We start from the raw sequence: 72,089 nt of genomic DNA on the forward strand, positions 1-72,089 counted from the left end.
GCCCGAGCCAAGTTTCTAACAGCTACCTATTGCATATAAGTAATATCAAATTATATTAGAATTTTCACCTCATATAGGAAAGGTTGTTACCTTATTTATTTTAAATAAATACCTTTTAAAAAAATTATATTCCATAGATACCTTTTGATTTTTATAGCCAAATATCTATTTATGGTCATCTCCTACCCTTAAGCCATAAAATACGCTTTGCATTATTTTTCTCTCTCATTCTTTCAGATTTTTCTCCACCCTCTCTCTCTCTCTCTCAACGTCAGTCTTTTTCCATGAATACAACCACAATTCTCTACTGATTCATCTCCATTGTCTCGAAAAAAATTTTATTTGAGTGATCATCGACGACGGAGAATGACAGAGAGGGGCAAAACCACCCATTGAATTCACTGTTCCTCTTCCTTCCTCAATTCGTCATTGAAGGCTTGAAGGCTTTGAAAGATATAAGTTTCTGTGATATCCTTAATTCGTCTTTATCAATCAATTCGTCATTTAAGGATAAAATTTTCTGTGATTTCTACATCTTCTGAGATATGGCATTGAAGGCTTTGACGTTGTTTTTTGCCATTGAAGGCACCATTGCCAGACCAAGGCGGCGCGTTTTCACTACCGGCTTCCGGTGAACGGCGGATTCGCCGGAAATTAGGGTTTGTTCTTGAACAAAGACGACAGAGTTTGGGGCTGAGCAACTTGATTTTCTGTTAATGTATTTCAATGCATTTTCATATATTTCATTGCATTCATTGTCTTTTATTTCATTGTAATTCAATATATTTCGTTGTATTTCATGTATTTCATTGTATTCACTGTCTTTTTTTTCATTGTATTTCAATGTATCCCGTTGTATTCTATGTATTTCATTGTATTCACTGTCTCGCCATATGCCATGAATGTATTCATATATTTTTTTTAATTAATATAATTTATGTATTCAGATGTATTATATAATTTCTCTAAAAATTGCTATGTTTTTGGTGTATTTTTCGGTTGAGAATCTTTTTTATAATTGAAAATACAAAATTTGTGTGTTATAATTGAGTTTGTTGGGTTATATTATGAGTCTATTATGTTAATTGATTCACTTTCCGTTTTAAAAACAGTGTAATCCCTTATTTCACATCATGAATACAGTCGAATACAATAATACGTCCAGCCGTAATCCCACGTTTCACTCCATGAATACAGTCCAATACACTCGAATACAATAACTGATTAGCTGGACTTCCCTGATTCACTCCTATTTTTGCTACTGTATTCATGAATACAATAGCTTAAATACATCAAATACATCTTATAACCACAGAAAAAGTATCTGTAATCCGTAATATAGCAAATAATACCTATAAATGGTTAATTACTACTAAAAGATAGTGCTTTATGAAAATTTCTCAATTATATTTTTTTCGCTAACCCTTATTACTTATGAGCAGTGATATGCGTTTTAAAGTAGACTTAGTCTCTTATAATTCACTGCTCAAGCTTACCAAAATTTTTTTTTGACGTGTTATTGGTAAATTAATTTGCAGATTTGCAGAAATTTGGCACTTATTTTATGCATTGTTTTAGGCCGTTCGAGTTTGTCTTAGCATCGAAATTGTTTTATAAGTATTGGAACCTCTTCTAAAATTATCTGGAAGTGTTTGTGTCCTATTCTAGTTCCAAACTCATTTCTATTTCATGAGCATATGGGTTCACTTGTCTTTATTTTAAAAATATATTTTAAAATTTCTTTTCAAGTATTTTGGTTCAAATATGACGATATGGGATTAAATTTGCAAGTATTCGGTTATTCAATCTTATCATTTACTTAATTTTTCTTTACAAAGTGGAGCGTGACAGAGGGAATAGCAACTAGAGAAACTGCATATTATTGCAATAATTGGTTTCGTTTAGGAAGTGATGATTGCAGTATAGAGACTCCATATTTGTTTACCTTTAAAATGGTAATAACAATTAGATTTGATTTTGTGATTCTAAAAATATGTGATCTATTTTTATGCTAGTTGTTTATGCAGTAGATGCTAAATGAAAGATTAGAAAATAAGATAATAGCTTGAAAGCAGTGTAATAATCTAACCGAATGGCTGGAAACCGGGGTCTCGAGCTTGCGTATATGGGGCTTCGAGGTCGAGTCGGATGCCCGGCTAAGGACAGTTGATGGAGGATTAACAGTTATGATAGATTTGATGGCGGCTCTTTATGATCAATAATGAGCAATAAATGAAGAACAATAAATAGAACACAATAGATGTAAGCAATAAGTGTAAGTAGTGAAATCAAGAGAATATGTTAAGTTAGAGAGCAGAGAGAATATTCTTGTATATTCAATATTGTGTATCAGATATTGTATGTGCAAAAAACAGTAAAGGTCCCCCTTATATAGGAGGAGGGAATCCCAACATCGTACGTGTGTATTTATTACAAAGTGAAGTAGCTAGTACAACTACCTAGAGGTTTGGTATAGACTGGTACTATTCTTGTAGGTGTTGTTAGCTTGGTCCACATGCCTAGGGAACTTTCCGCTTATCCATGATAACCATCGACTCGTGCTGCATCAAGGTTAGGTGTGAAGAACCCTCGAGGTCGAGACCTCGAACTGCGCCCCTGGGCCTTTGAGGCCTTTTTGAAGCTAAGGGAAAGACACAATGATCTCCTGTCCTCCTCTTCAATTATCTCCTCTTATGTTTCTCTCAGTTTGTTATATCCCAACATTCATGGAATACAAATTCCACTCGTGTAAATTCTACCGTTGGACTTTCCTCTTTATGGATCAACACAGGCCTTCTCTTTTGATAAATTCCACCACAGAAGACTTCTATGGTTTGACACTCATACTTCTGCGAGGCAATTGCGGGCCACGATTCCTCTGTGGCTTCTACTATAATTACCATGCCACAAAATGCTTTCTTGGCATCTCTTGTTCCACAACAGATCCGACATGCAGAACGATATGATAAATTTCCCCCACTTTGTTTGGTTAGCTAAAAGGAACCATCCAGTGAAAGCCAATGCGGCCTTGCAACTAGGCCGAGATGGAAATTTGGTCTTGGCAGACTTTGATGGCACTCTTGTTTGGTCCGCTAATACCACTAGGAAATTTGTTTCAGGCTTAAACTTGACAAAAATAGGGAATCTCGTGCTATTTGATAAGAGAAAACGCGCAATTTGGTAGTCTTTTTGTAACGACCCGATCGGCTGTTTTGAGCTCTAGCGCGTCGTTCGGCAGTTTGAGGCCATGTGCAGCTTCACTTCAGGTATTATGACTTGTACGCATGGTCGGAATTGAATTTCGGGAAGATCGGAGTTGATTTGGAAAGGAAGTTCTCATTTCGGAAGCTTTAAGTTGAAAGAATTGGCTAAGATCGGATTTTTGAGTAAAGGACCTCGGAATCGGGATTTGAAGGTTCCAACAGGTTCGTATGATGATTTTGGACTTGGGCGTATGTCCAGATCGGTTCTTGGATGACCTAGGAGCGTTTTTCGGTACCTATTGTGGAAGTTAGCCTTTTTGGAAGAAATTTCATAAGTTTGGGTTGAAGTGCATTTCAGTGTTATCGATGTTCGTTTGGGATTCTGAGTCTAGGAATAGCTCCGTATGGTGATTCTGGTATTGGGAGTGCGATTGGAAGTAAATCAGGAGGTCCGCAGGTCATTTTGGAGTCATTTGACTAAAGTTAGAAATTTGAAGGTTTTTAAGAAGTTTGATCGGAAGTGGACTATTTGATATCGGGGTTGGATTCTGATTTCGGAAGTTGGAGTAGGTTTGTAATGTCGAATGTGACTTGTGTGCAAAATTTGAGGTCTATCGGACATGATTTGGTAGGTTTCGGCATCGAATGAAGAAGTTTGAAGTTCAAAAGTTCATAAAGCTCGAATTGGAGTGCGATTCATGGTTTGGCATCGTTTGATGTGATTTGAAGGCTCGACTAGGTTCGTAATATGTTTTGGAATTGATTGGTGTGATTGGATGGGGTCCCGGGGGCCTCAAGTTGATTCTGGTGGTTATCGGATCAGATTGGAGTTGGGAGATAGAGCTGAAGCCTGTTGTCATCTGGTGTAACCGAACCTGCGAGGTCTTGGCCGCATGTGCGGAGCCGCAGAAGTGGCCAAAGGAGCACTGATATAGTTGAGAAGGGAAATGGTGGGACCGCAGATGCGGTCATCTTGCCGCAGAAATGGGACCGCACCTGCATCGCAGAAGCGGAGTGAGGGTCCTGGTGAAAGACCGCAGAAGCGGTAGTGGGGCCGCACCTGCGGAGCTGCAGAAGCAGTCAACTGACTGCAGGTGCAAAAAGGCTGGAGGCAATGTGTTCTTTTAAAAACGAGGGCTGGCTCATTTTCACCTTATTTTCTCCATGAGAGCCGGTCTTGGAGCGAGTTTGGAGCTCATTATTCGTCATCAATGTCAAGGTAAGTTGTTCCCACTCATTTCAAGTTAAATACATGATTTAGATACGGATTAAAGTATGAGAATTAGTAGAAATTTGGGATTTTGAGGAAAACCTAGGAATTTGGTATTCTTGAATTTTGACCACGATTTTGGACATGAAATTGAGAGTAAATTATATATTTGAGTTCATGAGGTTATGGGTAGACTTTATCTTCGAAATTTTTTAGAATTCGGCCACGTTGACCTGAGGGTGATTTTGTCAACTTTTCGAGCGGAGTTGAGAATTGATATAAATTGAATTGTGGTGAGTGTTTGAGTATATATCTATGGGTTTGCATAATTATTGACTAGTTTTGGAGCGTTGGGCATGAGTTTGAGTCGTCAGAAGTGCTTTAGGAGTCGGTTTTGGAACTTCAGAGCGAGATAAGTCTCTTTTCTAACCTTGTAAGAGGGAATTATCCTCATAGGTGAATTAATTGGATATGCGCATCTATTTGTGGAGGCTACGTACACACGAGGTGACAAGAGTCCGTGCGTAGCTACTATTATTCTTAAGTCTGGATGGTCTAGGACCCAAAATCATGTTTTACTTGAAATACTTGTAACTTTATTGTCAATTTAAAATGCTTAAATCATATCGAACTTGGTAAATGAATTTCTAAAAAGTTAAACATCATTTTCTTGACCATTAAAAGAGAAATTGTCATTTCCTTGAGTAATTTTTTTCCTGATGAAATCTTGATTGACTGTTTGAATGTGTGTATCTATGAGTACCTGCGTCGCATGTATGATTCACGAGCGGGGTAACTCTTTTATTTATATTTGACCGTGTCGCACGTATGATTCGTGGGCGGGGTAATATATGCATCTATGGTTCGCGCCATTCGACCCTCTGGTAGTGTACAGTTTAAATATTTTTGGATTGGGCCGTACGACCTCGGCATGATTTGCGTATGCTTGTATTGCTTGCCTTGAGATTTACAAAATTTGGTATTGCCTCCCTGGCCTGAGATAAATTAATAAACGATGAAATATGAACTTGGAAATTTCTATTAACCAAAGAATTGTTTACCTGCTTCATGCTTATTGAGTTTGCAGTCACCTTATAAAATCCATGATTTTTCATATTATTGGTATATTATTAGTGGACCACTAGTAAGTGTCAAAGTTGACCTCTCGTCACTAGTTCTTCAAGGTTAGACGGGATACTTATAGGGTACACGTTGTTTTTGAACTCATACTACACTTGTTGTGGATTTTTGTGGCACATGCACATATACATCTAGTGGCCTATTTGGGCGTAGCGACATGGTTGACACGGAGACTTAGGTGAGCTGCATCTCTCGAGACGATCCGCAGCCAGCAGAGTCTCTTTCAGTTATTGTAATACTTTTCTGTCCAATTGTATTCCGGACAGTTATTGTATTGTACTTTATTTCCTAGAATTGCTCATGCACTTGTGACACCGGGTTCTGGAATGACTATGGGATTATTCAATATTTAAATTTGTTAAAGACAACGTTATTTATTCAGTGAATTTCTTTATTTATTGTGGATATGTAAGGAAAAAGAAATGATTTCAAAAATACTAAAATAAGAACTTAATTAACTTCTTGGTGTTGGCTTCCCTGACAGTGGTGTCTGGTGCCATCACGACCCTTAATGGATTTTGGGTCGTGACAACATGGTATCAGAGCACTAGGTTCCTTTAGGTCTCACAAGTCGTGAGCGAGTCTAATAGAGTCTTGCGGATCGGAACGGAGACGCATGTACTTATCTTCGAGAGCCTACAGGGCTATTAGGAGCACTTCCCTTCTTGATTTCCTCATCATGCGATTTGATCCGTTTGAAGTTTACGCCTTCATTTCCTTTCCATTCAATCTTATGCGACGCGAAGTGCTGGTTATAAATCGAGAAGTGAATAATTGTAATGCTACTCCATATGTTGTGCGGGATGTTTCGCCCTACGTGGTTGTTTGGGCTATTGTCGTCGCCTTACGGAAGGATATTCTGTCGTTGCAGCTCAGTAGATGTACTTCTGAGAGCTTTGAGCTATGCACAGGTTGCTATGATGCTCATGAACAGTTATCACATAGTATTGATGTGATGGTAGGATACTTGCCCATGTGTCGGGGAAGTGAATGACTTGAAAGGAGGTCTACTCAGTGCATGATTCAGTATTTTATTCCCAGCGGAGGAAAGACAATCAAACTATAAATGATCAGGTTTGGGTTGATAGAGTAATGAGACTTGGTGTTTTCAAGTGTGGTGGAATTTTTATCTGCGACATGGTGTCATCGTCCTCGATTGAATATGTTAAATTCGCCGGTGTTATGATCTTCTACAATTCGTCTTTGGGGCAGGATATTGTGAGATAGTATTGGAGAAGTGGCTGTCAGAGATCACGGGGTGTTGGTGGTTCAAGATTGAATGGGTATTTCTAATGCTGATGGCTCGAGAAGGAGGATCTTCAGAAAGGGTTGAAGTTAGTAGCGATCTATCGGTTCAAGTGCTACAGAGATAGATATTGATCTAAGGCAACAACTGGGCAGCAAAGGATGAGGAAGGACATGTGCGAAGTATCAGACGGTGGTTAAATTTCTAGAAGGCCAGGTATAAGAAGCGAAAGTCGAGTAGTTGCTTAAAGGAGTGAGTTTGACCAAAGTGGGAGAGTGACAGAGTAGCATATGAGTTCAGTGGCAGGATAACTACACACCTTAAGGAAAGTTTAGAGTGATTTAAGAATTTTAATGGATAGTGATTGGGTCCACGGGCTTAATTTGAAATATTGGCTATCATACAACGGGAGATTGGATGCAACAGAAAGAAGTTGCTTGATATGAAGAAGGATACAACATGACTTTGGATTATGGGGTATTGTCACACATTTAGTTGATGTCCCTAAAGAGTGAACGGACTAGTACGGTTGGTGGATGAGCATGGGCTCAGGATGGGTTATTGGTGTCGTAGAGATTGTACCACGTGTAGTGACATTGGAAGATATCAGCGTGTAATTTTCATAGGTGGGTTATCTCCTGTGAGCAGGTCAGCGGTCGCGTGGTTGGCGAAGATTCTACGAAGAATTCTACTGGCTATCCGATAAGAGGTCAAATATGTAAACGTTACTAGATATTCAGAGCGTTCATAAAATGCAAACAGAAGGATTTCAAGGAGTTTGGCGAGTTGGTTGTGCAAGATCAGGTTGACGGTGAAGAAATAATCCTGGTGGGTTCTAGAGTTATGTAATGGGTGGCTCCAAGTTAAGTGGGAGAGTCCCACCGCCTACGATTAGGTTGCATGGTTATCTACTTGTGAGGTTCGGGTTATCAGGGTATTGGTGAGTTATTACAGCTAAGAGAAAAGAACATAAGTGGTAATTTGAGCAAAAGAATTGATAAATGTGTTCTATAGTTGGCCTTATTGACTCATGTTCAGCCTTTGGGAAGATTCAGGATTTATGCTTCGTACAGAGGTGATTTACAAGGGAAGTGATTCAGTCGAGTGCTTCTTTGAAATGGGTGTTCATGTGCCAGCGAAGCCTTGGAGTTGATTATATTCAGGACCAAGCCAGAGTGGGTGACTCTCAACAACGGTCTTAGTGAATTCAAAGGTTAAAATGTGGTGCCTAAAGATTTCAAGCCCGCGGTATGGTTAAAAATCAAGCTTTTATGGCGGATTATGATAAGAGGCTTGGGATGTTCTATGATTTTTCGACTTGTAGTGTAACATTTGGAGGGATGGGAGAAAATGACTTCGGATTCGTAGAGGGATTTTCAAAATTGGTGTACCAGTTGAGAATGCGAATGCGCGCGCAAGGAGGGCGTGAGATGGTTCGTGAGATTAGAGACAACATGGTCTTGTGATATAAGGCCGCTCAGGATGAGTGCGGATTGAGTTGCTATGTGTTGGCCAGAGCTATTATTATCTCTAAGGCAAGATAAGGATAAGTTAGAAGAAGTCAGATTGGTTAGCCATGGTTGAATTGGCATATTAGTGGCAGTAATCAGTACCTTCAACGTGATTAAGTTATGCATGTGATTTGTGGCGGTATGTGAGAGGCTTGACGGCCGTCGTAATTGATTTTATTTGGAAGTATTCAAGTATTATGACATGTTATGTATAGGCGGATCCCGGAAGAGTTATGGTGGTTCAGACTACTACTTGAGGATTTGAATGTTCTACGGTTATGAGAAGTTACTCTCGTGTAGCTATGGTCCTCTTGGAATAAGTTCAGTAAAAAGTTTCTAAGTGATAAAGTGTTTACCCTATTAGTGGTTCAGGAGTTATGATGAAGTTCTGGTGTTATCGCATATTGGCATGTTAGGTGCAGTGAGCGGTATGAAATTTGGAAGTGAGGATCAAGGTTGATGTTCGGTGTTGACAAGGATGTCACGAGCTTGAATGAGCGGGAAAAGGATTTGGTATGTTTAGAGTAAGCTGGTATTGTCTTCAGTGTCACCTAAGATCGGTGTTTCTGTAGAAGGCTTTGCATCTTGGTTACAGATTATTGATATGCTTTACAACATTAGTGTGACCGATGGTATGTATGTGCAGACTCGTTATCTAGTGCAGAAGGTCGTGGGAGCGTACCTCACGGGAAGATTGTATAAGTGTGACGTGTAGTCACTTGATTGATTGAAGATTTAAACAAAGTATGAAGATTGTGGTAGTACCACTAATTTGAGAATTTATGCTTGGAGGGCACTCAGTTTATTGGGTTATGGACTGTGGAGGTTTGCTCCGGATATGAGGGTTGTTCTTGTGAATCATGGGGAAAAGGGGTTGTTATAAACCCTTAAAAGGTTATTAGCCTAGTACGGTGCGGTCAGAATCGGCTCGAGGTCGATGGGTGGATTTAAACATGAATATGGACTCTATATCAGGCCAGATGGGTTCATTTCGGCATAGCACTCCTTATGAAGGAGTATTCGGACGTTGGATGCTATTTTGTCGTCAGCTATTTCATGTAATGCTATATTGGGCCGTGTGAGTTGTGAAATGACTTGATAAATTTCTTATGTGTTGAGGTTCCGCGTAGCGATGGTGTTATGTGAGCAGGATAGCTCTTGTGATTCAAATTATATATCACACCTCAGTTGTGCTTGAGTTTTGTAGCTTATGGTGCTATCTGTCTCCCCCGGGGATGGTATTATACACTTATCGTGCTTGCAATCGATATTCGATATTTAGTAGTAATGAGCAATTTAACTCGGTGTGTATCTCCTTATGCGAATTCTATGTGTGGATCGGGTGGCACGCCGCCACGGGTATGTTGTTTGGATCGGGTTACATGCCGCAACAGTATGATGTTGAGTATAGTTTTCTATATCCTAATTTTTGTGTGTTCTGTTTTCCATTTTCTGAGGAAAGTTCATATTAGTTGCGTGAGTTGAGTAGTCCTTTCCAGAGTTCGTTTCTTTATGTATCACGTTCAAATTTGTGGCCTATCGGCACATTTTGGCATCATATGAGACTTTTGGTCATGTCTGGGGTGGCTTATTATCTGAACAGCTTGTACTGGGTGAGACGATATTGTTGGATCTAGGATCAGTGCGATCAGATTATATGAAGTATATTAAAGAGCAAATACCATATTTGGTTCAAAATGAGGTAATGATTCTTGACAGGAGTATAGACTCAATGATTTGTGGACTCGGTAGTTGGTTATGAATTTCTACACACCTCTTCTGTCGTGGCGGTATTGCAGAAGTTGGGACCAGATTAATTTATGTCATGAGGTGCATTGTGAGCATCAGATTCGGGAAATGTCGGGTATTATGATCAGAGAATGTTATTATGGTCCGTAAATGAGGTGGTGCATGGTGAGAACTCAGCAAAGGTATGCAATCATGTTCTGGTACATCGTGTAGTGATTGATATGGTATTCGTAGGTTGGAAGCAGGCCTGGCAAAGAATTTCGGGTGTTGGAACTGGGTTCTAAGCTTATTTGTTTGAATAAAAGAGAATATCTTTATAACGACCCGACCGGTCGTTTTGAGCTCCGGCGCGTCATTCAGCAGTTTGAGGCCAAGAGTGGCTTCATCTCAGGTATATTGACTTGTGTGTATGGTCAGAATTAAAATTCAGGAAGTTTGGAGTCAAATCTAAATGGAAATTCTCATTTTGAAAGCTTAAAATTGAAGAAATGAACTAGGATTAGAATTTTGAGTAAACAACCTCGGAATTGGGATCTGAAAGTTCCAGCATGTTCGTATGATAATTTCGGACTTGGGCGTATGTCCGGATTTGGTTTTGGGTAACCCGTGAGCATTTCGGCGTATATTGTGAAAGTTAGTACTTTAGAAGAATTTCATAAATTTGGGTTGGAAGGCATTTCAGTGTTATAGATGTCCGTTTGGGATTTCGAGTCTGGGAATAGATACGTATGGTGATTCTGGAGTTGGGAGCGCGATCGGAAGTGAATTCGGATGTCCGGAGGTCATTTTGAAGTCATTTGACTAAATATAGAAATTTGAAGGTTTTTGAGAAAATTCGACCGGAAGTGGAAATTTTGATATCGGGGTAGGAATGCGGTTCCGAAAGATGGGGCAAGTCCGTAATGTCGAATGTGACTTATGTGCAAAATTTGAAGTCGTTCCGGAATGATTTTGGTAAGGTTTGAGACACTTAGTCTCTTTTAAGGAGGTTTAAGTTGGAAAAGTCAACCGAACGTTGACTTATGTGTTAGAGGGATCGTATTTGAATTCCGATGATTCGGTTAGCTTTGAGGAATGATTTGTGACTTAGGAGTGTGATCAGAAGTAATTTTGGAGGTCCGGTGTAGAATTAGGCTTGAATTGGCGAAGTTAGTATTTTGGTGAATTCTGGTTGATAGGTGAGATTTTGATCCGGGAGTCAGAATGGAATTCCGAGAATTTCTGTAGCTTTGTTATGTCATTTGTGATGTGTGTGCAAAATTTCAGGTCATTCGGACATCGTTTGGTTGGGTTTTTGATCGAAAGTGTATTTTCGGAAGTTTTTGGAAACTTAGGCTTGAATTCGATGAGTTTTGGGTAATTTGATGTTGTTTGAGGTGTTTTGATGATTTGAGCAGGTTTTAATGATGTTATGAATTATGTTGGTATTTTTGGTCGGGGTCCCATGAGGCTCGGATAAGTTTTGGAAGAGTTTTTGGAAGATTTTTGTCGTTTTGAGCATAAGCATGTAATGATCCAAGGGTCCATTTTTAGTTCTAGAAATCCAAATTTGATTTCGAGACTTCCAGAATTTAAATCATGAATTATAGGATTGATCTGGAAATTTGGTTTAATTTCATCAAGTCGCGATTGGGTTTTTGACGTGAAATGTGAGTTAATTGTTTAACGAGCGAAATGGGTATTGAACTGGGTAAACGAGCTCCGAATTGAGTTTTGATTGAAGGGTTGTGTTCGTATTATTATTTGTGACTCATAGGAATAAGAATCGTCTAATTCCGAGTTCGTATGATGGAGTTAGAGCCTTTTTAGTGAAAATAAAAGCTGCTGCAATTTCTGCTGCTAAGCTGTCTTTGGACAGCAATGTGCAGTCGTGGAGCGTACTTCAGAGACCTATATCTTTTGATATACAAAGAATTTTGAGATAATTCAAAACGAAGTTGTATCCCTTCGTATCTAGTTTCCAGAAAGCTAAAGAAATCCTAATTTGGACATTTGTAGAGAAAGTTATGATTGATTGAAGATGACTGGTGGAGCAGTTTCTCCAGAAATTTTCTGATTTCATGGAGCCGATTTAGAAGCTCATATCTCGGGATATATAAAGAGTTATATGGTGTACAACTTATCAAATTAAATATCTTTGAGTCTAGTTTCTAAATCTTCAAACCGTTTGTCATTTGGATATTTATACAAGACGTTATGGGTGTTTAAACAGAAGGTGTCCGACAAGGAACAATTTTAATAGGATGTACAACTTGTATAGCCCAAGTGCAAGGTACAACTCAACGAAGCACGGGCAGATTCTTTTAAACACGGATTTGGCTTATTTCTTTCATTTCTTTCATTTGGCTTGGATTATTTTGGAGAGAATTTCAAGGGGGATTTTATCAAGCATCAAAGGTGAGTTGTTTCTACTTATTTTCAAGTTAAATACATGGATTAGAGCTGAAAACTCAAGTAATTTATGGACAAAAATGGTGGTTTAGGGCTTGAAACTTAAGAGAATTAAATGGTGATTTGAGGGGTCAAATGAACTCCGATTTTTGTGAATTTAGTATGTATAGACTCGTGGAGAGATAAGGGTCGTATTGATGTAAAATTTTTTGAATTTCGAGACGTGGGCCCGGGGCTCGGGTTTTGCTAATTTCGGGATTTTCGACATTTTTCGAGTCTTTTCGATTGGGTTATATTCCCTTAGCCTATTGTAACGTATTCATTGTGGTTTTGACTAGATTCGACGCGCGAAGAGGTCGATTCAAGAGGAAAGGGCATTGCGAACTAGTTTACGGCCGGTTAGAGGTGAGTAATAGACGTAAATGCTATTCTGAGGATTGAAACGCCGAACTTTCACATTATAACGCTATATTGAGGCGTGACACGCACTCCATGGTGAGTGCGGGGTCAGATACTATTGGGAATTGTGACTTGGTCCATCCCGTGTGATGTTTATATTATACTGGTGATTGATACACATACTTCATTGATATTACTGGGCTTGATGCCATGTTTGGGGCCTTGTGCCAATTTGTAAAATCCTTCGAGGATTGATATTACTGCTTAGCATGATTTGCATATCATTTAATTTTAGTCCAAGGTTTTAAATGCTGTTTTGCAAACTCGGCCATAATTCTAAGTGTTGAAAACTTAAATGATATTTTTAAATGTATTTCGGGCTGAGAACTTCTGTTTTGTAAATGCCCAAGGGGCTTATTATATTATTTTCTGGACTGATTATAAAGTGACTTGACATAGTGGTAACAATGACACTGTGTGATATACTTGACATAGTGGTAACAATGATACTGTGTGATATACTTGAAATAGTGGTAACAATGACACTGGATGATATACTTGAACAGTGGTAACAATGGCACTGTATGATATAAATTGGTCAGGTAACAATGGCTGACCGGTCAGGTAACAATGACTGACCAAGATATTGCGCTTGGGCTGTAGGAGCCCCTCCGGAGTCTGTACACACCCCTAGTGAGCACCGTCGACGATAAATAAATATGGATGGCTCGGGCTGCACGCCGCAGTGGGTACTGGAATGTACCATCATATGCATTGCATTGCATTCATGTATTTGTATTTATACTGGTGTTTAGCTGCTCAGTTCCATATGTTGCTGTATATTTGGATTTTAGCTTACTTTGTGTATTTACTGGATTTTCTTATCTTCGGACTGTAGTTATTTTTATTACTCACTGGGTCAGAGTACTCACTTTACTCCCTGCACCTTGTGTGCAGATCCAGGGCAGTCTCAGGCTCAGTAGATCAAGTTGATCAGCAGATCCAGCCTCTGGGAGTATCGAGGTAGCTGCACGGCGTTCGCAGCCATTGATCTTCTCCTTCCTATACTATCTCTTTATTTACGCATTATCAGACTTTGGATATACTATGTATTAGGATGATATTCTGTATTTTAGAGGCTCAGATTCGTGACACCGGGTCCTAGTGAGATTATATTGTGTATTTTGTTAAAATCTCAGTACTTTAATCTTGCTTAATTGATATTTTTTTCGCTATTTTTGATAAATTGGGTTAAGTGTTGAATAATGGTCGGGCTTGCCTAGTAGTGTGCTGGGCGCCATCACGACTGGGATTTGGGTCGTGACAATCTTCAGATTTGCTCGAGCTAAAGTGCTCAACTGTGTTATGGTAGCACGAGTAGGTGCACGAGGTGTTTAACAGTGATTTTAGACAGCTGCAGTGCAGTTCTCAGCAGGTTCTAGGATGAACGTATGTTTAAGTGGGAGAGAATGAAACAACCCGACCGGTCATTTTGATCTCTAGCATGTCGTTTGGCAGTTTGAGGCCATGAGAAGCTTCACTTCAAGTATTATGACTTGTACGCATGGTCGGAATTGAATTTCGGGAAGCTCGAAGTTGATTTGGAAAGGAAATTCTCATTTCGGAAGCTTTAAGTTGAAAGAATTGGCTAAGATCGGATTTTTGAGTAAACAACCTTGGAATCAGAATTTGAAGGTTCCAACAGCTTCGCATGATGATTTTGGACGTGGATGTGATAGGGTCTTGGATGACCCGGGAACGTTTTATCCTTTTTGGAAGAAATTTCATAAGTTTGGGTTGATGTGCATTTTAGTGTTATCGATGTCCGTTTGGGATTCCGGCTTTGGAAATAGCTCTATATGGTGATTCTGGTATTGGGAGCGCGATCGAAAGTAAATCCGGAGGCCCGTAGGTCATTTTGGAGTCATTTGGCTAAAGTTAGAAATTTGAAGGTTTTTGAGAAGTTTGATTGGAAGTGGACGATTTGATATCGGGGTCAGATTTTGATTCCGAAAGGTGGAGTAGGTTTGTAATGTCGAATGTGACTTGTGTACAAAATTTGAGGTCAATCGGACGTGATTTGATAGGTTTCGGTATCGAATGAAGAAGTTTGAAGTTTAAAAGTTCATAAAGCTCGGATTGGAGTGTGATTCATGGCTTGAGTGTCGTTTGTTGTGATTTGAAGGCTCGAATAGGTTCGTAATGTGTTTTGGAATTGATTAGTATGATTGGACGGGGGTCCCGGGGGCCTCGGGTGGATTCTAGGTGGTTATCGGATTGGATTGGAGTTGGGAGATAGAGCTGAAGCCTACTGTCATCTGGTGTAACCGCACCTGCAAGGTCTTGGCTGCAGGTGCGGAGCTGCAGAAGCGGCCAAATGAGCGCAAATACGGTTGAGAAGGGAAATGTTGGGACCGCAGATGCGGTTGCAAACCACATTGATTGGGGATGTTTAAAGATTGACAGTTGCACTACGAACACAACAAGGGGACATTATGCACGCTTGTGTATCCTGGCTTCCCAAGAAAAATCTCTACCAAAGAATGTCATGATCGGGAAATATCTACAGGATATCTACTACGAAGACACAGATCCATTGCGTACGATATGTGGATGCCAGAGACACAACCTATATCAATGTCAGAACAAGAATACAACATCTATAAAGATGGAGGAAAACTCGACAATAGACACAGCAAACGAATAGTGGAAGACAGTATTATACGCACACAAAAGGTACACCACTACAACTCATAATTCAAAAAAATTAAAAAAAGAAACTACTGAAAAAGAAAAAAATGAAATAGGAAAAAAAGAAAAAAAAAAGAAGAAAAACAGGAAGGAAAAAATCAAAGAGAATCCTGTCAAGAAAAAAGAAGAGAAATTAAAAGAAAAAGAAAAAGGTAAAGAAAAAACAAACAACACAAAAAGAAATAACGACATGACCCTTACTCTCTCAACTATTAGACCCTTCATCCCCAGACTTACCTCAACCTTGGAGACCAAGGAAGAAAAAAGGTCATTTACCTCCACTATTTTTGAAGTGTCAACTAGTTATATCCGACACAACCAATTACCTATCCTAAGTCAACTAGATTTAGAAAAAAAACTACCAAAATAAAAAAAAATTCAAATCAGACACTCTTATCCCGTCATCTCCGACATCACCCACCATACATCATCAAGAACAAAAAAAATCATTCGTTCCTATTTACGACTTCAAAAACTAATTGCCCACCACCTGTACTACATACACACAAAAAAATCCTTTACGCGCCCACAAAATCACTGACAACAACACCCAAAATAGGCACAACAAGGGGACACATATAGGTTCTCAAAGACGTGAGTAGATTACCAAATTAGGGAAAAATAATAAAATATATAGTACTGAAAATAAAGACAATACCATGGACACTACTCCTAAAAATCCTACCATGCATGAAATCATTACCCATTATGAAACCTACTCCTACCCTACTACCTATGCTACCTCTACCACTGCCAAATCCTATCACCCAACCCATCACTCACCATCTCTCAACTCACTCCCACAAAACAAAACCCCAAGCAAACTCCACCCGATCATCCCTATAATCACCCATACCACAATCTCTTACAACGACCAAATCCCATCATCCCCACCCCTAAAAATGTATTGCCATTACAACCACCACACTAACCGCCACAACCAGCGACACCGCCACCACCCCCGAAACAACATAAATAACAATCATCACTTCCCATGCCAATTGGGATAAGGTAACATCGTCTAAGCAAGAAGTAGGCCTTGGGTTGTACAAAGCAAAAGGAAAAAATATCACACTCCTCTCAAGCCTACTATAGAAATACCTCCAATCCTGAATCTTTATGGGCTAAAGTGATAAAGGGTAAATATCTTAACAATTCAAGAAGGAATCCTATGATTTATAAAACCAATGACTCCTACATCTGGAAAAGCACTGCAAAAGCTTATTCCTTTTTCTCCAAAAACATATCTTGGAATGTTGGAAATGGATGTCAGATAAGCATATGAGATGACAGATGAATTATTGGCAAACACACTCTAAGAGAATTAGTAGTGGGCCTTTAGGTAAAGAAAATATCAATAAAAATTGAATTACTTTATTATCAATAAAAATTGGAATCTAGAAGCTCTCTCATACGACCTTCCAAATACGATCTCTGACCTTGTGACACAAACATATATTCCTTTCTCTGAAAACATAAATGATTCATTTTTCTGGAAAGAAACGGAATATGAGAACCTCACAACAAAATCTGTCTATAATCTTTTCACCAGACTCACAGATGCAACCCAAAATCATGAAACTTTTTACCATTTCTAGATATGGAAAGCACTATATCACAACAAGCTCAAAACATTCCTATGGCTATTAGTTCATCAATGACTCCCCACTGCAGCTATCCTGAGCCAAAGGAAAATAGTTGAATTTAATACCTGCAAATATTGTGGGATAGAGGAAAACACAAACCACTTGTTTTTTCATTGCGCTATGAACAACACAATATGGGGAGAGTTAAATATCACAACTCCATCCTCAAACCAACTAGATTGGATAAAACGTACTTGTACCTCTACTATGAGCATCCTTCTACCAAATAACATAACAATCTCAATGGCAGTTATAACTCCAATTATTCGTTAGTATATATGGTTCGACTGTAATCACAACTACTTCAACAACTGCTCAATCCAAATCGACAGCCTAAAAACAATTACAAATGCAATGGAATACCTATACCTAATAAACATAATTTCAAAAATCGCTTCAACACTAGAATCCCAATAAAGTGAACACTCCCACCGCAAACATCTATAAACTTAATATAGATGGTGCACACCAAATAAACTCCAATATCGGAGGAGTATGTAGAATCATCAAAGATTTTGAAGGAAACTGGATTGATGGATTATCCAGTCACATAATGGTCTCATCACTAACCCAAGGAGAAATTGTTGCCCTACAAAAGGGGTTGGAACTTGTTTTTACGAAAAATCGAACACCGATTATAGTGGAAATAAATTGCCAAGTATTACTCTACCTATTACAGGACAAACTTCACAACAAAGCTAATGCTAATTTTCTTTATGATTGCAGGTTCCTGCTCGGCGCACTAGGTCAGTCGGATATTAGGCATGTCTACCGTGAAGAAAACCAAGTGGCGCACACATGGCGTAGTTTGGGAGCAACTGTCATTCACCTACTAGCACTGAGTGTGAAGACCACTTCTGGAGTGAACCACCTTTTTTACTTTTTTTACTTTTTGTAAAGACTTATTAGGGACAGTTTCGTTAAGATCAGTCACGTGATGTAATAACTCTCTTTAAACTCCTGCATAATAATAATACCTTGTCTTTAAGAAAAGAAAAAAAACCACCCCTACACCCCCACCCTCACCCACCCCCTACTCTACCCCTACCCCCACCACTTCCACACGCCCCACCACCCTACCCTCGATCCCGCCACCCACCTTAATAGAAATATTATTAAAAGTACTTTCTTTTCATGTTGTGTATATAGTATTTTTTTTATCAAACGAATATTTTCTTTTCGTGATGTGTAAAAAAAGTATTTTCTTTCATTTCAACAAAAAGAGTACTTTCTTTTTATGATGTAGAAAAACTATTTTCTTTCATTTCAACAAGATGATATAGTAAAAAGTATTTCTTTAACTTCAACAAAAAAATAATTTCTTTTATGATGTAGAAAAAATATTTCTTTCATTTCAACAAAGTGAGAATTTTCTTTTTCATGATTTAGAAAAAAGTATTTTTTTTCATTTCAACAAAATGAGTATTTTCTTTTCATGATGTAGAAAAAGTATTCTCTTTCATTTCAAGAAAAATGAGTACTTTCTTTTCATGTTGTAGAAAGAGTATTTTTATTTTGTTTCAACAAGAAAAAGAGTATTTTTTTTTTCCAGTTATAGAGCTCAAATCTTAACGTTCTTGTGTGAAAAAGTAAATAAGTATGTTAGTTCTTTTGAGTTTATATGAATTTTTAAGAAGAAGAATTGAATTCTTAAAGGAAATAAAGTTGTGGAAATATTGAGTAATTTTGAGGGGGTAAGGAGAGTAACATAGAAAATTATTTTCCTAAAAAAGATTTTCTACTCACCGACCAAACAATAGAAAATATTTTTCCTAAAAAGATTTTCACTCACCAACCAAATATAAAAAAATAAGTGATAACACCATTCATTTTTCAGGAATACGTTTTTCAAGGAAAATATTTTTTCTTCGTACCAAACACACCCCTCATCAATAATCTTTTACAAATATTGAAACTTCTTTTGTTTTTTATTTTTTATTGTTTGATTAAAAACATAAATTATGTACTTATATTAAAAAAAATATTGTATGGTACAATAGATATCTTAACATGCATGTTTGTGATAATATTACTACTATGAGGCTAGTAAATCTTACAAGCATATTTATCACAAAAAATTAACGTCAAAATTTTAAACAATAATGATCATCTTTATATAGTTTGGCAACCGGGGCAGAGGCAGAAATCAGACTATGAATTTGTTGAACTTAATAAGTTTTGTTCAAACAGTGTATTTTATGTTAAAAAAATTCATTACATAAGAAAAAATATTAAATTTAGAACTCAGTCATTAGTATTTGAAGTCGTTGTTCTAAGGTCATCTCCAATCCTTACCTCCATTTTCTCCTCCAAAATGGAGTAAACTTCAAAATGAAGTAAAGTTACTCCAACCATTACTCCAAAAAAGAATATTCCATTTTATATTCTTCTCTCTCTTCAATATTATATTATTATCTTTTATTTAAATTTTATTTTCTCATTTCTATTAAAAAGAAATTCTATCTTTTTTTTTTTACATATTCATCACATATAATTTATATTGCTTTCTTATATAACCATTTAATATAAAATTATTTTATACCATAAAGTTTTAAATAATATAATTTGTAAGAAAATATTATAAATTATACTCCCTCTGTTCCAGTTTATGTGAACCTATTTCCTTTTTGGTCCGTTCTAAAAAGAATGACCCCTTTCTAAATTTGCTATCAATTTAGTATAAACTTACAATTCTACCCTTAATGAAAAGCTTTTATAACCACACAAATGATCTGGACCCCTTTTTGACTTGTTTGGGACCACAAATTCAAAAAGTCTTCATTTTTTCTTAAACTCCGTGCTCAGTCAAACATGTTCACATAAATTGGAAGGGCGGGAGTATATATTAACGGATAATTCAAATAAAAGTGAAATCATTGAGATACAAATTGATTAAATACATATTACATTATGCTAAAATTCAGATTAAATGCTACATAAATATTCAACTTACACCTCTAGTATGCTCCCATAAATGATCTATTAATGCAATACGAAGTGCAAATGAGCATATTTGTCCTTAATTCTTTTGTGTCGAGCTAAAAATTATTCAAATCGGTGATTTTCATCTACTACTATTTTTACCGTTGGAGGTGGACATTCCCAATCATCTTGAATTGGTGCATTAAGATAATCAGATTGTTGAGACGATGAATAATGCAACTGAGACAAAAAAAGAAGTTTTGACTGTTCAAAAAAGAAAAACTAAGACTAAAAGAATTGAAAGAAGAAAATAAAAGTTTAACGATCGATGTTGATTCTATTGTCGATCCGACTCATCGTGAATTTTTGCGACAAGAACAACAATGAATAATATATAAAATAAGTCAACAGTTCTCACAGTCACAACCACAACAATCCTCGGCCCCATTCACTCAATACTATAATGATTTTGGTGTATCTGAAAACGACATAGGTCCCTACTAAGTTATTATGCTATTTACCGTAGTTTCAATTTTTATGTATTTTAATTTAATGTATTTTCATTTTTAAAATATTTCCATTTTTAATGTATTTTTATTTAATGTATTTTCAATTTTTACTTTTCAATTTTAGCAACATCTAATATTTTATATTTGCACCATTTATTTTTTAAGAAGATTATATATTTTTGTACGATTATAACTTATAATAAAATTAACTTACAATTTTACATAAAAATAATAAATACACGAAAATTAATTTCTAAAAATTATATGCCAAAGTTAAGATGTAAAATTAATATTATAAAGATATTACATAAATATAATTAGGTATATATAAATAGATAAATTAAAAAAGTTAAATAATAATAATAATAAAATAATAAATAATACTAATGGAGGAGATTAACTTTGGAGGGACACTATTCGTCCTCCATTTTGGGGGCAACAACATTGGAGCCAAATATTTCCAAAAAATGACTGCACTATGGAAAAATGCAGTATCATTGGAGATGACCTAATATCCAAAACACATAAAGACTGAAATTCTGGTTCTGCCCCTTTTTGACAATGCCTTTTCTTTTAATTTACTTGTTCAATTACTCTTTCGGTTGTATCCTCTTTGGAAAATATACTTGTCATTAATTTGTTTTTAAAATGATTAAGATTTAGAGGCCGATGCAGATTAATATTTCTCAATTACTTATAATTATGCCACGTTATTAAAATAGAGGCGAACGATGATCAAAAGACCGCATAGCGCAGTGGATTAGCGCGTCTGACTTCGGATCAGAAGGTCGTGGGTTCGACTCCCACTGTGGTCGAATTTTATCTTTTCTCTCTTTTAATTCTTTCTGTTCTACACTTTTAGTATTGGTAAATAATACTCAATCTAGGTACTAAATTAAATAATCCAGCAATAAATTGAAGCTTTGAGCCCCTTTGGCCATACAAAATTTTCACTTTTCCTCAAAAAAAAAAATTCACTTTTTGTTAAATCAATGTTTAGCCATAAAATTTTCAATTTTCGCTTGAAGATGAATTTCAGAGTTTTTCACTTGAGGTCACTCACAAAAATTCAAAAACAACCCAAATGGTATTCATGTCCAAACATAACTCTAATTTTTAAATATCATTTTCACTTGAAGGAAATTTTTCACTTTTTTTTTTCGAAATTTTACGATTCTTATGTCCAAACGCCCACTAAATCTTTTAGGATGGTTAAAGGCTGAAAACAGTTCACTATAATCATTATTAAACCTTAAAGCTTAACATGAAGGGTGTGTTTGATATAACGGAAAATGTTTTCCAAGAAAATATTTTCTTGGAAAACAAGTAGAAATCTTATTCATTTTTCGGTGTTTGGTACGCAAATTAAGGAAAATGACTTCTCAAGAGTATTCATAAATAATTTAGATATAATAAACCATAAAATTTTTCGGTGTTTGGTACGCAAATTAAGGAAAATGACTTCTCAAGAGTATTCATAAATAATTTAGATATAATAAACATGAAGCCATAAACTTTCAAACCAACAACCTTCCGAATCCACAAATTTCATAAACTTTCGAACCGCTAAATTTTCAAAACCGCGGAATTTCGAACCCGTAAACTTTATAATTTCTAAACCCGTAAACTTCCAAACACATAAACCTCCGAACTCATAATTTTGGAATATGTAAAATTTTGAGCCTTTAAACCGATAAATAATAAAATTAAAACTGACAAATATATTTTAAATTTTTTTTTCGGCCGGGGGTGGGGGGGGGGTGGGTGGGCAGGGAGGCAATAAAACGAAAAAAAATAGAAATTTAAATTACAAAAAAAAGTAAAAATTCTTTTTGTGCGGGGAGGGGGGGAGGTAGTTGGGTGGGTGGTAACGGAAAAACTGAAATTTGAAAGGAAAAAAAAACGTTTTTTTGGAAAGGGGGTGGGGTGGGTTAATGAGGGTGGGAAATGTTGAGAAGGAGTTTTGGAAAATGTTTTCCCTTCTCTTGATAAGGAAAATATTTTCCTCCAATTGGAGGAAAATAAATTGTTAAGGAAAATATTTTCCAAAACATTTAAGCCAACCAAACATGGGAAAATTGGAAAACAATTTCCGAAAAATGTTTTCCTCGTACCAAACACACCCGAAGCAAGGCCTTTTTCACATGAGTTTTTGTTTTATCTTTAAAAAGAAGCAACGGGGTTTTGATGGTTTCCACTTCCTTCTGTTCATAAATTAGTAGCTAACTTAAAATACAATCAAAGGTAAATGATTGTTAATGTCAATTCGCTTGTTTTTTGGTATTTGGAAAAAACTTAACTTAAACACCTTATTCTGAAAAAATAATCACTTCCAAGTTCTCAAAAATTTGGCCAAAAACTATAAACATATAATGAAATGCTATATCTTTTCAAATTTTTTATTTAAAATACTGCTGAGAAGAGTACATTCCAAAAAGTTACCTCAACCTCTGGTGAAGAAAATTACTTGGGATGTATTACCTTGTTACCAGTGGAACAATTGGGTTAGATTAAGGGATTTTACGCAAATAGTCGACCTGATTCATTATTTATTCTTTGATATGTATACAAAGATAATACATAGTTATACATGTATTATATATGAATTATATATATATATATATATATTATATCCATTGACTATTTTAATTTAAACGATTGGATGGACGATTATTTAAGCTAATTCTTCTTAGCGAGGGATTAATGCTATAGCTTAAAAATTGCTTAAATAGATAAAGAAGCAGCAAACAATTTATAGAAATATGATACTTTTTGAGGTGATCTTTAACCTTTTGAACATAACTTTAAGGTCAAAGGTTAAGCGTGTTGCCCATAAGCAAGCGTGGGGCAAAACTTGTTAACAGGGGCAGATCCAACAATTCAGCTATGGGTTCAATTGAACAGTAACTTTTATTCTAGATATTGATTTTCGGTATAAAATTTACTAAAATTGCTGAAAAAATTGAAGCTATGTACCCACAACTCAAATAAGATGATGGGTTTCAATTTTGAAACCGAAATCTTAAACCTGCAGAATTAGTCCCCGTTTGGACATAAAATTTGAAGATTTTTTCAAAAAAATTTCACTTTTTTTCGAAACCAGCGTTTATTCATAAAATTTTTAATTTTCACTTGGAGATGAATTTTAAAAATTTTCGAAAATTTGAAAAACTGCAAAAAGTTGTTTTTCAAAATTTTCACTCAAATCACTCATAAAACTTCAAAAACAACCCAAACTGAAATTTATATCCAAACACAACTCTAAAATTCAAATACCATTTTCACTTGAAAAAAAATTTCATCATTTTTTCGAATTTTACAATTCTTATGTCATAACGCCTACTTAATTTTCTGGATCCGACTTTACTTGTTAAACTTAAAATTCTATTTATGGGGCCAGTGATGACAAAAATTTAAGATCATCCACTTTGAGGGCTATTTGTGTACTTCAACCAATATGTCATCCAACCATGGGCTTACAGATGGAAGTTGGAGTTGTACCCCAGTAGAAGCCCAGCCCATTTAACCTATTGCTCTGTTCTCTCTGTCTCTTCAATGATCACTGAAATCAAATCCTACAAACACCAGGTAGTTATAGTTGCTTCTCTGCAACATCATTTTCATCTTCTTACATTATTAATCATACAATTCTATTAGTTTAAACTCCCTAAATCACACACACACACACACACACACACGAAAATTCACTTTTATCAGTTCCAAAAAAAGCTATGAAATTGCATAAGCAGTCTAGCAGAAGAGATGAAGAAATACCCAATTCTCAAATAAGCTTACCATACTCACCAAAGACCCTCAAACATCCAACTAGATCTCTACCCAGATCCATTAACTATCTCCTCAAAGAACAAAGACTTTTATTCATTCTTATTGGTATTCTCATTGGTTCCACTTTCTTTATATTTCAACCTAGTCTTTCTCTCTTAAGCACATCTTCTGAACCACATTCTTCAATTCCCAGATCATATAATGCTTTAAATCATGAATCCTTATCAACTATTTCATCTTATAATAATGTACCAATTTTTAAAGGGAGGGTACCAGTTGGGGTTGGGAGAAAAAGGATGAGGATTGTAGTAACTGGTGGGGCTGGTTTTGTTGGGAGTCATTTAGTGGATAAGTTAATTAAGAGAGGTGATGATGTTATTGTTATTGATAATTTCTTTACTGGGAGGAAAGAAAATGTGATGCATCATTTTGGGAATCCAAGATTTGAGCTTATTAGGCATGATGTTGTTGAGCCTATTTTGTTGGAAGTAGATCAGATTTATCACTTGGCTTGCCCTGCTTCTCCTGTTCACTACAAGTATAATCCTGTCAAAACTATTATATCCTTTTTTTAAAGATTATTTTTTGGTTTATTTTTCAGATTTATCGTAGAAACACCTCTTTTGGTTTTGTGTATGTGTGTGTCTGCATGATAATTAGTTCAATGTTATTGAAATGAGTGTTCTTTGATTTGTTTATTGAATTAGTAAAATACATGTCAGAACTGTTATATCAGTTTGGAAGGGGAGCTTTAGTGCAACAGTAAAAGTTGCTGGCCATGGAAATAGCCTTTTGCATAAATGCAAAGTAAGGCTACGGAAAATAGACTCAATATAGTCCGCCCCTTCCCCGGACCCTCCTCATAGTTGGAGTAGAGGTGGAGTTAGGATTTGAACTTTATGAGTTCTAAATAATAGGATAGTGATATCACGTGTTAGTAATTGGGTTCTGAATTTAATTTTTGTGCATATTTACTGAATTTCTTGATACAAATACAGTGTTTGGGCGAAAGCTATTGAGTTCAGTCTAACCCGTACCTCGCCTAATAGAGCTTAGTGTACCGGCCTTCCCCAACTGTTATATAAATTCTAGATCATTACTTGGCTTATTGTTTATTGTTAGCTTTATGTATAATTCTTCTTTGGTTTTGTGTGTGTTTGTGCTAGTATGATAATTAGTTCAGTGTCATGGAAATGAGACTTCTTTGGTTAGTTTATTGAATTTGGATGCATTTGAGATCCTTAACTGTGATTACAAGACAAATGTGATGGGCACGCTTAACATGTTGGGCCTTGCGAAGAGGATTGGTGCGAGGTTCTTGCTTACCAGTACAAGTGAGGTTTATGGTGACCCACTCGAGCATCCTCAAAAGGAAACATATTGGGGTCATGTGAATCCAATAGGTCTGTAGAAACTGAAATACTTTCTTGTATAATGAAAGTTATCTCTTCAGCTGGTTTTAATGATGCTTGAGCATCTTGAAACTTCTAGGTGTTAGGAGCTGCTATGACGAGGGAAAACGGACTGCTGAAACATTGACTATGGATTACCATCGTGGTGCAGGTGTAGAGGTAAGAAGATTTGTCCTTTTTAATAGATAATGTAACAAATGATTTGCTGAATGCTTGTATGTGCAATTGAACAGGCTCCTTGTTTCTAATTCTTTTAAAATTCTATGCAAAATTATCCAGGGTGCTTTAGAAACTAAATGCAGCATCTTTTGCCTCTAGTACTGAATGAAATGCACTATAATTTTTGTGCCATCAGGAAACTCATCACTGAATCATCTTCTTGTGCTGATTAGATGACTTGAATAGGGTGAAAATTTTGGTGATCTAGACTCTAGAATAGTAGAATGCATGCTATTTATCTCCTCTTGGCCTTTATACGTTAGGCTTTTATACCCTTAGGGGTTGTTTGGTAGCCGGTTAGGGGGAAAGTTATTCATGTATTAGGGGTAACATAACTTATACCATGTTTGGTAGCCATTAGTTATTTTGTACAAAATTCAGCATAACTAATACCATGTTTGGTTGGCATTTTACAATTCTACATAAATAATACATGTATAAGTTACGCGTCAATCTGTATATTATTTTATGCGGGGGAGAAGATGGAATAACTAATACATGTATTAGTAATACATGGATAAAATACTAAAACAACAAATTTACCCCTATCAATTTACCATAAATCATTGCCATTTTCTCCAGCAAACTTTTCACTGCCGTTTTCTCCAGCAAATAACAATCTTATGCTATGATGTTTTTGAATTACTAAATAAAGTGTTGTAACAATATAGCAAAAAATTCAACCAAAACCCAAGAAAGAATTATATACACTACAATTGGCATTTCCCTTTTTTTTGAATTTCACGTGCGTTATTCAAGGACTAATCCCTGCATAACTAATACATGCATAACTAATCCCTGCATTACTTATTCTTGCATAACTAATACCTGCATAACTAATACATGTATAACTAATACCTGCATAACTCTAATCGGCAACCAAACGACCCCTTAAAGCATAAGAACAGCTAGTGTTTGGGCACTATAATGGAGAATTTGGAAGACCCTTTTTTATTATTGTTAAAGGTAATATATTGATTTCAGCAATTAGAAAGTGCTGTGAAAGTATTTCGATGACCCTTTTATTCTGTCCGAGATGTCTGAACTTAGAATGTGGACAGCAGGAGTTATTTAATTGCCTGGTTAAAGTAGAGCAGAAACATTCTCGAAAAAGAGAAGATAATGGCAAGTGACAAAGGATAAATTATGGTGTAAAAAGTTGCTATTTTGAGAATGAATATTACATCTCAAAATGCAAAGATCAAGCTGGAGGGCAGTAATATGTATATGTAATGTGACTTGTTCTTTAGACTCTTTCTTCCTTGAACAGTAGGAAGCTGCCTACATGCAATTCAGACCTGTATGTTAACATGTGATATAGCTTGCTGGAGTAATTATAATATAAAATCAAGGTGCCTATCCATCAAAATTAATTGTTATTTTCTGGATTTTAGTGTTTTCTCAAGAAAAGTTTGGAAATTCAACTTGAAACCTATTGTCTTGCTAGCTCTTGAATTTGTGAAGTTGAACAAACTCCATGATATTATGAGGAGAGAGAATGGAATATGGGCAACAATGTAGAAAGTCATTTTTCCCCAAAATAAGATTCATTCTGAAGTTAAGTTCTGTATTGTGTCCTCCCTCTTTCCACTTGCAAAAGCCAAATGAATTCAAGTGGTAAGTGGTACCACACGATACATGCATGTTTTACATGTACATCATGGATGGAGTAGAATTTTACAGCTTAGAATCTTTGCGTGCAGGTGCGTATTGCTCGGATTTTCAATACGTATGGACCTCGCATGTGTCTAGATGATGGACGTGTTGTCAGCAACTTTGTTGCCCAGGTTTGTTCTCTCGTCTGGTAATATCATTAGTTTAACCTGAGCTTGCCTTTTAAAGTCCTTTTGTATTACTTATTATTCTAAAACCATGTTTGCAGGCCATTCGCAACCAACCGATGACAGTATATGGTGATGGAAAGCAAACACGAAGCTTCCAATATGTCTCTGATCTGGTACTGCATCTTAATCTGTTCTCTTCCCCATTCCCTGTCTCTGCCTTAGCATGTTATGAACTACATTTGACGTTTTCTTAAATGCAACATATTTCTTTTTCTACTCTAAAGATCTAGTTTTCTGATAAATTTGCTTCTCGATTTTACAAAGTGAAATTCTATTATTGAGCAAGAAGTTAAATTTTTGGAGTTCTCATCTTCAGAATTTTGAAGTTCATTAAATAGACAAAAATGTTTTGCTAGATTTTGAAAGATCTATGGTCTCTCTATCCCAAATTGACTACCTAATTTGACTTTTATATATATTAAGAAAAAGAAAACTTTGAACTTCTTACAATATTTGGTTTATTGTAGACATGTTAGATTTAACACGATGTTGATACTATCTATGTAGTGAACTACATGCTTCAGATTTAACACGATGTTTACTAAATGTAAAGGGGTTGTTTCAAGAAGGAATATCATGTGAATGGAACCTTATATGGTTGGACTTCTATTTTTTTTGTGATAAATATATAACTGACCTTCTATTAACATCTGGACTTGTTTAACTATGTATTTTGAAGTTCGTTGGTCTGACCGAGTCGGCATAGTATGGATTTTGTGAGATCTGCATAGTCTAAGTTGGTTGTGGTCCTTTGTTGCCTTTTCCTGCCATGATTAAAAAGAGACGAAGAATGTGGTCTTGTTACGTTTACATCAGGGATCTTTCTTGAACCCATACTTATATCCTATTTATTTATAGATTAGTTAATCAATAGTATAACAGACGAGAATCCATGGTGCGTTCTATTTTGCTGGTAATTTTGGCATTAATTGACAATGCTATTGAATGATTCAACCAGATGTTGGAACTATAAAGAAGCACTTTAGAGAGTATAGAAGACAGACAAAATAAATGCTGATTTGGCTCCTAAGAAAAAATAAAGTGAAATATGATTATATCAGTGTTTACTGCCGAAGTGTAGACAAGTTGAGTATCTTGGCTCAGTGATCCAGGCGAATGACATGATAGATGTAGATGTAACACAGAACTAAAATAAAATGACTGAAATGTGGAGTTCCATAGAAGTAGTATGTGATCGGAAAAATCTTAACAAAGGGAAAGGCCAAGGATGCTATGAGAGTGAAGGTTGCCTTAGAACAATGTTAATTAGAATGAATGTTAGACCTCTAAACTCTAACATGTCTACAAGATGAATGTCGTAGGAATGCAGATGTTAAGACTTAAAATAGAAATGTGGTTACAAGATTGCATGGATTAGAAATGACAACATTTGGCGGATGGTGAAAGTAGCATACACTGAGGAAAAAATGAGAGGTCTCGCTTGAGATGGTTTGGCTATATCGTGTGTACCTCCATATGCTCATCAATAGGTCTATATGATGATTGGATGTAATAAAAGATGAATGAGGTAGACCATAAATTACATAGAAAAGATTATCTCAAAAGGCTTACAATCTATTCTAACTTCTAAGTAATGTGGAGTCAGCTAAGTAAAAAATACAATGATAGGTCTATATGATGATTGGACGTAATAAAAGATGAATGAGGTAGACCATAAATTACATAGAAAAGATTATCTCAAAAGGCTTACAATCTATTCTAACTTCTAAGTAATGTGGAGTCAGCTAAGTAAAAAATACAATGATAGCAAATGATTCGTATAGGTGGTTCCAACTAGTTTTGGTTTACACTTACATTAGCTCTGACAATAGTTAAAAGTTTCTTTTACTTTTATATTATGATTAGGGATTTGTATGTTCATATGGGATAAATGTATTTAGAAAACTTCCAGGTTTAGAAGACCCATATTTTTTCTTAAAAACAAATTGTTAGTATTAGAATGAAATGGACCTAAATAGAGCGGCATTAATAGCCACGGAAGATTCATATAGCCGATCATACAAAGTTTTGACTAAGGTTTAGCTGATTGACTGATTGATGTTTAATTGAAAAACTTCACAAGTATAAACTTGACTAATGTTTATAAGAGTCTAGAGCTCATAAGAGAGGGCTTCTTTGTAATTATAAATATATTTAACCTAATTAACTTTGCTTTGATTAAAGGTTGATGGATTGGTGGCCCTCATGGAGGGTGAGCATATCGGCCCTTTCAACTTAGGAAATCCGGGAGAATTCACCATGTTGGAGCTTGCTGAGGTAAGTCATACTTATTTATGCATATGTGCATGTCCACAGATATGTTTTCGGACTATCTGTATGGTCAATTCGTGGTGAATGTTGCTCATTGAGGAATTCAAAGTTTGTTCTCTCCATGTAGTTACAAAGAGAATATCTGTGTCACTCGCATCCTTCATAAGAAGGGGAACCTTGGAGCAACGATAAAGTTGTCCCCACATGATTAATAGGTCACGGGTTCGAGCCGTGGAAGCAACCACTAATGCTTGCATTAGGTTAGGCTGTCTACATCACACCCTTGGAGGTGCGGCCTTTCCCTTGACCCTGCGTGAATGCATGATGCACCAGGCTGCCCTTTACTCGCATCCTTCATAAACAGATGGAACCTGTTCTATTCTCATATTTACTTTCGTTGGTATTGCTCTACAATAAGCTTGAAATCTTAGTTAAAAGACTGAATTTTTTCTCTGTGTTGGTTCCAAGTTTTGAAATATTAAATTTGCATGATGTAAGTATTTTTTATTGCTATAGTGGATACATTAATCTTCAAATATAAAAGAATAGTTGTTGGAATGTCTGATGATACTTATGGTGGAGCTGTAAATTAGGAAATGAGATCTAACAAGATTTCAGCATCTTTTACAAGTTCCAGTTTACACCAAAACATAATAAGCGCTTAACAGTCAAGTTGTAGTAATTTACTATTTAGAGCATGAAATGTATAATATTTAACCAAATTATGTATCTAGTTTTAAGTGCTAAGTTATGTTATCAATACAGTCATAAACTGCATTAACTTGGAAACAGGTGGTTAAAGAAGTGATTGATCCCAGTGCAAAAATCGAGTTCAGAGCCAACACGGCCGATGATCCTCACAAGAGGAAACCAGATATTAGCAAAGCTAAAGAGCTGCTAAACTGGGAACCAAAAGTACCCTTGCGAGAAGGGCTTCCTCTCATGGTCAATGATTTCCGCAATCGCATATTGAATGAAGATGAAGGAAAAGAGAATTAATAAGGGTAGATGCAAAAATAGTATGTATAGCGCGAGACAGTCTGTTGTTTATTACATTCGAAGTCGATATGCATTTATTTTTTCTTCATTTTTGTATTTCCGTTGTAATAGCTGATGGCATGCTAGCCATAAGCCACATCTATAGCCTCATATTTTTTCTTTTCCATTTGATTTTTTTTCTCCTTCCACTTCCTGTAATTCCAACAATGCTTTGATTTGATTTCTCTTTTGGGCACTGCCCAATGATGTTTTAAAAGAAAATGTTTTTGCTATGATCAATTCTCCAAGTCCCTATCTTTTTTCTCTGAACACTCATGTTTTCTTACAGGAATTATATTTCTTACTTCAACCAGGGAATTTTCTGTTTTGCATGGACAGATTTTCAAGTTTTTATCTTTTGCTAATATCATTAATAATTGCTCATTTGGTTTTTATATGTATATATTTGCCTCCAAGGCTTTGGTTTAGTTATAAGAGCGCAACCGTGATATATGGATTTAGTGCTTTATTTTCAAGCTTCTATCTTCAGTTTTTAATATTGTTAATTTTTTAGGTTTTAACTTATATATACTGATAGCGTAGATTTTTTTTGCACTATCGATGTACTTTAACTTGTTTGTTGTAGCATGTAACTTGTTTTTACTGATCTTACTTTTTACGGTCGGTTACCTGTAATTCTCTTTAATGTGACCTGATAGTGTAAGTAAAAATTCTTGTCATAAGTGTTATAGAAGTTAAACTCTATTAATTGCTGCACTTGTTTTTTATTAGTATGGTCTTTCATTACATGATTTTCCTAGTTTGCTGCATTGAATTTTTGTAGGTAAATTTTCAATTGCTTCCTCTCTGCATTAATACACAGAGCCCCTCTCTGAATGATGGCTATGTTTTAATTCTTTCAATTAAAGCCTAGGAAGCTCTCTGTCCTGATAATGTAGATAAAAAAAAATACTGACATGTTCTTGGAGTCAGCTTGAAGGGGAGCTTTGGAGCAACGGTAAGTTGTCTTTGTGAGACCTATAGGTCACGGTTCGAGTCATGGAATCAGCCATTGATGTTTGCATCAGGGTAAGCTACCTACATCATACCCCTTGGAGTGTAGCTCTTCCTTTGACCATGTGTGAATGTTGGATACTTCGTGTACTGGGCTGGCCTTTTCTTCTCGGAGTCAGCTTCAGAAACTCTGTTCTAAGTAACCTTTGATGTTCACTAAACTGCCTATATTAAGTATTTAAGCTTTCCTTACTTCCTGTTAAGTGTTAACTATGTTGGTGGGGTAGAGATAAAGTGAATAAATTGTGAAAATAAACTAGCAGGCATGCTAAATGTAGGAATAAGTTTAATGGTACAAGTTTACTAAAGAGTAATGCATTTGGTTATGTGGTAAAGGAAAAGAAGAAAAACAAGTGAGAAGAAGATTGAAAAAAAGAAGTTATTTTCTTTAGGCATCAGATTCTGGTGAGCATTATTGAAGAAAAGCAAGCAACATTGTGTCTAATTCATCAAACATGCAAGAAAAATTCCACACATTTTGCATATCGACTGGCATTTATTCTGTTTGATTAGAATCTGAATATGCTGATTTCCTTATGGAGAGTTGTCTTGCGCCTTTAGTTGTTCTCTATCTATCCACCCGTGTTGGTTTTAAGTACAGGTACCCTATCGCTCAAATTCGTGTATCTTATTCTACGACCGAAAGCACTTCCTTCTCTACCACCACATTTAGGAAGTTTTAGGGATATAATAACAAGGATGCATCAATCCCAAGCAGGTTGGGCTCACTATATAAATCCTGATCATACCATTTCATTTAATTTCATCATATTTTACATCTTAATCATCATAATTAATAATAATAATAATAATAGTAGTAGTAGTAGTACTCAAAATGATCTTTTTCCAAAATGAAATATTTGTGGTGTGAAAATGGAGGCACATTAAGAATTTAGAAATGAAGTATGAAGTGCTTGAAAAACATTATTGCAAAGTAGATGAGTGATCATGCCCAACTATACCTTATAAAAGACAAAGCGGTCGTTGCAAATATAATCCGGTTTATAAGTCCGGAGTCGTATTCTCAGGGAGCTAACCTATCTATTACAACTCTTGGTGAAGCTATTAGCTCAAACAATTTCCGGGTGCAAGATTTCTATCAATAAATATTGGGTTTTTGTTTAACTACTTCAAAATGATATTAAAATTAACAATAAGCTAAATCAAAGATAATTCAATGGTAAAAAGGTCTAGGGTATTGATTTCCCCAATTGCTAGCTTAAGTCTTAACTCCTTGGCTATAATCTCGCTGTAATACTCTATGAGGATTATGAACTATGGGTTATCGCAATTATCTCTCGATCAACTACGATAATTTACTAGAGCATTCTCTTGAACTACTCTAGCTGGCAATTTATGTAGCTCTGAATTATCCCACTAAAGTTTCGTTATCTCTAACCCCACTTTTAAGTTCAAGTAATGGATCTCTTCAATTACCCAAAAGTGGTGTTGTTCAACCGCAGTCTAACCTAGTATTCCTTCTCAAGCAACACAAGGCAAATAGACACGATTAATCAAGGGCCCATTCAATTAATCACCATACAAAACATAGTTGAACAATCATATAATAAACCCGGCTCGATTATAACAAAGCTAAGTCAAAACTTCATCCAACAATTGGTTCCATCAACCCTAGATCAAATGTTTAGCTACTCATAGCAAAGCAAGATAGAACTACAAAAGTATTCATGATGTGCAATTGCAATAATAAAGAGAAGATAGAAAAACTCTAATGTTTGGTTGCTCTTCTCACACTCGTTCATGCCTCCAAATTAGTCTAAAAACAAGCTTAAAACTTTCTTGGGCGAGTTTCTTGAGTTTATAAGGGTTTGGAATAAGTTTTTCCTGATTTACACTTTAGTCCCAAAAGTTCTGGGCAGCTACACAGTCTACCGCGACCGCGGTAGGAATGCGGCATTGCCGTGGTGAAACTCGAACATTCTGTCTTGCTTCCTTGGCCTATCACGGTCCAGCCGCGGTTGACCGCAGTTGTGGTGGCCTTCAGCCCAGTCCTCCTTTGCTTTTTCTTGCTTATTTTCGCTCGGGTTCTTCTTGATTGGCCTTTTATCCACATTATTGACTCCCAAAACACTCCATAGTCTCTTTCTAACTCGGATTAGTCCATGCGAAGCAAAAGAGTACCAATTAGAGCATTTTGTTATCATTTAACCCTTAAAACAACAATAAAGCATGGTACATTTAGGTGTAAATATCGGTCTATATAGCCTATTATCAACACCTCACACTTAAATCATTGCTAGTCCTCGAGCAATCCACCACACTCTATCAGAGTTACTTCCCTAAGCTTCTCCTTTAACGTATCACACCAAGAACAACTCACCAAGTTTGCAAATAGTAGTGAACAACTTTTTCCTCAAAAGTTGAATCTCACGTGCCGTGCAATATTCTTACTTACTCAAACTACTCTATACAGAAGTCAAGACTTACCTTTCCTTCGTGAATCACATGCTCTCACGTCACACAAGAGAGTAGTCCCACAAATAATATTATTAAGAACAATTAGGAACTCAGATAGACAAAATTCGCTCACTCTCAAAAAGAACATTCACATGCCACAAAGATGCATCATAGGCTTGCCCGTAGTGTACTACTCTACTAATCGAGCCTATTCAGTCTAAGATCAATTAGGACATCACTTGGTTGTAATGTAGGCTAAGGGACGGGTATGATATATTTGGATATAGTGACTAACCTCCCTAAGCACTTTTAATACAATCACATTAACCTTCAAAATCATACTTATGTCAATCAGACGTTCCACCACATTTTTATTTATAACATCCCATTCCTTTAGGTGCAATTGTATCAAGTCACCACTTATCAATTGCTACATTTACTCATTTTTTTAAGTGGTGATTTTTCTTTTACTTTTCCAAAAATTGCACCTTTCCTATATTTCATTAGTTCCACTCAAAAACCAAACCACCACCCCACACTTTAACTTTTGCATATTTCAAGGCCATTCAAGTGCTCATGGGAGGTAAAAGAGGTTCAAACAAATGGGCCATTCAAACAATTGGGTAAGGTTCACAATGTGGTTGCCAAAGAAACAGGATTATAGACTCAACGGGGTTGACTACGATGTATTATATTTAGGTTGGTCTATTTTATATATCTGGTTTAACAAAGAAATGCCTATATCACTTCTAAAACTGACTGAAGCTACTATTTCGCTTAACAAACACACGGGGCAAGTTCTAGGCATCAAATGTAAAACAAAGAATACAGTTCGGGGCAAGAAAACAACACCATACACAGTTATACAATTTTTACAACAACAACCATCCCCCACCCCACACTTAAAACATTGGCATGTCCCCATGTCAACAAATATAAAGCAGAGTTAATGGGACTTCCCTGAAGCTCAATCTTGATCAGAGATGGTGCCAAGATCGAGGTGACACGCTCGTCCTAGTTCCCGAAGCCATCCCATAATCTTTTTCTCCGACTTGGCATATTGAGTGGTCATATTGTCAACTCTGGTGCCCAGGTCAATGACAGAAGTGCGGAGACCAGCCATGTCTTGCTCCAGGGCTGTCATACGGGTACTTCGGTGGGCATGTGATGGGCCCGCCTCATCAGCTCTCGGTGGTGGTGGAACAATAACATCCTCAGAATCCTCATCAGCTTCATCATCATTCTCAACCATCACTACCGGCTCTCTCCCAATTGAGATTTTGCTAGCCCGGAACGGGGCTTTCAATGGAAATTTCCCATCAACTCTAGGATTTTCCGGAGCTCTTGCAGCACGGCAAAACCTGGTAACCAGAGAGGGGAAGTAAAATCCTTTGAGTACCTCGGGGGAGCGAATTAACATCTCATCATGGAGGAGCCTGGCGACATCAAAATCTTGGTGGGTCAAAAAAGAGTAGATCGCAGATGCTCGTGGCCCATTGACATCGGTCATATTGCTGGAGGGTAGCAGCTGACTGTTGATAATTGTGAGCCAACACTTAGCCTCCCAATTGAGGGATTGTGAGTTCAATGTGATCCGGTGCTTTATCCATATATGCTCCCTGTCAGGCACACATATTGCTTCTAGAATTGGTCCCCACCAGATAGTTGGGCGATGAGAAGCAACATTACAATCTCTATCCCTGATGAATACCGGCAACCGGTACAATCGGGGGATGGCCTCAAGTGACGTATTTACCCGAGTGTTCCGGACTGTGACGACTCCATTCTCTTACTCCGGGCAGTTAGTATAGAATTCCCTCACCATCTGTACATTCGCCTCTTCCAGTTCCTCAAAGAAAATGTCTAGCTGACACCTCGTCAACTCAGCAAAGATGTTTGGGCACTCCACTTGCAAGGCTTCCCGGTCAATATGCACTTCCGGTAACATTTTCTTGGACGCCTTGGCATTATACCTGTCCTCAGCTGGTTTGGAGACAAACCTAGCGCGGTCAAACTGTTCCACACTAGATTGACCCCTAACTCTCGAAGAACTGCCCGGTCCACTAGCGGAGGACCCTGTGTTGCGTCTCTTCCTAGATGGATGCATTGTACCTGCTAAACACAGAATCTCCTATCAGTGAGGGTGTGAGTTGTGTGAACCATGGGTGGTTACTAGGACTTCACCACTATCATGGTCACATTAGCCCTTAGAATTCCATTGGGGCCATTCCATAAACACCTTGTGAGCAAGGCACTATCCTAACACATTAGCCCTCATTGAAACATCAATTCTTCCCCCAAATCAACAATTTGTACTTCACCATTCCACCCCACAACAACTAGACCTACATACAAGCACACACTTCTCTACAATATTGTGCACACTCTTCACTACAACATTAGGCACCTAACCCATTAAAAAGCAAAAGAAACAAAATATTTACTAGAAATACTACACAATTAAAACATTGAACTAACATAAAAACTAAAACAAAAATACAAGAGAATAGAGGGAGAGGCTTGACATACCTGGATGTAGGAGAGAGTGAGAGGAATGGAGGTTGGGGGAGATGGGTGGGATTGTGAGAGAAGTGAAGAAGGAGAAGAAGAAGAAGAAGAAGAAGAAGAAGAGAAGAGAGAATATGGTGATTTAGGGTTTAGAGAGAGAGAGGAGATGGGGAAAGTGAGGGGAGGGGCGAGTGGGTAATGGAATAAAGAGGGGGAAAAGTTAGAAAAGAAAAGAAAATAATAAAAAAATCGAAATTTAACTTACCTGGGCGACGATATTTAGCAAATCGCCGTGGTCGACCACGGTCCCACTGCGGTCGCGGTGAATGAAATACCTCGAGGTAGAATGTTAACGTTTCACCATGGTCGTACCGCAGTCGTAGTGAGTCGAGCAATTGCGAGTCAGAATACTCGTCCTTTATCGTGGTCGATCTGCGGTCATGGTCACGAGGATTTTTTTTAAAGAAGGTTACATAAGAAAACAAAAAAAAAACAACATTCATGGGTTGCCTCCCACGCAGCGCTTGATTTAACATCGCGGCACAACGTAGGCTCAGATCATCACTCCTCATTCGCGTACTGGGGCTCTTCCAACATTATTATCTCTCTATCCCATTTCTCTTCTGCTATTTGAAGGTAATGTTTCAACCTTTGCCCATTCATTGTGAACTTATTCGTCCCATCGTCTGATTCAATCTCTACAGCTCCACTTAAGAACATCTGCACCACTCTAAAGGGTCTGGACCATCGGGACTTCAACTTTCTCGGGAACAATCTCAATCTCGAGTTGTATAACAACACTAAGTCTCCGGATTTGAAGTTCTGATCCAAGATATGCTTATCATGCATTAGTTTCATCCTTTCTTTGTATAATCTAGCACTCTCAAATGCCTGGTACCTAAATTCCTCGAGCTCATATAATCCAGTGACTTTGCTGGTGCCTGCTGTCTCCATATCTAAATTCAACTGCCGCAATGCCCAAAGTGCTTTATGTTCGAGCTCTACCGGAAGGTGGCATGCCTTTCCAAACACCAACCTGTACGGTGACATACCAATTGGAGTTTTGAAGGCTGTGCGGTTCGCCCACAATGCATCATCCAACTTCTTCGCCCAATCGGTCCTTGTTGCATTCACTATTTTGTAAGGACACTTTTAATTTCCCTGTTGGACACTTCAACTTGCCCGCTCGATTGTGGGTGGTACGGGGTGGTCACTTTATGACGAACTCCATACTTTTCCAACAGCCGTGCGAATGCTCTATTGCAAAAATGGTTCCACCATCACTGATTATAGCTCTCGGGGTGCCAAAACGTGTGAAGATGTTTTTCTTTAGAAAACCCGTTACCCCTTTTGCATCATTGGTTGGGAGAGCCACTACTTCGACCCACTTGGAGACATAGTCAATTGCTACTAATATATATATTTGTTACCATACGAGCTAACAAATGGCCCCATAAAGTCGATCCTCCATATGTCAAAAACCTCCACCTCTTGAATTGTGGTCATTGGCATCTCGTGTCGACAAGATATGTTGCCTGTCCTTTGGCATTCATCGCAACTTTTAACCCAAGCGTGGGCATCCTTGAACAGAGTTGGCCAATACAACCCCGATTCCAACACCTTAGCTGCTGTCCGAATTCCTCCAAAGTGTCCGCCATATGGTGAAGCATGGCAAGCCTACAAAACAGAATGTTAATCTTTCTCGGGGATACACCTCTGGATCATGTTATCTACACATATTTTATACAGTAGAGGTTCATCCCAATAATAAGACCGACAATCGAGAAAGAAATTTTTCTTTTGAATTGAAGAGAGTTCATAAGGTACAATACTACTTGCTAAATAATTAGCAATATCAGCATACCATGGCGTCTCCTCCATTGTCACTGCTAGTAACTGTTCATACGGAAATGTCTCTGTTATATCCTCAACCTCTACCTTCCTTTCAGCTCCTTCCAACCTTGAGAGGTGGTTAGCTACTTGGTTTTCTGTCCTTTTTCTGTCACGGATCTCCAGATCGAATTCTTGTAGCAAAAGAACCCAGTGAATCAAGTGTGGCTTTGACTCTTTCTTTTCTATCAGGTACCTAATTGCTGCATGGTCAGTGTAAACAATAACTTTTGAACCAATCAAGTATGACCTGAATTTGTCGAATGCAAAAACGACAGCCAACATCTCTTTTTCTGTCACAGTGTAATTGAGTTGTGCACCGCTTAGCGTTCTGCTTGCATAGTAAATTGGGTGCATCAGTTTATCCTTTCGCTTCCCCAAGACTGCTCCTATAGCATAGTCATTTGCATCGCACATGAGCTCGAACGGTTGCTCCCAATTGGGTGCAACAATTATGGGTGCAGTCACCAATATCTTCTTCAGCTCCTCAAATGCCAACCTACAATCATTAGAAAACACAAAGGGTTGATCCTTTTCAAGGAGTTTACATAAAGGGTTAGCAATCTTAGAGAAATCTTTTATGAATCGCTTGTAGAACCCAGCGTGCCCAAGGAAACTTCTCACTGCCTTGACTGAAGTAGGCGGTGGCAACTTCTCAATCACGTCAACCTTAGCATGGTCAACCTCGATTCCTTTACTCGACACTTGATTCCCCAAGACTATCCCTTTTTCTACCATAAAATGGCACTTCTCCCAATTCAGCACTAAATTTGTCTCCACACATCTTCTGAGCACTCTTCTTAAATAGTGTAGATAGTCCTCAAATGAATCCCCACCACGGAGAAATCATCCATAAATACCTCCATAATGTCTTCAACCATGTTCGTGAAAATGGCTAACATACACCGTTGAAATGTCGTCGGTGCATTACAAAGCCCAAAAGGCATTCTCCGAAAGGCAAAGATGCCATACAAACATGTGAATGATGTTTTCTCTCTGTCTTCGGGGGCTATTGAGATATGATTGTATCCCGAATATCCATCCAAGAAACAGAAGTGAGATCGCCCAGCCAACCTGTCCAACATTTGGTCAATGAATGGCAAGGGAAATGGTCCTTCCTAGTGGTTGTGTTCAATTTTCGATAATCCATGCAAATCCGCATTCCCATGACTGTACGAGTCAAGATCAACTTGTTATTCTCATTTTGTACAACCATCATTCCTCCTTTTTCGGCACACACTGAACAGGGCTGGCCCAATTGCTGTCAGAGATGAGGAAGATGATACCCGTATCTAACCATTTTATCACTTCCTTCTTCACTACCTCTTTCATATTCGGTTTCAGCCTTCATTTATGTTCTTTAGAAGGTTTGTGCCCTTCTTACAAGAGAATCTTATGCATACAAAAAGCCAGGCTGATACCCTTTATGTCTGCCATGGTCCAACCAATGGTAGTCTTACATTCTTGTAGCACCTGTAGGAGTTGCACTACCTTCACATCTAGCAAACCAGATGATATAATAACAGGTAAAGTAGAATTAGGCCCTAAGAAAGCGTACCTGAGGTGAGCTGGAAGCGGTTTCAGCTCCAGTTTGGGTGGTTCCTTTACTGATGGTTTTGCTGGTGGTGCAACCCTCTTTTCTAACTCAAGGGACTCGAACTGAGGTTCCCTCTTCCAGAATCCTTGGCCTTCGAGTGCCATAACCCACTATGCTAACCCTTCACCATCCATCTCCTCTAAATTTGTCAAGCAAGCTCCCAATGGATCTTTAGCAGTCAGGATCTCATTATCTTCATGCAGGATCACATCCACTACCTCCACTAGGGAGCAATTAGCATAATCACTGTGTCTCCTCATGGATTGCTAAACGTTGAATATGAATTCTTCATCGTTCAACCTCATTTTTAATTCCCCAGTTTCACAATCAATCAATGCTCTCCCAGTGGCTAAGAATGGCCTCCTTAGAATGATGAGTATCACCTCATCTACCTGGAAATCCAAAATAACAAAGTCTACAGGGAATACAAACTTCCCCACTTGTACCAACACATCATTGAGAATCCATGTCGGCCTTTTAACTGTGCGGTCAGCCAGTTGCAACAACATCGAAGTCGATCTAGCTCTGCCAATGCCTAGTTTTGTATATATTGCCAAAGGCACCAAGTTTATGCTGGCTCCTAAGTCACACAATGCTTTTGCAAAGGCATAACTCCCAATAGTACACGGAATAGTGAAGCTACCTGGGTCAGACATCTTTTGAGCCATGGGTCTTGTCACTACCACACTACATGTCTGTGTCAGAGTTACTGTGGATAGGTCCCGAAAGTCAAATTTTCGTGACACTAGGTCCTTCATCATCTTTGCATAGTCGGACATCTCCCTCAAAGCATCCATCAGAGGAATATTCAATTGAATTTGACGAAGCATCTCCATGAATTTCCTATATTGATCTTCTTTCTTTTGTTTTGCTAGTCTCTGAGGGAATGGTGTAGGTATCACCCTTTGTGCACTGCTTGTTGGCTTCTCTTTGTTGGGGTTCTGTGGCACAAGAGGTACCACATGTTTTGCAACTTGTTTACTCTCTTTAGCCTTACCTTTATCATCCTGAACCTGTTCAACCACCACTTCAGTAAGTTCTGCTGATTCATCTACCTCCAATGGAACTGGAGTGGCTAGCGTAGTCCCTCTGCTGGATTGTGCAACTTCTTGCTCCCTGTCTAAATCTCTCCCATTCCGGAGACTTACTGCCATCAGCTGATTCGGATTTTTCTCCTTGGGGTTAATGTTCGTGTCGGTTGGCAATGTTCCATGGGGGCGGTTGTTTAAGGCCATGGACAACTGCCCTAATTGAGTTTCAATATTCTTTATTGCTGCGTCATGAACTGTCAACTTTTCCTGCATCTTACCATTTGTTCCAATGAGTTATTGAAACATACCCCTGATTTCTACCATGTTGCTGTCCTGTTGCTAAGGAGGTGGCTGATATGCCAATTGTTGCTGGTTCTGCTGTGGATAACCCTGTTGTCTCTGATATGGCACCATTTGGCTTTGGGGCTGCATACCGCCAGGTTACGACATGTTTGGTCTGTACTGCTGATTGGGTGCTGGTTTCCACTGTTGTCCTCCTTGTCTCTGACCCCCCAAAATTGTTGACATAATTCATATCCTCTCTTAACCCTTGGTTGTCACCTTCTCCACTCCATGAACACACATAAGACTGATTAATGCAAGGTGTACACAGTCCTCCATTTGTTGTGTCAACGATATGCACTTGCTTTGTACCCATCTCATCAATCTTCTTTGTCAATATACTCATCTGAGTCATGAGTATGGCTATGTTCTCTGCATGCAAATTATTTGGGTCAAAAGGAACTGAATGCACGATTGGTGTCAGGGTCGTACCTCTCGTCATCCACCCCGAATTCTGGGACATCTTGTCAAGAAGGATTTTACATTCTGTGAATGTCTTGATAAAAAATGCACCCCCAGCTGAAGCATCTACATTGGCTTTTAAATTGTCTGCTAACCCCATGTAGAATCTCTGGTTGAGCATCTGGTCTGGAATACCATGGTGGAGACACTTCACTAGCATCCCTTTGAATCTTTCCCAAGTTTCCTGGAAGGTCTCAGTAGGATGCTGCTTGTACTGTAATATCTCATCAATCTGTCTTGCAATCTTGTTGGGAGGGTAAAACTTGTTCAGGAATTGCTTGATTAATTCCTCCCAAGTGACAATAGAATTTATTGGAAGCGAATTCAGCCAAGTCTAAGCTTTCCCAATCATAGAGAACATGAACAGTAACAGCTTGATGGCTTCTAGGGTCACATTTGGCTGCCTTTGGGTCACACAAATCGACAGAAAATTTTTCAAGTGTTGTTGAGGGTCTTCAATGTGTGACCCGGAGAACAATCCCTTATTCTGTAGAAGATGCAGCATATTGTTGGTGATCTGGAATGTCTCTGCTTGTATCGGGGGCACAACAATGGCGGTAGCCAGATTGTCAGCTGTTGGTTGTGCCCAATTATAAATTGCAGCTTCTGACACAAGAGGTGCCACCGCTCTGACGTTTGGGTTAGCTTGCTCATCCCTAATGTTTCTGTTGACGTTATCTATGTCACCCATGTTAATTTCACGTTGGTGTGTTTGTTGTGATTGTTTGTTCTTCCTGTTGGCACGGTTTAATGCCCTGAATGTTTTCTCGGGGTCTTAGAGTCCTTCAAGCAGTTCACCAGTCCTCGATGAATCTCTAGGCATACACCTGAATCCCACAAGAATTCAAACGTGAGAATTTCAATGAAATGAAAATAATAATTTGTTTAACACCGTAGAAAATTGATCTAAACTAATAATTCTAGCACTACTTCTAAGTTGTAATAAATAACACCGTTAACTCCCCCGGCAACGGCGCTAGAATTTGATCACGCCCAACTATGCCTTATAAAAGACAAAGCGGTCGTTGCAAATATAATTCGATTTATAAGTCCGGAGTCGAATCCAGGGAGCTAATCTATCTATTACAACTCTTGGTGAAGTTATTAGCTCAAACAATTTCCGGGTGCAAGATTTCTATCAATAAATATTGGGTTTTTGTTTAACTACTTCAAAATGATATTATAATTAACAATAAACTAAATCAAAGATAATTCAATGGTAAAAAGGTCTAGGGTATTGATTTCTCCAATTGCTAGCTTAAGTCTTAACTCTTTGGCTATAATCTCGCTGTAATACTCTATGAGGATTATGAACTATGGGTTATCGCAATTATCTCTCGATCAACTACGATAATTTACTAGAGTATTCTCTCGAACTACTCTAGTTGACAATTTATGCAGCTCTGAATTATCCCACCAAAGTTTCGTTATCTCTAACCCCACTTTTAAGTTCAAGTAATGAATCTCTTCAATTACCCAAAAGTGGTGTTGTTCAACCGCAGTCTAACCTAGTATTCCTTCTCAAACAACACAACGCAAATAGACACGATTAATCAAGGGCCCATTCAATTAATCACCGTACAAAACATAGTTGAACAATCATATAATAAACCCGACTCGATTATAACAAAGTTGAGTCAAAACTTCATCCAACAATTGGTTCCATCAACCCTAGACCAAATGTTTAGCTACTCATAGTAAAGCAAGATAAAACTACAAAAGTATTCATGATGTGCAATTGCAATAATAAAGAGAAGATAGAAAAACTCTAATGTTTGGTTGCTCTTCTCACACTCGTTCTTGCCTCCAAATTAGTCTGAAAACAAGCTTAAAACTTTCTTGGGCGAGTTTCTTGAGTTTATAAGGGTTTGGAATAAGTTTCCCTCGATTTACACTGTAGTCCCAAAAGTTCTGGGCAACTACACAGTCTACCGCGACCGCGGTAGGAATGCGGTGCGACCGCGGTGAAACTCGAACATTCTGCCTTGCTTCCTTTGCCTATCACGGTCCAGCCGTGGTCGACCGCGGTCGCGGTGACCTTCAGCCCCGTCCTCCTTTGCTCTTTCTTGCTTATTTTCGCTCGGGTTCTTCTTGATTGGCCTTTTATCCACATTATTGACTCCCAAAACACTCCATAGTATCTTTGATTAGTCCATGCGAAGCAAAAGAGCACCAATTAGAGCATTTTGTTATCATTTAACCCTTAAAACAATAATAAAGTATAGTACATTTAGGTGTAAATATCGTCTATATAGCCTATTATTAGTGAGCTTAAAAAATTCTAACTCTTTTAGGTATTTGCAGTGGCCCTTAATAAATTTGACTGTCAATTTTAATATGTAGGCCAAATTTGGTCCACTCAAATTAAGGTTCCAACAGCTGCCACGGCGAAATATATTCGTAGTGTATCAAATGAACGCTTCGCACATGAAATCTGCACTTTCAGTTCATTATTATTAAGAGGATAAAATTTGGCTGTCCATAGTATTATCTAACCGTTACCTAATATCTTTTGACATAATTAGGATATTTAAATCTATATGTCCAGTACTTTTTACGAATTCAGACATCGGTTTCTTTATTTTTTTTAATTTATATTCATAAACTACTACATATAATCACTTTTTACAGTTAAAATGTTTGAAAATTATAGAAAAAAAAAACTTATTTACTCGTAAAATAGTACTAATAATATTGATGTTTTTAAATTGGGAGAGTACAAAACTATGTAAATATAAATATAGGTAAGGTAGAGAAATGAGGCCAAACGGCATTCTTGATTTGTGCAGAATATTCGTCCTCGTGCACTTGCATATCGGACAGAGTGCTTAACTGTGTCAAAGCTGGCTATTTTCTTGAAATTCCATGAAATTATTAAAAATAATAAACCATAAGTTTAGATTTGCACACATCTAATACATTTATATATGATTAAAATTTGATACTAAATTCCCCCCCACCCACTGGAAGGTAAGCTTTGCTTGATGTGCCTAAAGACTCTTTAAAGATTTATTGTTAATGAATATAGGTAGGAATATTAGGTGTTACTCCCTCCGGTCCACAATAAGTGACCAATTTGCTTTTGGCACACCTATTAAGAAAATATTAAATTCTAGACAAAAATAGTTAGTATAACTAAACTACCCTTAATTAAATGTTACAACATAGTTAATGTGATAAGTAAAAGACTTTTTAGGGATACATACATAAGAGTAATTTTGAAAAAATAAATTGAATTTTTTCTTGATTATATAAATGGACACTTGTTTTGGACCAAAATAAAAAAATAAATTGGTTACTTATTGTGGACCGAAGGGAGTAATATCTTTCTTCAATATCTTAGTATCATACCCATCTTCCTAGGAGTTTTAATACTTCCTCGGGTCCATTTTAGTTGTCATGTTTCTTTTACACGTCCCATAAGAACTTATTAATTAGAAAACATTTTGATTATTTAATGCGGTGTAGTTAATGTTGTTACTTTCAAGAACATTTAATACTAAGGCAAAATGGAAAAAATATAATATATTATACTTTGATTTTTTAAAATAACAACTACTTCCTCCGGTCCACTTTAATTGATTTTTTGGCTGTTTTCACATATATTAAAGAATCTAAATTTTGACATTAATTAATACTCCCTCCGGTTCAAAATAAGTGATTTTTTAGCTGTTTTCACACAGATTAAGAAATTCACCTTTTAACATTAATTATCAATAAAATTGACCATATTAACCTTTACTATCTCTTCACATAAATACTCTTAACAAATGCTCTAACACTATTTACTCCAAGGGTAATGTAGGAAAAAAATAATTAATTCATTCTTGAAATCACTTATTTTGGACTGGAGGGAGTAATAAAATTAACCATATTAATCTTCATTTGTTCATTGAAAATACGACAAATACTCCTGGCCTCTTTACTCCAAGGCAACTTTGGAAAAAAGAAATTAATTCCTTCTTAATATTTGAAAAAATTAAATATTGTGCCACAAGAAAAATGCCAAAAAATTAATTAAAATGGACCGGAGAGAGTATTTTGGGTCAAGTATATTTAGTAACCAGGACAACTAATATGGACCGGAGCAAGAGCGGATCCAGCCTATTACACGTAGGTTCCCATGAACCCAGTAGCTTTTACACACACACACACACACACACACACATATATATATATATATATATATATATATATATATATATATATATATGTATGTATGTATGTATGTATGTATGTATGTATGTATGTATGTATGTATGTATGTATGTATGTATGTATGTATGTATGTATGTATGTATGTATATGAACCCATAAACTTTAAATACTGGGTCCGCCACTGGACCAGAAGGAGTAAAAAACATCTTTGAAGAAGAAATGACTTCAAATGGAAATATACATTTATATCTTATTCTCATGCTTTAATGCCTATAAACACCAATATTTATCTACTTGTGTAGTTTTTACTGTGAACTCCCCACAAACTATTGAAGTATTAATGAGCTCGTAAAAATTAGAATATAGTCGTTAGAAAATTCAATCCAGAAGATGTAAAGAATCTATCTCCAGGCTGGATCATACATTATATTTAATATGAATTTAAATACACGTGGAACAGTATAGTTACCCTTCTTGAATATTTCCAATGTATGTACAAGAATTCATAAATAAATACCTCTACCCCAAAACCCCACTCCACCAACCAGTGATGAATTCAACCACGTGAAACAACAGCAACAATAATAAATTTAGTGTGATTTTATAAATGGGGTCCGAAAAAAATAGTGTGCGCACAACTTTAGTCCTATTTGTGACACCAGAAAAATTATTTCCGATAGATTTTTGGTTTAGAAAAAGTATAGTTACAACCCTATTAAAAATATATATAGAAGTGGAGAAACCATGAAAACCGCACGGGTCGTGTGTTACAAAGAATTAACTATACATATCAAAAACTTGTATTCTTAATTCAAAATTCATGACATTTAAATTCTGAATTTGCCTTCACTACCAACCCAACCCCAATCTCATTCACTCAAAAGTTTCAATGCTTCTAAAAATCAAAACACTCAAAAACTTTGACTCAGATTCTCTAGGCCATTATCTACAAATTTGAAAACACCATTATTTCTTATCGCTATCTCTAAAAATGAAAGGAATCGATATATTCTGTGCGTCCCAAGCTGCAACTTCCATATGTCTTAGTATGCAAGAAGCCTCTTCTTCTTCTTCTCCCGTAATCCAACTAGGCGGCAGCGGCCGCCTAATTAATCGTTACAACCCCATCATCAGAGATTCCAGAATAACATGTGGCAGTGGTCGCAACAGGCCACTACCACCTCGTTCTTCTGAACAACCACCCATTTCTCCAAAACCAAAGAATATTAACAAGAAAAGTAATACATCTTCAAAACCATCAAAAGAAACCAAGAAAAGGCAAAGTGATCCAAAAGGTCATGTTGGTAAGAGAAAAAGTAGTTGGAGTTGTACAAAACCTAGTGAATTTATCACCCCACCTAGTTCTTCTAGGTATCTTTTGAGTGAGAAAGATTTGGTTGATGTTTTATGTGATTATAATGATCATGATCCAGTTTTGAATTCCAAGTCTTGTCATCAAGCTGTGAAAGTAGTGGCAAATAAGTCTTCTCCTCCAAAGCCACCATCTTCTTCTTCATGCTCTGGGGACCAGGTTTTATTCTCCCTCCTCCTCCTCTTCTTCTTCTTCTTCTTCTTCTTCTTCTTCTTCATTCGTAAAATAGCATTTTATTTTCTTTAACTTTATTTTTAATTTGTATAAACTGATTCTGTAATCTTTACTCTATCAAGTTAAATGAAAGATAGGTACATGTATTCGTCTATAATTAAATATTAGTAATCCAAAAATAGGCACGATTACAAATATTGGTTCCTTTAATCTTTTGATTGTTCTTGTTAAGTTGATCAACTGTTAGACACACAACCCAAAAAATAGAAAAGGCAGAACAAATACAAAGAAAACAAATAGGTGGTGCATCGCAATATCGTATTGGATGTGACCAACCCGTAATAGTTCTAGATTAGGGTCATTTGGTGGAGGAATAAGTTATCACAGGAGTATAATAACGGGATTATAATATGAGAATTAAAAAGTAACGGGATTATTTAGTAAATATATTTTTATTGATAGATATTTGGCTCATTAGACTAAAAATAGGATATATAAGAAATAATATAAAATAAGTGTTTGGTGTATACTATATAAGTTGAGATAAATTTTTATTTTTAATTTTAACCTTGAATTTTTTAAAGAACATTGGGAAAGAACCTTGAAAAACTATATTATAATATTTTATCTCGGATTAAGTAATTCCGGAAATACTATCCCCCCTTAATGTGGGATAGAATAATATCACAATTGTAGTACTCCCTCCGATCCACAATAAGTGATCAATTTGCTTTTTTATTTTGGTCAAAATAAGTGTTCATTTATATAATCAAGAAAAATTTCAATTTGTTTTTCCAAAATTACTCTTATGCATATCCCTCAAAAGTCTTTTACTCCTCATATTAACTATGCTACAACATTTAATTAAGGGTAGTTTAGTCACACTTACTATTTTTGTCTAGAATTTAGTATTTTCTTAATGGGTGAGCCCAAGGCAAATTGATCACTTATTATGGATCGAAAGGAGTATAAATTAATCTCGGGTAATCCCGATTAATTTAAAAATTCAACCGAATGCGGAATAGAATAATTTTTTATCTAATCTCGGAATTATTATCCCTTATCCCGCCAACTAAATGAATACCTATCCCACCTTCTATATCGAATAGATAATTCCATGATTGCGCCATAAAAGCTATCCTTGTTTTACTATTGAGTTACTATATTTTATGCCCTTCCTTTTTATGTCGAAGCAAGAAGAAATTTGTAGTTGTAACAAACTAACAAGTATCATAAAGACATCATATTTAGTTGTAGAGATGAGTGGTCCAACAAAGACAAACTAATGAATTTTGATAACAGGTGGTTGTTCTAAGAGTTTCACTACACTGCAAAGGATGTGAGAAGAAGATGAGGAAGCATCTCTCTAGAATGGAAGGTATGCCTCTGGACTTAATTTTGTGACAATCTTTCCTTTTTGTAGTTTAACCTATAAGTTTATTTCGGAAAAAGGATCAAAATCACCCCAACACTATGCGTTATAGAACACATTTACCTTCCGTTTAATAAGACCAATAAGGCTAATTAAATCCAAATTAATTTTTGAGTGAGAGCCGATAGCCAATAAGAGCATTTTTAGGCCTTTCCATTAACGGGAAGGACATAGATGACCCTAACTTTAAACACAGGACAAATGTCTTCTATAACGCATAGTTCAGGGGCAATTTTGACTATTTACCGAGTTTATTTTTCTTTGTTTTGATAAGTTTCCTTATGGGTTTTGTGCTAAATAAGCAGTCTAATGCACTTAATGGAGGTCTGAATCTTAATCATTCAGATATCAGACATTAAGTACGTTTGTTTTTAAAGTCTGAATCTTAATTATTCAGATCTTAATCATTAAGTGCGTCTGTTTTTTTTAAAACTTTACAACCACTTAATGGATTTGAATAGATTTGTATGATTAAGATCCATAACAAAGACTTAATTTCATTAATATGCTATCATCCATATTCATTATTAATTGTCGCCACGACCTACCATTATCAACTACCACTATGCCACCACCACCACCGCCATACTCAACCTCCATCACCACCATCATCCTCAATCATAGCCGCCACCATAATGGACTACCACCACTTGCCATCCGCACCACTTCCACCACCATCATTCTCAACCACAAGCACTCATCCACCTCAACTACCACAACTAACCACCCCATCATCATCAACAATCATAACTGGTACTACCCATCATTGTAAGCTACCACCACCACCTTCCTCAATCATAATTAACTATCACCACTCACCACCACATCCTCAATCATAATCACTACCACTACTAATCACCACTAGCTGCTACCACCACCATCAACCAAATCTACCACCAACCACCGCCTCTAGTTGACATTCACAAGCACCGCCATTAGCCATCACCACCAGCAACTACTATATTTTAAAAAAAAAATATATGTATATATTTCAAATAAAGATAAATTTTATATATTCAAATTTTGAAAATCAAACAGTCTTAATCATTTAGTATTCACATCTTAATACACATCTTAATATTCAGATGTGTATTCAGATTTAAATGTCTTAATCTTAATACACATCTTAATATTCAGATTCAGACGTCTTAATCTTTAAAAAAAACAAATGAGGCCTAAATTGGCCCAATCTTTAGATGGACTAACTTGAGTTGTACCGAATTGACCTGTCAATTAATATATGTCAAGCCTAACTTTACCCAAATATGGGCATAATTTGACGCCACTATTAAAGAGCAATCCGGAGCATTAAGTTCTCACTATGTGCGGGGTTCGAAGAAGTGCAGAAGCACAAGGGTCTATTATACGCTGCCTTACTTGTATTTCTGCAAGATGCTTTTTCCATGGTTTGAACCCGTAACCTCCTGGTCACATGACAACAACTTTACCAGTTATGCCAAGGCTTCCCTTGACGCCACTATTCCTATCGCAAATAATTTTCACATTAACTTATGTATAACATGTAACATTCCTATCGCAAATAACATGTAACAATTTAATTGTGATGAGCAGGGGTGACATCTTTCAATATAGACTTTGTTGCAAAGAAGGTAACAGTTACTGGGAATGTGACACCATTGGAGGTTCTTGCAAGTATTTCTAAGGTGAAAAATGCACAACTTTGGCCACCTACAGTGGCATCTTCAGTCCCTTCAACCAAAGCTGATTTGATCGACTCTGAGTTGAAGAATGCTAAGCAGTTGGTTGTGTCTGATGGGAAATTAGAAAACCTTTCTCGAAATCCACCAGTTTTCCAGCTATTGTAACTTGAATATTTATTTTATTAGACAAAGAGAAGGATTTAGCTTGGTTTTGCTTTCTTATCTTATGGTTTTAACTTGTGGTATTAGTAAGCTTCTATTCTTGAGAAAACTTTAATTTGATACGTATGTAGTAAGTGATTTCTTTAGCAACTAGCGAAAAATACACACAACTAAGTTGATTGGGCTGGTGATCGGAATGATAGAAAATCAACATCCTGTTATGCTTTCTTACTTAATGGTGGTGCTATATCATGGAAAAGTAAGAAATAAACCTGCACAACCCTTTCAACAATGGAAGCTGAGTTCGTGGCTTGCGCGTCTGCAGTACAAGAAGCTGTTTGGTTGAAGAGATTCTTTGAGCATTTGAATAACAAAGAACTCTTAGGGTCCCATGACTCTATATTGTGATAGTCAAGCGGCTATTGCATATACAAAAGATCCTAAGTATCACAGCAAGACCAAACACATTGACATCAAGTATAACTTTGTAAGAGACATGGTAGCAAGTGGAGAGAAAAATTTACAGTACATTCCTACGCGAAGCATGATAGCTGATCCTTTTACAAAGGCGATATCTAGAGACCTGTTTGAGAAACATGTTATGGCTCTAGGTTTGCTGAGGATATGAACATATTTATGTGTTGTAAAATGACTTTAGTATTATAATATGCTCATCAATATTTGACTCTTGAATTTTTCTATATCTCGGATGCATGTGATGAATATTTTGTTGATAAAGTGTGTTGAACAAGTCGCGAGATTGGCTCTCTCACACGAGCAATCGCCTCTTGCGTTAAGAATCGTGAAGGGATAAGACCTTATAGAACCTTGGATATGCGGGGTTATATTTACTTATAGAGGTTGTTCTTGATAGCTTGCGAATTTCACTATTCGATTATGACTTGTTTTGTATGCCATATACGAGTTTCTCTAAGAAGATGGTTTGAGGATTATTGAAGTGAGAAACTCGGATTAGACACTTGAAGGTGTCTAGACCAAGATCTGTACGGTGTTGGATGATTAAAATAATAAGACACGTGTGCCAATATAAGGTGAGAACACCGTGACATGTGTTTCATACCACGTGTGCTATCGACAAATGGGATAATGGAAGAATGAATCCCTGCTTCTTTATTGTGTGAGATCCCAAAGAAGTTAGAGTAATTGTTATTGAAATACCCTATGACCTTTTACTCAGGGGCGTACACAAAACTTTTTGCAAGCGGTGTCACATTTAAAGAAGGGAACAAATAACCGAATTACTTATTTTCTCCACAGTAAAAAATAGATTGGGCGTTATCCCATTGGTTATAAGAAATTTTTGTTTAAAGGAGGTCAGGAGTTCAAATCCTGCTCAACCTACTTTTTTTCTCAAACAAAATAAGCTTCAGAAATAGCTAAAAAAAGAGTTACTAGGGAGGATCGATCCCTAGACCCACAGGAAATAAGGCAGGAGCTAAACCACTGGACCAAGAACAGAGTTGTGTTAAGTGGTGTCACTCCTGTCTATATATACATATTTGATAAAATTTTCGTATTATTCGTATGACATTTGGTAAAATATTTTGACGAAGTGGTGTCACGTGACACCGCTTCACTATAAGTGAATCCGCCCCTGCTTTTACTGTCTCTTGAAGTGCCAATCAGTATTGCTATTTTAGCATGCCACTAATAGCCATGATTGATTCGGCAACGCAGTGCATGTCTAGGAAGGCAGTTGATTTGGAATGGAAAGATTCGAGTTGAAAGGGAAGACGACTTAAATTTAGTAATTTAACTTGTATTCATAGATCGACCATTACACTTATCATGAGAGTATTGGGTATAATTGTGGATACAATGTTATATGAGAACTTGAGTTTGCCTCTTTCGAGGATGAGGGATTGAATAAGTAGCAACTGCATGGCGAATGATGTATGGGGTATTGCGAGTAATAATATCCTCATGCCAGTAGTGAATCCTTTTCATATGTGATTGGATTTCTACATAGAGCTTTAGTTCAACCTTTAATTGGTTTTGGAAATTTACAGCTCTTTGTGCTCACAGGTCGCACCAACTATTTGCCAGTATGAAAAGTGTGTCAAAGACATCGGTCTAGCCCACTATGAGCGAAGTGGGATATGTTGGATTATGGGTCTCTCCATGTGGGCTGACCCGACCCTGTTAGGAGAGATAAGGGAGAGAGGTTAAGGGAAGTTACCACTAGACCACAAACACCCACTAAACTGAACGTGCAAAAAGGGGTGAGTGGTGGGTTATCTTCCTTAACCAATATTTCTCAGCCTATTTATGTGAAGGAGAAAATATAGAACTACGTACAGTGAGAATTTTCTCTGAATCTCTTCTTCTCCCAACGAAAAATACACACAAGTAAGGGCATCTAATTGGTGGAAGATTAACTTTGTTTCCTAGTGATTCAAAGTTCGTTTGGGACAATTGTTTCGGTGGTGAGTTCAACAATTTTTCCGTTGCATTGACAGATATACTAATGTTGTTCTCGCCCCACGATTATTAATCTAACAATTTATTCTCGCGGGACATAGTGGTGCACCCTATTCTAGAAATCCTCCGCCTTTGCTAATGGCCAAGTGTTGAATTGAACAATGTGTGCGCTCACAAGACTATTATTCTTTCTTGGCTTAGAAATAAATTGAAAGAACCATGGAATAGCAAGAAAAAGAATAAAGAACATCTAAAATTTAATCGATTCCCACATCACATCTATACAAGTAAAGCAGACACAAATAATAGTTACAGAATACGTATAATCATAGTTTTTCCATCTTTTGCAGCTATTGTAAAACGGAAAAACAGTACCCCGTCTGTCCCAAAAACTTTCGGCACTTCAGTTATACCAAATTTAGCACATTAAATAGAGACATCGCTACACCATAAATTTTAGACACATAAGTTTACCTTTTTTTCCGGGGTAAACTAGGGAACCTGCAACCTTTATTCTTTGGATGCGCTTTAAGTAAACCCCGTTTCAGTGCAATAGCTCGCAAACTTTACTAAAGAAGTAAGCCGCACTAGGGAAATCTCGTGCGATGAGCTCAGCCGATGCAAGGGGTTTTGAACTTGCGACTTCCCAATGGGGAATCTAATGCTCAACTAACTCAGTCACCCTTGCGGATAGTCTCCCTTTTTTCGTAGAGGTCTTTTCAAACGTAATAAATTTTACTATTCCTTTTTTCGAGTTACAAACCTTTGGGCATGATATCGCTAACATCGATCTTCTTCTTTTTTTTTGTTTTTTTTTATTTCCCATCCGGTGTCTGGTACACACATTGGAGCCCGACTATATTTGGATTTGTGCTGTGTAGGGCTCCATTCGAGGGGAAGTGCTCCCTACCAAGGATTTTTTCATACCCAGGACTTGAACCCGAGACCTTAAAGGAAGAACGGTCTCATCCACTGTACCACATCTTTTGGTGGTCTAACATCGATCTTCGCATAACGACATTTCCCACCAAGACATTCGTGGAGGTTAGCTATGACTTATTTCCCCTTTTAATTGAAACCTAAATCATATATAGTTGAAATTTCAATGACCTTAATTCATACTATTGATTTTCAGTTGTTATCTGTCACTTTAGACTCGACGCAAATAAATTACAACTATGTCACAAAATTGTCTCTCTTTAATGCACACCCAAAATAATATATGAAAACGAGATAATACACGTGCAACTTATTTTCCTCTTAAATAGAACGTCGTGTACAGGTGAATTGCTAGTTGATTTATAAGCATGATTGCATCATATTTAGCTAAAGATTATTTTATCCTAAGGTTGATTTAAAGTTATACTCATTATTAAGTATCAGAGATTGTTAGGAACTTCTTTCGTTAGGAAAATATTGAATGAAATTGAAATTCGCGGTTCTTAATCAGTAGATAATTTTAGTAGTTATTTGCACGTTAAAAAACAATAAAAAAAGATACAAATTGGTTTTATTTGTTTTGTAAGGGCAATTGACTGCCACAATAAAAGGCATAAAATTCCCTCAAACCTAAATGATCCATGCATATTATATCTATTTTTTATATGTATGCTTTTATTGTTAATGATATAATATCCACTTTTAAAATGAAAGTTATCAATAATATTTATTTTTCCTATATATTAAAATAATTAGACAAAAAGAGAATACTAAACCGAGTTAGTTACAAAATGAACGCATGATGCAAATAAAAGCACATTTGGGGGAATAACTGTTGCGGATATAGTGGGATTGTATAAAATAAAAATAAAACTACCCAAAATGAGAAGTAGAAAACTGCTAGGGTTTTTGACTTTTGTAGTAATTGGATAAAATTAAAGATCCGTTTTTCACTACGAAGTTGTTATCATAAGTAGAAAGAAAATAAGATAAATATCAACCCAATAATCCTCATAAAAACAAACTTCCCTTCTTTTTTTCTTCTTCAAAAATCAAGAATGAACAATCTCTCTTTGTCATCTTTGAAAAAACTTGACCATGAAGATGAACTTCTTCTTACTCTTTCACTTTCACCTACAACACCAATGGATAGTACTATTCCACCCTTTTCATTTCCTTTAAACTTAGTGATACCACCACCATTGCCACCGTCGCCGCCACCGCCACCTCCTACTCTTCTATATGGTAGTGACGTCAATATAGAAGAAAATATTGTAGAATCAAATGTGGCCCTAGTTTATGATCAGATGAATGAACCATCAGGAGCTCGTATGAGAGTTGGTTTAACAGCACGAACACGAAAAAAATCTACACCATCTCTTAAAGAAGGAGAGAGTGAAACAATCACACCACCCTATCCTTGGGCAACTACGAAACGTGCCATAGTGCACACTCTCGATTATCTTATATCGAATGGTATTACTGTTATATCGGGTGAAGTTCAATGCAAGAAGTGCCAACAACAATATCAAATACAATACGATTTGCAAGAAAAGTTCAAAGAGATTGCTACATTTATATTAAAAACTAAGAGTGTTATGCGTGATAGGGCACCTATTATTTGGATGAACCCTAATCTTCCTAATTGCAAATATTGCAACCAAAACAATTGTGTTAAGCCAATTATATCCGAGAGAAGGTCGTCAATAAATTGGCTATTTTTGCTATTAGGGCAAATGATTGGATGTTGCAAACTTGATGCATTGAAATATTTTTGTATGCATACAAAGAATCATAGAACAGGTGCTAAAGATCGTCTTGTTTATCTTACATATTTGGAGCTATGTAAGCAATTGGATCCAGAAGGACCCTTTGATCGATAAAATGTTTACTTTTTATTCTTTAATTTTGTTGTAAATTATATTTTAGAATGTCGTTTTAGTATGTCTTCATATGGAACAAGATCCTAGAGGAATAACGAGAAAAACGTTTTATTTGGATTGTGAGTTTCACACGTGTAAGAAGGGGAAATTATGGAAAAAATATTGCAAGTTATGTCAATATGGTGTGCTTTATGATAGTGACATGTTGAATTATCATTCTTGTCTAGGACCAAATTCAAAAGGTTTCTTGTTCTTAAAATAATAATCGGAAAAAATGTATATTTATATATATATATACGTTTTTATATGCTAAAGACAAAAAATATAGTATAAATTTTAAATAATTTGCGGCTACCATATATAAATAATTTAGGCCCCCAGACTAGAAGTGACCTTTGCCCAATTTCAAAACTAGAAAACAAACAGGAAAGTAACCCATTTGGAAAAGTTGATCTAATGCATAACAATAAGAGGCGCTTCCTACCTTTTTCTCTCTTTTACTCGAAAGGAACATGTGCATCAAAGGCAAACAATTATGCTATGGTTACGGCTTTTCTGTGAACAAAATATCAATGAAATCAACCCCATAAAGTTTGCACTCACTTTTTTTCGATAGAAATGGGAAGAAATTATTGGGAGTTGAAGAGTAAGAAAAGATATTCCCCTTAGTCCTTTAGACATATTCAAGAGAAGTAATACCTTTAGCCAATAACTCAGAAACAAAGATTCATCTAGAATTCTCTCCTTATTTCTAGTTCACAACACTAACACGGCTAAAATTTGCTAAGACTTAATTAAAATGTAAGTAATGATACTGATCTTCAATTTCCTCAAGCACCAGAAATTAACTCGTTTTCCCCGTTATTCCTTCTCCACTCGTAATTATCTGTTTCATCTACATATTTCACACAAGCATATATTGCATCCAATTATGTCCCGAATCTTGCCTCATCATTTCAACAAATTGCCGAGCAACATGATCCGGTCAGTCGTCTCATGAATTACCGCTCCGTTTCTCCCATTTCTGCTTTTTTATGCTTTGTTTATCCATGTTATGTGGTATTGGGTCGGTCGGATCGAGTTCGAAAAAAGGGTTTGGTAATGTTTGAGGCACTTAGTCTCTTTAAAGTGAGTTTAAGTTGGAAAAGTCAACCGGATGTTGACTTGTGTGTAGAGGGCTCGGATGTGAGTTCCGATGGTTCGGTTAGCTTTGGGAGGTGATTTGGAACTTACGAGCGTGATCGGAATGGGTTTTGGAGGTCCGGAGTAGATTTAGGCTTGAATTGGCGAAATTGGATTTTCGGCGATTTTCGGTTGGTAGGTGAGATTTTGATATAGGGGTCGAAATGGAATTCCGAGAGTTGCAGTAGTTCTGTTGTGTCATTTGGGACGTGTGTGCAAAATTTCACGTCATTCGGACGTGGTTTGGTTGGTTTTTTTATCAAAGGCGGAATTTAGAAGTTTTTGGAAACTTAGGCTTGAATCCGATGTGTTTTGGTCGATTTGATGTTGTTTGAGGTATTTTGAAGATTGGTACAAGTTTGAATAAGATTTTGGAGTATGTTGGTGCCTTTGGTTGAGGTCCCGGGGAATTCGGATGGTTAATCGGGTCATTCCATGAAGTTGGAACCTGCAGAAAATTGCAGGTCAGTGCTGCAGAAAAATGACCTTCGCGTTCGCGAAGGGTCAGATGAGGAAGCTGGAAATTTAGCCTTCATGTTAGAGAAGGAGCCTCCGCGTTCGCGAAGGGCTGGGCATCTGTGCATCGCGTTCGCGGAGGGGTCGTCACGTTCGCATAGAAGGAATGAGCAGCTGAGCTTCAGGGGGGAATTTGTTCATCGCGTTTGCGAGAGGCCGAACGCGATCGCGAAGGTTGGTCTGAGCAAGGCATCGTGTTCACGATGGTGAGGTCGCGATCGCGAAAGAGGAAAAATTGGTCAAAGTTAAATTGTGCTTCGCTAACGCGAGGCTTTGACCGCGTTCGCGAAGAAGGATTTCAGGCCTAGGCAGAAGGTTTAAAAGGTCGTCTTGTCCGCGAATGTGGGGTTTATTTCTTCCATTGTTGGTCATTTTTGTAGCTATTTGAAGGATATTAAAGAGGGATTCAAGGGGAATCACTTGGAGGTAGGGATTTTGGACTTAAAACTCGATTCTATTGTGAAATCTACCTAATAAATCATAGAATCTAAGCCTAAAACTGAGGAATTAGGGCTTGAGATTAAGAGACTTTAAAATGAGAATTTGAGGGGTCATTTGGACTCCGATTTCAATGTTCCCGGTATGTATGGACTCGTGGGAGGATAAGGATTCCGTTGATGTAATTTTTATTGAGTTTCGATATGTGGGCCCGGGGGTCGGGTTTGGCCAATTTCGGGATTTTTGGTATTATTTGATTGTTTTTGCTTGGGCTTCGTTCCCTTAGCATATTTTGACGCCGTTATTCTAATTTTGGATAGATTCGATGCGAGTGGAGGCGATTCGAGGGTCAAAGGTGTCGCGGAGTAGTATTTTCATCGGTTTGAGGTAAGTAACCATTGTAAATCTGGAACTGAGGGTACAAACCCCGGTATTTGACTTGTTTTGATAAGTGCGATGACGCACATGCTAAGTGACGAGCGTGTGGGCGTGCACCGATAGGGATTGTGACATGGTCCATCTCGTAGCGACTATTAAGCTGCGTATTTGATTTGGAATCTTATATTATTCCGTACTTTAGTCATTAATACTGTATTATGGGTTGTACGCCATGTTTGGGGCCTTGTGTCGACCTGTTGAGACCCTTAAGAGCATTTTTACTGTTTTCCTCACTTGTTGAAAGCATATCCTCAGTCATGTTTTACCTGTTTAAATGTTTAAGACTGGTTTTATCACTCCACTTCTAATTGTGAGGACTGTTTGGGTTGAGTTCCCTAATTTCTATTGTTATGCCCGAGAGGCTGTGAGGTTAATGACTGAGAGAGGTTGACCCTAATGGTGAGGATATTATATGTATATATTATGGATCGGGTTGCACGTCGCAGCGATACTTATATGAATCGGGCTGCACGCCGCAGCGATATATATTGGATCGGGCTGCGCGCCGCAACGATATATATATATTGGATCGGGTTGTGCGTCACAGCGATATGACGCTTGGGCTGTAGGAGGCCTTCCGGAGTCTGTACACTCCTAGTGAGTGTAATCGACTATAAATTATGAATCGGGCTGCATGCCGCTATGGTTACTATGATTTCTATTATTATGAGATATTAATAAGCCTGAGTGTTGAGAGTGAGTACTGAGTGAGGAGAGTGAGTCACGAGTGACTGAGAGGTTGCCCGAGAGGCCATGTCCTGAGTGATACCTTGCCCGAGGGGCCCAGTTATGATGTCTTCAATGATTTCACTCTTCTTTTAAAATAAGCCTTTGTTGGAAAATTTCTAAGTATATGATTTCACGTGTTTAAACTGAAAATTGATGATTTTACGATGAAACTGATTTTGAACTGTGAAGTTGACCTGTTATCCTGTTGTTTTTTCAGTTATATGATTTTTTTAACTGTTCGTCACTGCTTTCAGACCTTATTTACTTTAGTTACTTACTGAGTTGGCGTACTCACGTTACTCCCTGCACCTTGTGTACAGATCCAGGTGCCCAAGTGGCAGAGTGAGGGTCCTCAGCTGATCCAGAGGTTGCCGGAGATTTCAAGGTAACTGCATGGTGTCCGCAGCCCTGTTTTCTCCTTCCTATCTTGTTCTTTTCCGCATTTTCTAGACTTATGTTGTATCAGACAGTCAGCTATGTAGTAGAGGCTCTAGACTCGTGACACCAGATATTTGGGGCTGTATAGTTTTCCTGTTTATTTGACTTCCGCATATGAAATTGTGTTTTAAGTGCTTATTATGAAAATTTGGTATTTAAAACATGTGTTAGAAAATGGCTTACTATAAAGAAAAAAGGTTGTGATTAGATGATTGAGTTGACTTGCCTAGTAATGTGATAGGCGCCATCACGATCAGTATTTGGGATCGTGACAATGAAGAAATTAAGTAAAACAAATGAAACTCTTTTTTGTTTTCATTTAAATGAAAAAGTTGGGCAGTGCCTAATAAGTTTAACTCTAAGGAATGATAGTAAGAACTTATTATAACATGATTAGTATAAAAGTACAAGAGGCGATAAATTGTAGCCTTTTTTAATTTATAATTGACTACTAATATAGAGACAACTTGCACAAAACTATTAATAAAAATTATTAGTACTTTGATTTAAACAAGTACGAATCATAACAAATGGTACCGGTGGATAATAAAATATTTGCACAATATAGTAAATGATGGTTATACCCAATTTTTCCCAGTATATTTTTTAATATGCAAAAATACTTTCAAAATAACATATGTATGCATATATAAGTATGTCCAATTATTTTATTATTTTTTTCTTAATTTTTAAAGATTTTTAAACCAATTTATTCCCCTATTTTATTCATAAAAATCCAATAATATTTTCAAAATTATCATTTTGGTAATTCATTTATTGGATTCTCATATTTATGCCAAAATATAGCTAAAATAATTTTTGTACATTTTTACAAATTTTATTTAGTATTTTTAAAGCTAAATTGCATATAATTGCAATATTAGCCTCTTTTAGATTTTAATTGCGTTTATATCTATAAAAATTAAGTTCAGTATTTTTAATTTTATAATTATATTCTATAAATCATTTTATTACTTTTAATTTATTTTGAAAATTTAATTTGCTATTTCTATAAAATAAATGGGGAAATTGGCTATTTAAAAACTAGCCCATTTACCTTTCAATTATAGCCTAATTTGAACCCCAATTGGAACCCAATTTTACCTCGACCCAATTCCCTTCAAATCCGACCCTTTACCCATTTAAGTGACCCACCCGGACTCCCACCAAATCCCAGCCGTTGATTGTGTAGATCAACGACTCCCATTTCTCCTTCCTTTTTGAACCCAAACGACCCCTTCACCCTAATCCATTTCTCACAATATGCCGCATCTGAATCCCCTTCCTCTCTCAAATCCTCTCTATAACAACATCAAACCCTAGTCACCTCCACCTTAATCTACCTTAATCCATGGCTCTCCAGGACCATCTAAGACCTGTATCAGCTTCCCATGATTTCTACGTGTTCGTTTCTGTGGTCTCATGACCAGATTCTGAAGGGGCTTGGTCCAGTCTTTGCTCGATGACTGTTCTCCGGTCGTCTCTGACCTTTCTCCGGCCAGCCATGGCCATTCGAGTCAGACCCTTGACTCTCATGTTTAGATCGATGGCTTTCAAGGCCTTTCTCGTCACTTGGGGTTCTTCTGAAACCCTAATCTCTAAGAGCTTCTCGACTTCTTTCAGGTTCACTTTAGATCTATGCTTCCTATGAGTTTTTAAATGCATTCTCGAAGTTTCTTTAATTTTGCTTTCAGAAAAAAAAGACTCTTCATCTTTTTCCGATTAGGGTTTTCCTTCAAGTTCTTCTTTTCAAAATCTTTTCAGAGTTTAGTATGATAAAAACCCTAACTTATTTTGGGGTTTCTGAGACTATTTGTTAAGTGTTTGTTTTATTTACTTGTTTATCATCTCTAGGCTCGATGGGTGATAAAAACCCTAATTTCTTTGGGTTCGTTCGAGTTTCTGAGACTATTTGCTAAATATTGTCTAATTTATTTGTTCTTCATCTTTAAACTCGATCGATGTTGAAACCCCTAATTTCTTTTGGGGTCTATTCGAGTTTCTGAAACTGCTTGTGCGATTTATTTGTTTATCATCTTCTAAGGTTGAATGTTATTAAGGAAAAACCTATGTCTTTGGGTTTGAAATTGCTCGTTGGAATACCTGACTTGATTTGAAGTTCCTTTGTTTCAGCATCTCTTTTCTTTATGTGATTCCTTTGATTCTGGGTTCTTAATATCTTTGAAACTCGACTATGCTTTTCAGAAGGGTTTTCGCACTTGACCCTTTGCATGCTTCTGATACCCTATCCTTTTTTCTTTTCTTTATACTGCTGATTCAATGAAACTTGACCTACGTGACTATCATGCTTCGAATGTTTGCTGTCTACTAACTTTGTGCTACTATTGTATGCTGTTTCTTTTGCCAATAGTTTGGCCTTGCCTTTCCATCTTTTGTGCACTCTATTTATATGCAGAAGCCCCTTCTTTGATCGATTCTCAATTTTGGGACTGATTTCAAAACTTCTCTTTTTGTTAACTCCAATTTTACTCTCCTATTAAAATGATTGATCCCTTTCCTTACTTATTGCCTTGTTTAATCTTTTCTCCAAAACAAGTGTATCTCTGTACTTGGACTCTATTGTGTACTCAATATTTTACTACTTCCTTTTATGGTAATAACCAGTCGGCCTACAAACTGATTTTCTTTCCTTCTTTTAAACTTGTTATCCTCGTTAAAAGGGTGATTCCTCAATTAAAGGGGAATCACTTGGTTGATTGATTCTGATTGCTGATTACTTCCATATGTGCATTTATTGCCTTATTTCTTACATGCTTTTGAAACTATAAATACCCACCTTCTCTTCTTTCAAACACATGAACACAAGACATAAAAATACTTGAGTTCAAATACACACTCCACTAAAATCTCTCTCTTTTCTCTGTTGCTACTTGTATTGTTGCCTTACCTAGCTAGCTGAAAGCCAAGGCTAGGCTTGGGAAGCTTGCTTATTTTTTCTCTGCATTTGCATCTTACTGGTATGCTCTAATTAAGCTTCTGCACCAACAACAACATGTTTCTTTACTGCCTCTTCCATCCTTGTTTGTCTCCTGTTTGTATTTAACCAAGTTCCATTATTAAACATGCTGTAATCTGCCCCTTCCTGTTTTGAGTTAATGCTTCTACCCATTATTTATTATGACTTGTGAATCCTAAATCCCTATCCCCAAGGTGTTTACTGTCTGTGGTTGGTTTGGGGCATAACAGCACTGGACATTGCTGTGCATGACCCAAACATGATCCTACTGGGATCATAACCAAAATATCTCCTCTAGATGTTGTGTGTTCCGATTGGTTTATAGGCATGTCAGCACCTTCTATTGCTATGCATGCCCAAAGTTGATCCATGCCTAAGTGCATGGGCTAATTGCAATGGATTTCCAACCCCTGACCCCCTTTGTATGAAATTATTAATTATGTGTGTTACTAATTAATGTCTCCCTATCACCCTTTACCCCTCTCCTTTATCCCCTCAGTTTTAAGACTCTGTTCCTACACTTTCACTATCTTCTTAGACTTAGGTTCTGCCCCTCTTGTGCGAGTCTTGCCTTGGGATTCATGAGCTCCCTCTGAACTTGGACACATAAGGGATGACACTTCCATATTGCCCTCATCCCAATCTGGTTCAATGAACCTGGGTGTAAGCACTGCCCGGGGTCCTTTGAGACCCTTAGGGAACTCTGATACACCCAGGTCTAAGAAAGGCTTTGAATCAATGGCATTTGAGGTGGTTTATTCCATAACTCAGAGAGGAAGTCAAGAATTAGGCTTCCTCTGGTTGTAACTTTTCTTTTGTACTTTTCTGATGTAATTCATTATCCAGTCTGTAACAATTTATAATAAACATTGGGTTGGCTAGTGAAAAGGGTTGGGTAATTATGCATGCTTGAGGGTATAAATCATGCCTATAGAATATGCTGTTTAAATTCTACATGTTTTGAGTTCTGCATTTTAGAAATCATTCCTATAGGATCCGTTTGTTTAAATTATGCATTTGTAATTCTTCACGTTAGATAAAATGTCTATAAGACCTGCTTTCATTAAATTTCTGCATGTTCTGCATCTAGAGAGTATGCCTATAGGACTTGCTTAAATTCTGCATATTATGGTCATATTTAGATACCATGTTCCAAGGATCTAAATGGTTAAAATCAGATATTGTGTTCATAAGGTTAAGAATTAGTACCCCTTTTAGAAATCATGTATATAGAAATAAAATGAGCAATTTAGATATCCTGCCTATAGGATCTGCAATCAATTTAAAATTCAGTCTATTTTGAACCAGTTTTAAACAACCTTCCTTCTTTATCTAACGAGGTTTAGAAAGCATGTCTATAGGATCTCAATCGTTCGTCTTAAAATGGTTACTATTTTTCCACTTTCTGAATCAGTAATAGATATCATTTCACCCAAACGCTTAGGCAAGCCTTAGGTGATGATAGCAATAAAAATTGAATTTGCTTTTGTTAATTGCTACAACCAGCAGGCAGGCCTGATTTGGACTTCTTATCTGAGTTATGTAATAAACTAATCCGCTTCAATAATTAACTCCCCTTGACTTTAGCATTTTAATCAGACCTTAAAAGTATGTGCAAGTCATGCTATTTATGTGTTTTGTTTGAGGAGGTATGCATGAGCCTTTATCTGTTTACATGCTTCCCCCAACATGCAATATTATATGTTTTGTATGTCGCCTTAGATTTTTACCTTTTGAAACCAAAATCAGCCTAATATCCCTTCCTTTTAGGAATAGTAGTCCTAAACTCCACCGGGACTGATAGGAATGGGACGGGTAATAGCATGCAATAGTGATCGAGACCAATCCGCGCTTTAATACCTTAACGTGGCGGGAAGGGTAGATATGGATATGATGACCGGTGCGCTAATACCACGTGTATCCCCTCTTTTGAGGAGTGTCATACCGGGTATCGCATTGATGTGATCCATATTAAATATAAACCTAGGACCCCTTTCCCTTTATTTGCAAACTTTTTTTCAAAAACTCTTTTTTTAATTATTCTTTCTCTTATGCGTTTAAATTTAAATCCCTTAATATTTGAGCCCATACTTGTCTATTTGCTAAATTGCACAAATTCACAATCAATTGTCTGGCCGAGAACCACACTAGTGGATCCTGAGGGGTGCCTAAGACCTTCTCCTTAGGATAATTTCAAGCCCTTACCCTATCTCTGGTTGTTCAAATAACTTAGAATTGAACCCTATAGGTGTCCTAATGCACCTTAAATCATTAGGTGGCGACTCTTCAAATGCAAACCCAATTCCTAAAAGGAACGAGTTGTCCCATACCAAATGTCACAAATCCGATTTTATGAGGAAAAAGGGGGTGCGATATCATGGCGACTCTGCTGGGGATATTTAGGCTTTTACCATTTCAGACTGCTATTGTGAACTTATACCTCTTTATGTGTAATTACTTGTTTAATTCCTTTAAGCATTCAATTTCCTTTTCAACTGCAAAACTGACTTCTCTTCTTTGTTTCTTTCCTTTACCATTGCTTTAAATTATGAGACTGCTGTGTTTACTGCTTTCTTAATGTGCAAATACTGTCAACATGCTTTTAATTATTGCATAACCATGCTCAACATCATATTCCACTCGTTCCAAACAAAATACCATAGCAACGCTTATAATGAGTGGTTGCGCTCTTCCTATATTATTACCCCTAAATCTGAAAAAGGTATATTTGCGGTAAAACCAGTCGATCAACGGTGCAGTCGACGGTTCCGTGCCTTTCCCCCTTGAGTTGTCCGCTCAAGGGTACCAGTCTAAAACCCCATAGAAACCTTACTCTGTTAAACTGTGCATACAGCATGGTCAAACCTAGCTGGGTCAGTTATGTTGTCCATATAATGACCCTTTAAGATAGCCTTGACCAAAGTACACTGGGTTTCCCTGAACCCAAATGGACGTCACCACGTTCTATGCATTTATTTGGAGAACTAAATGCTTCATGCTAATTGTTGGTATTAAATAGTCGAGTCTGGTGGGGGTATGGTCTTAACCCTTTTATTTTGCAGAAAATGGAGAACGAGGTCCCCAGCTTCGGTATGGTTAGCACACCCTCACTCTTGCTAGACTGGTGGAAGAGTCTTTCATCGAATGACCAAATCAATAAAATGTTGGAATTGGAAGGAAAAGTGAGGAAGGGAGTCATCGAATTCCAAAACACTAAGGGGAACGAACGAGAACACCTGACAAAAGCATTTTACTGGTGAACCTACGCAAACTGGAGGATTTGATTAACGAGAGCATTCAATCTGGAGAAGGTCCTTCTGGGACCAAATAGATAGGAGTTTTTTTTTTGCTCTATAAAATGTAATAAGGCCAATGGCCTCATTTCCTGTTTACTTAGTGTCAATTTGGGATCCGTCTATCTTTAATAATAAAATGAGGCATTTAGCATCCTAAGTTCTCCAAATCAATTTGTCGCTAAGTCTACCTTGGGCACAAAGAGGTTCCAAATTAGGACACGTTTTACATTCCGCACTATGTGTTTAAATATTGCAACGCTTTTTTATAGCCCTCACTAACTTGGTTACCTTTTTATTTTATTATTACCCTCCCTAAAGGTTAGTTCGTGCACTCTGGCAACATCATCCTATTCCACGAGATCCAAGGTCCCTCCACCCACTCCTCCTCTTAGTCCTGTCAAAAACAAGAAGAAACGTAAAATGGAAGATTTGAACAACGTCAGAAAGGAGAACTCAACTAAATGGGTAGAGGTCACTCATGGTCATGATACTCAGGTTCCTAAGGAAAATGCATCCCAACTTGAACAAAAACTATTGAAATTCCAAGAAGAACTTGATCAAGTTCGGAATCTGGCAAGTCTGTCATTTTCCCTCACCACTCCAGTTATCAATTTCCCAAATGCTCAGAACCCTATACCTCCACAGAATATCCCAAAGCAATAGAATCATTCCGCTCCTCACCATCACTGCAACACCTGCCATACCTCAAACAACACCCCGTTACTCATCCCAGAACTCCAAAAGTCCACAAATGACTACTTTCACACCCACCATAACACCCCTATCTACGTGGAGACTGTGCGACACTCCACCTAACCCATCTCAAGCACACCTGAGTCTGATGATAAGGACTTGCTCATCAGGAACTTGGCCGAAGAACTTAAGAAATTGACTAGCCGGATTCAAGGCGTCGAAGGAAGCAAGGGAATTGAAGGGCTGAACTATGAAGATCTTTGCATACAGCCCGACGTCGAACTGCCCGAAGGGTACAAACCTTTGAAGTTCGAAATGTTTGATGGTACAAGGGATCCAAGGATCCATCTGAGAACATACTGGACAAGCTGGTTGGAGTAAGGAAAGACGAGTGAATCCACATGAAGCTTTTCATGAGGAGTTTGAAGGGAGATGCTTTGTCTTGGTACATTAGCCAAGATCCAAAGAAGTGGTCAAACTAGGTAGGCATGGCGTCCGACTTTATGGACAGGTTCAGGTTTAACACAAAGAATGCTCTTTGTCCGGGCTTAGGAACCACAGTATTATGAAAGATTAATGATGATTGAGAGCCACAAATATTTCGATATTATCAAGCTAGGTGAAAGGATTGAAGAGGGTATCAAAAGCGGTATGGTTACAAACTTCGAGTCCTTGCAAGCTACAAATAAGGCCTTACAGTCCGGTGGTGAGTTCAAGAAAAGGGACGTGGGGGCCGTAATGGTTGCACAGAGAACCAAATCTCCTATCAAATACCAAACTTACCCAATACCTACACTCACATATCAACCAACTCCGGACTACCAAGCACCATCACCCGCATACCAAGCTCCACCACCCACTTATCAATCACTTTCGCCTCCCATATACTAGCCCACTTTGCCCAGATATTCCCAACCCACACATATCTACCAAACCTATAATACGCAACCATCCCACTATCAATCACCTCCTGCATGCCAAAAGTTCCCTAAACCTTGACCAAATTTTGATTGGAGACCCCCAAAACAATATACAGCCATTGTTGAACCTATTGACCAGTTGTACGAGAGACTCAAAGCTACTAGTTATGTTACCCTCATCCCTCCTGCAATCTCTGAGAACCCTTCCCAGTGGGTTAACCTAAAAAAATCCTATGCCTACCACTCCGGCATGAAGGGGCACACCATCGATGAATGTCGTTCTTTGAAAGATAAGATCCAGTCTTTGATCGATAACAAGATTATTGTGGTAAAAGAACCCGCTCTGAATGTCCACAATAACCCCCTTCCAAACCATAATGGTGAAGGCGTTCACATGATTGAAATAGAGGATGATTGGGATCCCGAGGGATCAATCGGGTTGATCGCGGAAGGAGATGACCCAAAGAAGCCAATAGTTACTCTTAATCCGATCATAGTCCAGATTCAGCCATCTACGGATGCTGAGGTAAATATTTCTGTGCCACTTGAATTTGAAGCAATGTCATCCAAAAGACACCAGCGCCAATTAAGGTTGAATTCATGTCTCCAGCAAATGCACCCACATCGTTGGAAGTTGCAGTCTTGCTGCCCAATGCACATGCTCCGTTCGGAGTAAGGATAGCCACGCCGATCCTAGTGCTGATGTCGGCCATGACACCATTCCATACAAAGGCTGTACCCTGGGACTATACAGCCGAGGCAAGGAGGAAAGGCAAGGTCAGGTTCGAGGAGACTATTGCCGCATAGGGTATGCTGAGAACTGGTAGGGTTTATACCCCTGAACACCTAGCCGAGTCAACCTAGCAGGCCTCCAACTGGCCACCCATTATTGAGACAGGTCCAAACGATCTTTAGAGAAAGATACAAGCCGAGGAATACTCGATCATCGACTAGTTGAACAAAATACCGGCGCAAATCTCTATTCTTGCTTTACTACAAAACTTCGAGGCACACAAAAATGCTCTTCTAAAGGTACTAAGTGAAGCATACGTACCAAGCAACATCACTGACAGAGAAATGGCTAACATGGTAGGACAATTTTTGGAGAGCCATAGGATCACTTTTCATGAGGACGAGCTACCACCTGAAGGGTTGGGACACAACAAAGCACTACACATCACTATGCAATGCGAGGACTACTTCATCACCGGGATCCTGATCGACGGGGGTTCCAGTCTCAACATTTATCCACTGGTAACCCTCAAGAAGTTGGGTAAGGGACTGCACGAGATAAAGGACGGAGCCATCAATGTGAAAGCTTTCGATGGTTCTCAAAGGTCCACCATTGGGGAGATTAGTCTATGCTTGCAAATGGGGCCAACATGGTTCGACGTTGATTTCCAGGTGATAGATGTGCCAGCATCTTACAATCTGTTGTTGGGTCGGCCATGGATCCATGTCGCTGGGGCTGTAGCAGTGGCACTACGTCAGGCAGTAATATTCGAATGGAATCATTAAGAGGTGATCATTCACGATGATGGGAGCAACCCTATATACAGTCGTCAGACCATTCCGGCAATCGAAGGGAGAAGGAAGCTAGGCGGAGAGAGTTACCATCACATTGAACGGGTAAATGTTGTTAACAATGAAAAGTGGTGGGATAACACGATCGAGAGTATACTGAATTGGAGTAGGTAAGAACCTGGCAAGGGACTCGGAAAGAACCTCCAAGGAATCGTTAAGCCCATAAAACTAAAGAAGCATGGCACCACTTTCGGTTTAGGATATGAATACACCTGGGAAGAATTCAACAACTGGTCGCCACCATGGCATAGTCCTTACTATCTGCTATAGTAGCCAATACCATATTTGGAGCAGACTTTCCAGCAGACTGGCATTATTTATAGGTCAGAAGAAGATGAAGCACTTGCAGCAGTAAAGAATTTGTTCTTAGAAGATAATGACATGGACTGTTGTGTCGTTCTCGAGGAGGAGGGGGAGGAAGGCCCTTCCATACAGGTCATAATCAAAGGGGCACGCCTCAATAACTAGACCATCAGGACAACGAGAGCCCGACGAGCCTCGGGGTAGCAAGGCTAAAACAATCATCATGCACTGTTTTATTTACTAAATGATTTTCCTTTCGCATTTTGATTCCCGCAATAAGATCTCCAATGTTCAAAACGATTATGCAATTTATCAAAGCATTTTGACTTTTATTATGAATCAACACTCATTATTATTTTTCTCTCATTACTTTACTTATACATCATTACTATTACTTATCTTGATGAACTAATGACTGTGACATGCAATGAGGCAACGCAACAAATAGACATTGATTCAGAGGAAGATGACATACCAGAGGAGGTTGTCAAAGAAGTTGAGAACTTTGAGAACAGACCTAAGTCCAACCTAGACAAGACAGAAATTGTTAACTTGGGAGATGCAGAGAACGTCAGAGAAATGCGAATCAATGTTCACTTATCGCCGTCAGAAAAGAAGGAATACACAGAATTTCTAAGGGAATACGAGGACATATTCGCCTGGTCGTATGATGACATGATTGGTCTAAGTACGTCTATTGTGGCTCACAAACTGCCAACTAATCCGACATGTTCGCCGGTAAAGCAAAAGCTCAGAAAGTTCAAGCCTGATATAAGTTTGAAATTCAATGAAGAAGTCACTAAGCAAGTCAAAGCTAAGGTTCTCAGGGTAGTAGAATACCCGACATGGTTAGCCAACATCGTTCCAGTGCCAAAGAAGGATAGGAAGGTCAGAGTCTGTGTCGACTACTGGGATCTCAACTGGGCCAGTCCAAAAGATGACTTCCCTTTGCCGAATATACACATCCTGATTGACAATTGCGCCAAACATGAGTTGTAGCCATTTGTAGATTGTTTCGATGGTTATCATCAGATCTAGATGGATGAAGAAGATGCTGAGAAAATGGCTTTAATTATGCCATGGAGAATGTACTATTACAAGATGATGCCATTTGGGTTAAAGAATGCAGGGGCCACCTACATGATGGACATGACTGCTATTTTCCATGATATGATACACAAGGATATTGAGGTGTATGTAGATGATGTCATCATCAAGTCCAAGAAGGCCACTAATCATATGGAAGATTTGAGGAAGTTCTTCAATATATTGCGAAGGTACAACCTGAAACGGAATCCCACGAAGAGCGCATTTAAGGTTCCTGCTGGAAATTTGCTTGGGTTTATTGTGAGTCGCCGAGAAATAGAACTGGATCCATCAAAATTCAAAGCCATCCAAGAACTACCACAGCCAAAGAACAAGAAGGATGTGATGAGTTTCTTAGGAAGACTTAACTATATTAGTCGGTTCATAGCACAATCCACAGTTATTTGTGAGCCAATCTTTAAGATTTTGAAGAAGGACGCCGCCACCAAATGGACCGATGACTTCCAAAAAGCCTTCGACAGAATCAAGAAGTACTTGTTAACACCACCAGTATTGGTCCCGCCTGAGCCCGGTAGATCCTTATTACTCTACCTTGCAGTATTGGATGGAGCTTTCGGTTGCGTTCTGGGGTAGCATGATGAAACGGGAAGGAATGAGCAGGCTATCTATTACCTCAGTAAGAAGTTCACCCCATACGAGGCCCGGTATTCTCTCTTAGAGCGCACCTGTTGTGATTTGACCTAGGTAGCTCAGAAACTGAGGCATTATTTCTGTGCCTATACCACATATCTCATAT

At 37.5% G+C, this 72,089-nt stretch overlaps 3 protein-coding genes and 1 non-coding gene across 4 annotated transcripts; all 4 read left to right on the forward strand.

The window, feature by feature from the left end:
- Positions 1 to 21,418: 21,418 nt before the first annotated feature.
- On the forward strand, positions 21,419 to 21,492 carry TRNAR-UCG (transfer RNA arginine (anticodon UCG)). Its single transcript has one exon. It is a non-coding gene; the product is annotated as a tRNA-Arg (tRNA).
- A 2,722-nt stretch (positions 21,493 to 24,214) lies between these two features.
- LOC107761518 (UDP-glucuronic acid decarboxylase 1-like) lies at positions 24,215 to 31,480 on the forward strand. The gene is made up of 7 exons (XM_016579741.2): positions 24,215 to 25,023; positions 25,719 to 25,866; positions 25,955 to 26,034; positions 27,798 to 27,881; positions 27,977 to 28,051; positions 30,123 to 30,215; positions 31,002 to 31,480. Exons 1-7 carry the CDS (start codon positions 24,409 to 24,411, stop codon positions 31,206 to 31,208), a joined length of 1,302 nt encoding a protein of 433 aa, XP_016435227.1. The 5' UTR covers positions 24,215 to 24,408; the 3' UTR covers positions 31,209 to 31,480.
- A 15,957-nt stretch (positions 31,481 to 47,437) lies between these two features.
- On the forward strand, positions 47,438 to 52,133 carry LOC107761519 (protein SODIUM POTASSIUM ROOT DEFECTIVE 3-like). The gene is made up of 3 exons (XM_016579742.2): positions 47,438 to 48,198; positions 49,516 to 49,591; positions 51,218 to 52,133. Exons 1-3 carry the CDS (start codon positions 47,659 to 47,661, stop codon positions 51,469 to 51,471), a joined length of 870 nt encoding a protein of 289 aa, XP_016435228.2. The 5' UTR covers positions 47,438 to 47,658; the 3' UTR covers positions 51,472 to 52,133.
- A 3,757-nt stretch (positions 52,134 to 55,890) lies between these two features.
- LOC107761515 (uncharacterized) lies at positions 55,891 to 56,806 on the forward strand. Its single transcript, XM_016579738.2, has one exon. It carries the CDS (start codon positions 55,908 to 55,910, stop codon positions 56,730 to 56,732), a length of 825 nt encoding a protein of 274 aa, XP_016435224.1. The 5' UTR covers positions 55,891 to 55,907; the 3' UTR covers positions 56,733 to 56,806.
- The last annotated feature ends 15,283 nt before the right edge of the window (positions 56,807 to 72,089 follow it).

Source organism: Nicotiana tabacum, chromosome 10 (genome assembly GCF_000715075.1).
Source record: "Nicotiana tabacum cultivar K326 chromosome 10, ASM71507v2, whole genome shotgun sequence".
Lineage (NCBI taxonomy): Eukaryota > Viridiplantae > Streptophyta > Magnoliopsida > Solanales > Solanaceae > Nicotiana > Nicotiana tabacum.

Excerpts from the sequence above, each read along its gene's own strand:
- LOC107761518 (XM_016579741.2), top strand. The coding sequence starts at position 24,409 with ATGAAATTGCATAAGCAGTCTAGCAGAAGAGATGAAGAAATACCCAAT. Across the intron at positions 25,867-25,954 it reads GGGTCATGTGAATCCAATAG|GTGTTAGGAGCTGCTATGAC; the intron begins GTCTGTAGAAAC and ends TGAAACTTCTAG. Across the intron at positions 26,035-27,797 it reads ATCGTGGTGCAGGTGTAGAG|GTGCGTATTGCTCGGATTTT; the intron begins GTAAGAAGATTT and ends CTTTGCGTGCAG.
- LOC107761519 (XM_016579742.2), top strand. The coding sequence starts at position 47,659 with ATGAAAGGAATCGATATATTCTGTGCGTCCCAAGCTGCAACTTCCATA. Across the intron at positions 48,199-49,515 it reads CTTCATGCTCTGGGGACCAG|GTGGTTGTTCTAAGAGTTTC; the intron begins GTTTTATTCTCC and ends TTTTGATAACAG. Across the intron at positions 49,592-51,217 it reads GCATCTCTCTAGAATGGAAG|GGGTGACATCTTTCAATATA; the intron begins GTATGCCTCTGG and ends TGTGATGAGCAG.
- LOC107761515 (XM_016579738.2), top strand. The coding sequence starts at position 55,908 with ATGAACAATCTCTCTTTGTCATCTTTGAAAAAACTTGACCATGAAGAT.